General features: G+C 32.1%; 1 protein-coding gene, 2 long non-coding RNA genes and 1 other non-coding gene across 16 annotated transcripts; 2 read left to right on the top strand and 2 right to left on the bottom strand.

Annotated features, from left to right (window-relative positions):
- The first annotated feature begins 1,744 nt into the window (after positions 1-1,744).
- LOC137828678 (uncharacterized) lies at positions 1,745-8,072 on the top strand. Its single transcript, XR_016523465.1, has 4 exons — positions 1,745-1,846; positions 2,227-2,453; positions 3,625-4,214; positions 6,763-8,072. It is a non-coding gene; the product is annotated as an uncharacterized LOC137828678 (long non-coding RNA).
- On the bottom strand, positions 3,793-12,838 carry LOC137828677 (uncharacterized). Of its 13 annotated transcripts, none has more exons than XR_011083943.2 (7): positions 12,488-12,838; positions 12,001-12,102; positions 9,991-10,068; positions 9,539-9,648; positions 9,198-9,447; positions 5,297-5,504; positions 3,793-4,241 (listed from the first exon to the last, which is right to left on the bottom strand). It is a non-coding gene; the product is annotated as an uncharacterized LOC137828677 (long non-coding RNA). The 13 variants fall into 13 exon arrangements; XR_016523454.1 differs by having other exon boundaries at positions 3,793-4,230; XR_016523455.1 differs by having other exon boundaries at positions 9,360-9,447.
- Positions 12,839-15,994: 3,156 nt separating this feature from the next.
- On the bottom strand, positions 15,995-16,068 carry TRNAR-UCG (transfer RNA arginine (anticodon UCG)). Its single transcript has one exon. It is a non-coding gene; the product is annotated as a tRNA-Arg (tRNA).
- Positions 16,069-57,241: 41,173 nt separating this feature from the next.
- On the top strand, positions 57,242-60,595 carry LOC137828749 (trihelix transcription factor PTL). The gene is made up of 2 exons (XM_068635438.2): positions 57,242-58,385; positions 59,243-60,595. Exons 1-2 carry the CDS (start codon positions 57,937-57,939, stop codon positions 60,345-60,347), a joined length of 1,554 nt encoding a protein of 517 aa, XP_068491539.1. The 5' UTR covers positions 57,242-57,936; the 3' UTR covers positions 60,348-60,595.
- The last annotated feature ends 353 nt before the right edge of the window (positions 60,596-60,948 follow it).

Here is a 60,948-nt window from a genome sequence, read left to right as displayed (position 1 = left end):
TTATTATTATTATTATTATTATTATTATTATTATTATTATTATTATTATTATTATTATTATTATTATTATTATTATTATTATTATTATTATTATTATTATTATTATTATTATTATTATTATTATTATTATTATTATTATTATTATTATTATTATTATTATTATTATTATTATTATTATTATTATTATTATTATTATTATTATTATTATTATTATTATTATTATTATTATTATTATTATTATTATTATTATTATTATTATTATTATTATTATTATTATTATTATTATTATTATTATTATTATTATTATTATTATTATTATTATTATTATTATTATTATTATTATTATTATTATTATTATTATTATTATTATTATTATTATTATTATTATTATTATTATTATTATTATTATTATTATTATTATTATTATTATTATTATTATTATTATTATTATTATTATTATTATTATTATTATTATTATTATTATTATTATTATTATTATTATTATTATTATTATTATTATTATTATTATTATTATTATTATTATTATTATTATTATTATTATTATTATTATTATTATTATTATTATTATTATTATTATTATTATTATTATTATTATTATTATTATTATTATTATTATTATTATTATTATTATTATTATTATTATTATTATTATTATTATTATTATTATTATTATTATTATTATTATTATTATTATTATTATTATTATTATTATTATTATTATTATTATTATTATTATTATTATTATTATTATTATTATTATTATTATTATTATTATTATTATTATTATTATTATTATTATTATTATTATTATTATTATTATTATTATTATTATTATTATTATTATTATTATTATTATTATTATTATTATTATTATTATTATTATTATTATTATTATTATTATTATTATTATTATTATTATTATTATTATTATTATTATTATTATTATTATTATTATTATTATTATTATTATTATTATTATTATTATTATTATTATTATTATTATTATTATTATTATTATTATTATTATTATTATTATTATTATTATTATTATTATTATTATTATTATTATTATTATTATTATTATTATTATTATTATTATTATTATTATTATTATTATTATTATTATTATTATTATTATTATTATTATTATTATTATTATTATTATTATTATTATTATTATTATTATTATTATTATTATTATTATTATTATTATTATTATTATTATTATTATTATTATTATTATTATTATTATTATTATTATTATTATTATTATTATTATTATTATTATTATTATTATTATTATTATTATTATTATTATTATTATTATTATTATTATTATTATTATTATTATTATTATTATTATTATTATTATTATTATTATTATTATTATTATTATTATTATTATTATTATTATTATTATTATTATTATTATTATTATTATTATTATTATTATTATTATTATTATTATTATTATTATTATTATTATTATTATTATTATTATTATTATTATTATTATTATTATTATTATTATTATTATTATTATTATTATTATTATTATTATTATTATTATTATTATTATTATTATTATTATTATTATTATTATTATTATTATTATTATTATTATTATTATTATTATTATTATTATTATTATTATTATTATTATTATTATTATTATTATTATTATTATTATTATTATTATTATTTTTTGAAGTTACTATAATGTATGGTTTTCTGTTGTTCCCCCGCCGTTGTTTCTCTCTCTGAAAGACTCGCTCTGTTTCCATTCCGGCATTGAGTGTGTTTGGTGAGGAGCTCACACAGATCGGTGAGCTCAGCTGCAAAACAATATTATATTTTTTACTACCATTTCATATTCGTGTTCTTCTTACAATTATTCAATAACACAAGTTTTTACGTGTATCCTTCATTTCATAGATTCTCAAGATTCTATTTTATCATCGTCAATTGTGACAAAAACCCATTTATAACAAACGGATTTTACTCCTTGATAGAATCAGATCACAGCCACTCACAAAGTTGTTCTTTTGGTATTGTGTTGAATACCTCTGCTTCTGCTTTTAGTTTCCATTTTTTACTCCGCATTTCCATGTTCAAGGCATTCATTTAAACATTTAAACCGGGCCATTCACGCCTGGGAAGATTTTTTATTTATATTCTTTAACATGTTATGTTGTAATGCTGCAGTAGCTATGGTGAAGAATGTGTTGGAGGGAATTTTGGCAGGATGAGATTACACTGGATTGAAAACAAAGAATTTTGTGAATACATAACGATTTCAATCATTCAGGGCTAATCTAGGCGAAGGTAAAGTATATTTTCAAATACTCCTGAAGAGGCTGTAGAACTTGTACCTTTAGTCTACTCCATTCAGCTTCGAAATTTCTTCAGATGGATGAGAAACAGCATAGCAGGTGAGATCCTCTGTTGGGCTCTTCATTTACCTTTTATTTTTCTCTTTTTGCTGAGATCAGTCAGTAGTTGTTGATTCTAAGGAGCTGAAAAAATGCATGTTTGGGTGATCATTGGCCCTTTTCCTTAAATATCTTCATATTTTTAGTTGAAGGTATGTTGAGAATATAGATAGGAATAACACCAATCACCCTTGTTTGAACTATATGGTCTAAGCATAATAAACGATAGAAGATGAATCTTTTTTTAGGCTTTGAATGTTCTGCTAGTTTATCGTCTTTATTTATGGTGTTTAATGTGTTGTTTGGACGTTTTTAAGTGTTAATGGCAATGTCTGTTGATCTGATACATAATGTAGAATTTAAAATGATCATTCAAACGCCCGTGATTTACAATCCTACCACGCATTAGCAGATGCATCATCCAGTCTTGCCTCTACTTATTTATCCTATTCATTTTTATGCATCTTATTCTTTGCCTTCACCATTGATTTTTCTACTTGCAATGTTACGTTTAGAGTAACATCACCTACACAATTTTATGTGAATTCAAAGTACTATAACTTAAAACATCAACCTGATATAGCTTGAAACAGTGATGAGTTTGATAACTGTGAAATTTTATCCATGTTAATAGACATTGAATTAACATTTACGTTGACGTATGTTTGACGTCTTCACTGCTGAATCTAATCTAAGTGGTCGACAAATGAATGTTGCTTCAGATGTGGAACACGACCATGATTTGGTATAGCATTTAGCTGCGATGATAAGGATTTACTTCAGAACATCCTCATTTTTCTATTAAGCTAATTATTTCAAAATAGAGTTTTGAATCGTAGTCGGAAAAAAAATGACTTAGGAAAACACGTATATGCTTCAGATCAAGTTTTCAGAGTTTGAAATGGGAGTTTAAAACTGTTTCTTGCTTAATTGTCGAATATGGCTCATCAGATACCATATTTTCTATGCGTGTTTATCTTGTCTTGCCTTTTCACCCTAACAATTTATGTAACATATTATCAAATGTTGTTAAGAATAAGAATTGTCTTATTGGCCTTCTACTTTTGCATTTGTACCTGATCCAGAATATTAGTATAAATAGGAGTGTTGGGTGTATGTTTTGTATCATATCCATCACAAACTAACATACTTCATTTCCCGGTAATTTCAGGATTTCAATAAACTTTGGAAAACAACTTCTGGGCAAAGATGAGAAACAGTATGAAATGAACATCACCCCCGACAAGCTCACTCTACTAAGATCCAATACACCATCAGAGTGGTCAATGAACCAAATGAGAAGAGCAAATTATCAAGAAATTCCTGTAGCTGGAAGTTATTAGATGAATGAGAAATTGCTGCATTACCCAGGACCAAGTTAGAATCTCCCTCTAATTGGACAAACTAGCCGAACAGAAAAGAAAACATTAGATGGCAACTTAATGGATGGAAATAGTGTTCTGGATCACATTCCAGGCTCCTACATTCAGCCGTGGCCCTATGAGAACAATGGATCAAACAGTAACACCTTTGAACTACTGCTAAAGAACGCAAATAATATAGCTTCTGCTAACAGGAATTTGGATGCGAGCAATAACATAGCATCAAGTAATTCAATGCTGACAGAGTTTTATCCTCAGGCTAGCGGTGCAGATTTACAGAGATGCAATATCCATTCAGCTTCAGACAGCTAGCTCAACGAAGACATTCACTGTCCAGTCCCAAACAAACTGGAGGGCATCTTCTCTGAGATACCAAATGGTAACTTACTTTTTTTCTGCAATTCAACTACAGATAGAATCTTAGAGATATGCCTTTCTAATGTTATTCCGCTTATTCAAACACAATAAACTTTAGACAAATGAATATTAAACAACTCAATTTCATGTCACATTTAGCCACTCAAGCTTAAACTAATATATTGATAGTGAACTAAATCTTTAGGTTCCATAACGGTTAATTTGCATAAAGTAGTTTAATATCCATATTAGATTAACAGTAGAGAGAGTCTGATTACAATATGAATAAGAAGTTACAAAACGTATTTTACTATAGTAAGTTTGAGCTATTTATAACTTCACAAAGATGAGCTAACTATGCTGAACTAACTATAGTAAAGAAGCTAACTGTAGTAAAGATAACAAAACTGATTTGTTCCAGAGATTCCAGAAAAGAAAAAGAAATACAACTGAGTAATGTATATACTCCAATACACCCCTACAAGCTCAAGAGTGTGGTGGTGAGTATCAGAGATCTCACATCCACTAGAGATAAGGTTAATTCATAATATATAAGTGAGTTCAAACCTCACCTTACAAACCGGTTTTGTAAGGTTGAGTTAAGCTTAAAATACACTTTTTAAGAGTGAGCATACAAATCCGCAACTCTAAGCTTGAGCCAAAGAGTCGTGAATTGAGTAGGAGGCAAGGCTTTTAGTGAGAACATCAACAATTTGGAAAATTTTGCAAAAAATAAGAGATTTTATTTCTTGTCGAAGATCTCATATTGATTAAAAATATGACTATTTTATAACATATAAATAAATACAAATCTCACTTTATAATCTAGTTTTGTGAGATTGAGTTATACTTCCACTTTCTAATATGGTATCAAAACATATCCTAACAAGATTTGTTGGGTCTATCGTGTCACTCGTTATCGAACCCCTCTCTATTCTTACATTCGAGATATCCAATTCTTGGCACAAAGAGGTGTGCTAGAAATCCTACATTAATTAGAAATATGCCAAATTATAGTTATATAAGTGGGTGCAAATATACTCAAATCGAAGTCAAATGGAACATCATCGCCCTTTGGGCTGGGCTCATGATGTTTAGACAAACCTGTATGTGGTGGTAACAAAAGTGAGGGGGCTTCACTGGAGCTAACTGTATAGGCTACACAGACTAACTTTGGTGGTGGCGCATGACATTGCATAGCAACTCACTGGCAACGCAACTATTGGCATTGTGATTGTCACTGTAGGGCACACCTTTCTGGCCCACCATTGACTTCAATGTCCCAAGATCAGAAGCTCTCATACCAAATTAACTACATAGAGAAATAAAGAATTTCTTTATTTATATTCTCATCACCTCTTTGTAACAATCAAACTTATTGAAATAAGGAAATAAAAATATGTTGAAATGAACATAAAGATTTTAAAAATATTTTCTACCAATCAAAATGAAGATATTGAGGATATTAAGGATATTAAGAAGTGAACTTTAAACCTAATTCAACCTCATAAAATCGACTTATAAGGTGAGGTTTGCACCTATTTATAAACTATGAAGTGTCTTAATCTCTAGTCGATGTGGGATCTCCTACACACACCCCTCACGTTGAGGCTACCAACTCGTGCATGAGACTATATATTATGAGTGGTCTGATAGCGGCCCGATAGCAGGTAGCCTGATAAGCCCAACAATCACTCACTAGGATAGGCTCTAAATGGTTGTGATATCATATTAAGAAGTGGACTTTAAGCCTAACTCAACTTCATAAAACCGAGCTTATAAGGTAAGGTTTGCACCCACTTATAAACTATGAAATGTCTTAATCTCTAGTCGATGTGAGATCTCCAACAGCATTTAATAATCCGTTATTTAAAGCAAAAGCTTTTCAAAGATTGAGTGAAGCCACTAATAGAGGAGGAGAAGAGAACAAGGGCAGGTTAGAGTTGTTTGGTGATACTATATTAGAATAATAGAGTAGGGACCGAAATTGATTTCTTATGAATGAGAATTATAAAACCTAATTTACTATAGTAAGCTTCAGTTATTTATAAACTGTAAAAAGATGAGCTAAGTAAGCTGAAAACTAACTACAGTAGAGAAGCTAACCGTAGTAAGGATACCAAACTGTAACTAATAGAGTTCAGTTAAGCTAACAAACCTTCAGTTTGTTATAAAGATCCTAAAAAAGAAAAAGAAATACAACAGTGTAATGAAAGAGGGACGGGGGAGAGAAAAGTACCGGTACTATTTGACACTCACAGAAACCCAAAAGATATTTGGTGCACATAAAGTGATATAAAAAAAAGTGATTGCTCTTTAAAATAGCATGAATTTATAAACATTGATGATGAATATAGACAATAACTTTCTTTAATAATTAATTTATTATTTTTCTACATTGTGAATACCTATAACAGATATCCCTCACACATCAAGTAAGCAGCAAAGAGACATGATAAAAATTGTGATGTTAAACCACAACAAACTCCATTTCTTTTAGCTGTTTGAGCACTACCTTCTTGCATTCGTTATGAGTTCAGCAATTGATTGGTGAGTCACTAAAACTGCAGTTACAGGTGATTCTTACCATGATTATAATCTGAACTCCGTGCCAATAGCTGAAGCTGGTGCAACTGCTAGTTTTACCAATTTTGTCCCATCAGTACCAAAAATGATTGATCAAATCAAATTTGTGAACAACCAGTTTTGTACAATATCGGATTACACGATAACTGAATGCACAAGTCAGGAGAAAGACAAACGAAAAGAATTGGTTACTTCCAGAGAAAATGAAGTTCAGGAATATTGTGATGGACAGCAACAGCAAATTGTTGATCCATCATCTGCGACAATTTCTACAACATATGTGGACCAAAAGCGTTCTAACAACATCTGTGGCAAGGGAAATTCTGGTCTGAACCAGGAAGGAAATAATGGATTTATGCAGCAGTACATTCATTATGCAAAGGAAATTGATAATATCCTCTAAAAAACATGGTTTGAAAACCTGCAGAAGACAGGAGAAAGGATTTTTCGCAATACTGCAAAGGGTTCTCAGTTGGTGCCTAACATCCTCTCCAATTCCATTGAAGCAAAGGGTTCCAAGAGAAAATATTGCAAAAGCACTAAGAACAAACATGACTCGGCCACAGATTCTTTTGATACTTCCGGGTCCCAAAAGACTTTACAAGCTGATGAAAATTTCAAAGGTGTAATTCCCACCAAAGATGTCATTAGAAAGCAAAAAACAGAAAATAGATGCCATGCAAAAGTCAGTGGAAGGTCTCCAAGAAAAAAAAATGTCTAAGGAGAATCCACAGGATGCAAGGAAAAAAGACAAAAAGATTTCTATCACAGTCAAATGAAGAAATGCCAGATATCTACATTAAAAATAGTAGATTTGTAGAGAAGCAAAAGATTAGAGCCAGCAGTTGTGAATGCTTTGCTACCTCAGGTAATGTGTTGTATTAAAGGAATGGAATTTTCAGTAAACATATAATTATAATTATTATATGTTCTCTGATAGAGCAGATAACTTGTCAACTGGATGATCTCAAACTTGAGGAGAGCAGGATATTGAAGATGGAAGGACAAAAGGCACTTGTTCCTTATATTGGAGATTGCACTATAGGGTATTGTGTTCTCATTGGAGGAAACATCATTTCTTGGAAAAGCAAGAAACAAAATGTGCTTGTCTGATCTAGTGTCGAAGCTAAATATAGGGCAATGTCGTCTCTTACTTGTGAACTTGTATGAGTGAAACAATTTCTTCAAGAATTAAAATTTTGTAAGATCCAACAAACGAAGATTTATTGTGATAACCAAGTTGCTCTCCACATTGCTTCTAATCCAATGTTCCATGAGAGGATTGAACACATAGAACTTGATTGTCATTTTATTCAGGAAAAGTTGTTGTCAAGAAATATATACTAAGTTTGTCAGATCCAATGATCAACTTGCAGATGTGTTAACCACCAGATCCTCAAGGGGACCTCGGATTGATTATTTGTTCCAAGCTTGGTACATACAATTTGTATGCTCTAGCTTGATGGAGAGTGTTAGGATAGGTATTAAATATAGGTAATCCATAAGGGGACCTCGAATTGAATTTAATTGTTCCAACTTAGATTGAATTTATTTGTTCCAAGCTTGGTACATACAATTTGTATGCTCTAGCTTGATGGAGAGTGTTAGGATAGGTATCAAATATAGGTAATCCTTAAGGGACCTCAAATTGAATTTAATTGTTCCAAGCTTAGATTGAATTTATTTGTTCCAAGCTTGGTACATACAATTTGTATGCTCTAGCTTGATGGAGAGTGTTAGAATAGGTATTAAATATAGGTAATCCTTAAGGGGACCTCACATTGAATTTATTTGCTCCAAGCTTAGTACATACAATTTGTATGCTCTAGCTTGGTGGAGAGTTAGAATAGGTATTAAATATAGGTAGTATGGTTGTATTGGAAAACTCCTATATGAGTTGTTTATTTAACATTAAAATGTAATCAAATCTCATAAGCTCTATTTATCATATTTTCAGTCTTAAGCATTTCTTCATTTGCCATGCTAAACTTTGTTAACAAAGGAAATAATAGAACATTTCAACTAGTTACCTCAATAAATGGGGCATACTAAAATCTAAATTTACCAAACCTAACTCAATGAGAATTTCAACTCAATACCGTACATGCTCAGCAGGTATATATAAGTTCACATAAATGAAAGAAAGCAGTATTTGGCAATGGATTTGCTAAAAAATATAATGCACCAGTTATCTCTTCCAAATGATCACCAATTCAGTATCGGAAGCCAATTCACCAGGGACCAAAATAAATTACTAGACTAGGGTGTAACTCTAGGTTTAGCAAAATTTTCATAACTATCAAATGTCAACAATTAAGGAAAATGATAAATAATAATCATAAGCTATTCTCACAACATTTATAACAATGTCATATTAAACCATCATCTACACCTTCAAATTCCACAACTACGTGATTACCTTCTCCAATAAAAAGATAAATCCAGATGTTTGTGTCAATGTATGTATCATCATTTCCAAGTGATACAATATACAACTAGTCAACCGATATAGTTTCCGGAAATATTGAGCCACATTCTAGATGCTTCATTCAGTGATTAGTACTCATCTGCATCTACCAACCTTGTAATGGTTCTTAACAATTTCATGCTTCATTTCAGGATTTGTTTGTGTCAGAGGATTTGATCAAAAGGAACATGCACCTCGTCCTCTTCAAGCCAGATTGCATTTTACAGCAAGTAGGTTAGCAAAGAGAGGAAAATGAAAACAATAATAATGGGACATGCAGCTAAGATATTTACCATCAAAAGCTAATAATATTGAAGATCCAACTTCCTAAGGTAATTGTTGGCTCCTGAGTAACAAAAGATCATTGAATAGCATGTCTCAGCACCTTCAAGTAGTCTTTTTTCTAACATGAAAAGTATATACAGAATGTTACAAAGAAAATAGAAGAATTTTCAGTTTAGGATATGAAATCCCATAACAAGCGGGATTGACCTGTAAAGCATTTCTATTCAAGCATGAAACATACATTCATTAAAAACATGCTGACATTATATTAAAATCAATAGTAACTATTGCATTTTTATCAGTATAAATAGTTGATAATAAACACAAATAGCAGAAATCAATAACAAAAGTTTATTCATTCATGTCATGTAGGTTTAATTATTCTCCTACAATATATATAAATACACATACATATACATATGATAGGAAAAATAACAAGCAGGAGAAGCAATAAATGTACCTCTTTTAAATGACTAGTTAACCACTAGATGTTTGTTATGAGAGGGCTATGAGAACTACGTTCACGGCCCATGCTCATCTACAAAATACAAGAGACATCTTGAAGTAAGAATATGTAACTAGCGAAAAATTCAGTTCATTTTAATTACGCACAAATTCAATTCAAGAGCCAAAGGTTGTCTTACAACACAAAACTCAGTCCTTCAAACAATAATTTTATCAGACATTAAAAAAAATAGTTTTGATGGATAAAGCTTCCAATTAGCATTCAATATACCACAGTTTTTGTTGGAAATACAGCTTAAATCCTAGCTTGTCTTGCTAGCAGACTCTTCAGAGGTTGTCTTAATTGCAATTTCAAGGGTGGGGATCTAGTAGCGCATCAACTAAAGATATGGCTTAAATAAAATTTACAAAACTTGGATAATTTTCACCTAACAAGTTAGTTTTGTGGGTTTGAATTAGACTCTAAACACAAATTATAAAGTGATATCAAAGTTTATCCTAAATTCATTGATGGGTCACTTACACTTGTCACACTCCAAGCCTGATGCCCTTGGCACAAAGCAGAGTGTTGGAAGGGTCCAATTTTCATTATTAGAAAAGGGTCTCCAAATATTTTAAGAGAACCCTAAACTAGACATTTGGCCTAAATAAAGACAGATTTACATTTTTTATATTTTTTCCATAAACCAACCCTCAATTACTAAGTTGAATGGTGAACTATTATGGCATGATGATTTCTTATTCTTCTAGATTTTTTTCTTATTTTTCTTTGTCCTCAAACGAAAAAGTACAGTTTTCACCCTATTTCATTTTTTATTTTTATTTTCCTTCTGTGGAACCGAAAGTAGCCTAAGTTTTGCATAGAATAGTATGACATGCTTAGTGAAATACTTAACTAGCGCGGCTATACCCTCTTAACAGCCAGCTTAATATTGGGCACTGTATGAGCGCCAAAGTCTAGCAGCTCTAGTGGTGGTGGGAGCTTGGCCAGCATTTGTATGAAACCAAGCTCCATCACAGTTGAAGACCCACTGACTCCCATGGTCAAACACAAACACAAGTCAAGTGGCTCCCAGAGTGGTGATTGGTCCACTGAATTGTGCAAGAACAATCATGTTCACCTTGATACTTTAAGGGAAGGTTCCCCAAGCACTTGGGTGCTGATCAGATTAATTGAACCTTTAAACAATCTTTTCCCTATACTTTAAGATGTCATACACTAAAAATAAGCATTCATGGCTATGATTCTCCAAGAGAAAAAATTGTGCATACATGTGTCAGATACAAGAATACAACCAACACTTAAGACTAAGTCCAAGTAAACTTAGATTCAATACCTCCAAGTTCATAGAACCATCATTACAGAACAAAAAATTTCAAGCAAAATATGATCCCTTTTTCACAATATTATGCATGGGTCATATATATTATGGCAAATTTGTCAGATTCCATTGTGTCTTAAGATGTTTACTTGTCTTCTGTTCTCATCTTATTTAACAAGTTACAACGATTAATTACAACAATATATTCAAAAGCTTCATATGTAATGGGTATGCATGGACTGGTTTAAGTCTAGCTTCGAAATCTTAAATATGGGCTTTGATAAAGAAATACAACCAAACTAAACTGATAGTTGAGAAGGAACTTATAAACAATAATTTATGTCTGTGGTCTACCAGTATCTATTATACCTTTTTATTTTTAAATGCCTACAAATTCATCCAATAGGAATGTATATAAATATTAAGAAAGATAATCTGTCAAAACATAAGCAAAGCCCAGTTACAAAGTTTAGAGTGGCTGATACTGACCCATTCATCCAAAATAAAGCCATCTAAACGCCAAAATACTGGATTCTCTACAAGATTGTTTAGAGGATAAGAGGAGTTTAAGATTATTATCACTGACATATTTAGTTCCGTACTTTTATTTGTATTTTTTTCCCATTCAAAAATTGCAATAAGCCAACAATTAGAATTTGATATATTGTATCTTGAATTCAAACCTTGAGTATATAGGTGTATCAAATACTCGAAGGAAGAACTTTGTTGTCCAAGTCCTACCAAGTTCAAGCATGACTGTCTCCTATGGAGGATACCTAGGATATCTGCAAAGAAATAAAAAGATAGACCTTACCTTGTTATTCAGTTAAGTGCAAAAGTTATATTATTCCATTTAGTTTTCACCACCACCCACTAATTATCATTCACAGACAAAGAAACATCCGCATAAAACAGAGCACCATTAGCTGATAAAGAAAACAATAGATCAAGAGTACAATAAATGAAACACAAAAATCCTTGAACAAAAATGGCATAAATTAATCAAACTAGTAGCACTTAATTATATGTTCACGATAGGTAACAAGACACATCTCTGTTAGGAATATCAAAGCCAAATTCTATTCACCAAAAATGCAAAAGACAAACCCTTGTTCGATACAATTGAGTTGAAACCAGAAGATAATTCAGTTAGAGGAGGTAGATACTCACGAAATCGTTCTCCGCTTTACTTACATGCAGTTCCCAGTCATCAAAATGGCTTTCCTACAGCAGAAGTGCTTCATAAAGTGCCATTACACCTTAAAATCTCCGACGATCTGCGATCAGAACGCTGAGCGATTAGCGAGAAAAAAAAAAAAAGTGGAAGAGATAGAGAACGAGAGAGAGATGGAAAAAATTAGGGTTTGGAATTGGAAAGCGAAGGAAAAAGATTAGGGATGAGGAAGCTAGAGTGGACGAGGAGAGTTAGAACAGAAGGAGAATGAAACAAGTGTAACTGTTATTGCCATTGTTCTTTTGCCGCCACTTATTACTTCCCTCCTTAACTTTTCAAAACACTTTGCCCTACCATTTGCAAGGAAAATTAATTAATAGTGCAATTCGGTTTAGTTATTACGAATATGATTAAAAATAAGTTATTACGTATATAAGTATAAGTTGTGGTCATTATGAAACGATTTTATTTAATGAAATTTTTCTAAATTTACACAAATTCATATTTATTAAGAAGAAGTCAATAAAAAATATTTTGATTATTATTATAAAGTTGTGGGGTGTTTGTTAAGATTAGAAATTAATTAATTGAAGTTGTGGTCTTTTGAGTGATTTTAGGTTTGGAAAAAAACGTGTTTATGCTATACGACTTCAGTTGATTTGAAAATTAAATTTCTTTAGGAGTCGTGCAGGTGTTGAAAGAACTTGAGTTAAATTTTTATCCATTGTGCATTTTGATTTTTTTTTATTGAGACGTGGTGTATTTGGTTAATTTTTTAATGAGTCATGGTGTTGATGGCAGAACTCTGAGTAAAGGACCAACCACTAGGGAAATGGCTAGAAGATTCCAAGATGAGTGGAACTATGTTACTCCAATACGTGTTTGAATGAAACATAACCTAGTGATACAATCTATAGTACAATTTAAAATTCTTGTTTAGAAGTATACTGGAATTCTAGCTTGCATTTTGTCATTGATTATATTATGATTAGGGTTAGGTTTCTAAAGCATACATATAGTATAATTAGGCTTAATTACAATTCACACTAAACCCTAGGTCAGTTATTAGACCTAATTAGGTCACAAGATGCACTCATCAAACATGTTTGTCATGTGACTTAAGTAGGTGCCAACTTTGAATCCTTTATTTTTGAATTTTCCCGTCGTTTCTCATGTAACCTTTGGTTGGCCTCTTTACCTGTAAAAGGAGGTGTTTAGCTATCCAAAATTTAGATCAATACAATTAGAGTTATATTGTTGAATTTGACGCTTATAACTCTCATTTGTCTAGCCTCTTTAGGATATACACCTTTTAATATCTTCCCTCTTTTCCAAGTGATTTGATCTCACCAATCACTTTGCCTACACCTCACGGCTACTCCAAGAAATCCATAACTTCTTATAAGTTCTTCTTGCTCCATTCATCCATTAAGCTTTTGCAAACCTCACTTAGTTCTCAAAGAAATCCCCATCGAAAGAAGATGGTGTTATTACATGGTACACTAGTTGGCGGTTTTGTTGTGAGGGACGAGTCACTCTTTTAATGGTTGGAATTTAACAAATTTCATTGGTTTAATTATTTGAGTGACAAAAACACTTGCAAGCAATTTGGTGGTAGATGTCCCAATATGTCAAATTAAGTGATCTTTAAATTTTTATTAATTATTATTATTAGTATAATTGAATGATGGTAGGACCACAACTTCAATTAATTAATATATGATCTTAACAAACTTGTAGAGAACACCATAACTTTATAATAATAATCAAAATCATTATTTTCTTTAACAATTTATTTCTTGTATATATAAAATCGTGCAAATTTAAAATATCTCACTTAATAAATTCGTTTCCTATGCTCACAACTTACCTATATACAATAATAAACTTTTTTTTTTACCCATATATGTAATAATGAAACCGAATTGCACCATTACCATAAATTTTCATCATTTGCATTGCATGCAAAAAGTAAAAAACAAACGATTCGGCTTTTCCTTAGTTTTTTTTTAAAAAAATATTTAATTTCCTTAAACTTCCTTTTAGTAAATGCACCCCCTAAATTTTAATTTTTTCATTCATTCTCAAGTTTAACTCATTTACAAGTACATATCTTAAACTTTGATTTATTGTAATTAATTTTAAATTGTATTATTATTTTAAATAGACACCTAAAATTTTTAACATCATCCTAATTAGTCTTTAAAAAATTTTATTTTATTATAAACAAATTTTCTAACATATTAGAGTTAAACTATTTATATTAAATGTTAATAATTAATTATTTTATTTTGTTAAAATTATTTCTTGTATATTAAAATTCATAAAAAATAAAGAAGATAAAAAAATAAAAGGTCTACTCGATTTTTTAATCCTAACATTTATTATACTTTATTGTTTTTAAGTCATAATATGCTATACATAAACAAAGGTGTATTTTTATTATAATTGTTCTTAAAGCAACGGTAATGATATTTTCAATTCATTGAAAGTTCGACGTTATATTAATACTTCATAATTATTAAATTCAATAGATTTTTTTTTTAATTTTTTTATTCAATAATCATGTTAATTTGGGAGTCTTGTAACATTAAATTTTTTGTATTTGACTCACTTATATGAAAAAATATTGTATTCCAATCCTCATTTGAGACTAGCTATTGCAATGGATAATGATCAGGTCATGATGGTCATATTTCCATAATCAACATTTAACAAATACGTAACTTCACTTTTATAATTCATACTTTAGTTTCGAGTAAAAATGAAATTTCAACACTTTAACAAACCAAAATCCTAAAACGATGAATTTTAAAGGCTTACAAATTTTTGTTTCTGAAATTTATTAAATAAATTCAAAATATTTTCATATTACCAAAAATAAATTCCAGAATTTAATTTAAAATAGATGATGAATAATTACACAAAAACCAAAGTAGAGTGAGAAAAAAAAACCAGGTTACAAAACGAAAGGCCCAAAAATGGAAACCATAACATTGTGAGAGCTATCCTAATTGGACATGAATTGACCTACGTGAGTTAGGCTTTTACTTCTTGCACCCTCATATATGCTATGCTAGACGATATAATATGAAAGATAGTTTTAGATTTAGAAATATCTTTATAATATATATATTTTTTTAACGCATTATAAATTTATAGTCCAAAATATATTTTTGGATCCAGAAACATTTCATAGATTGTATAATCTAAAATGTAATTTTTTTAAATGCATACAATCCAAAATATAAATTTTTTAGATTATACAATTTAAAATGTATAATTAAATTAATATTAAATTGTATAATCTAGAATGAAAAAACATATAATCCTTAGGAGAAGGCAATTGCTCTCCAATAGATTCAAGCAAAAGAGTGCACAAATGCTCTACAACACAAAAGAAAAAACTTCAAAGAAGGAGGTATGGGGAGGGGTGTTCGCAACTACCATAGGGGTGCAGACAGAAATAATGGTAGTTCAGGAAAAAACACAAAAATATTAAGCGACCACAGTGGGAGTCGAACCCACGACCTTTTGATCCGAAGTCAAACGCGCTAATCCACTGCGCTATGCGGTCATCACATGCTATTTAACTGTATAAAATAATATTAAACAATAGGACTTTTAATTATTGATTTTTAATCAATAATTAGAATTATACTTTGCTTTCTACTATTTATTTGTTCTTATACTATAATAAAGGATTTATACTATAGAATTTGATTTTATTTCATAATAAAAGAGTTTCTCATACTACTAAGATTAGTGGGGAATGAGTTGAAAATTAAATCCTGAATAGCTCATCAGTATATACACATAAAATAAAATAGAAAAGTGATAAGAGGAAGAAACTTTCATAAAATGATAAAATTATTTTGTTTAACATGCTTCTCTTCCCCATCCCAATGTTAGCACACAGTATTTCATGAACTTTTTCCCCCTTCATCATGTTTCATTATAACAATATCTTCAGATTCTCTCTCACTCTCTCTCTTTCATATATTTGAACTTTTTGGTTTACATCAATATCATTATCGTATGCTTACCTAATTTTAGCCACTTGCTTTTGTAGTCGATGTAATTAAACTATATTCTCTTCAAATAAATTGGATCTTATAAATAGAAAGTACATAATAATAAATCTAATTTAATCTTATAAAATCAATCCATAAAGTAAAACTCACTTATATACTATAAAATATATTTATTTTTAAACCAAAATAGTGAATATAGAATTTTTAATATATATTTATGAGTATTAAAATAATGATTTATATATTATAAAATATTTGTATATCTTATAATATCTACGTTTTGGTTAATAATGCATGGTTGATGAATGATGAAAATGGAAAGAGAGGAGAAGCGATGGTTGTTGTTTGGTGATCTGAGAGAGTGAATCCGATGAGAGCCGTCGATTGGACATGATGGTCCCACAGTTCTACAAGTGTCCGTACAATTGTTATGATCAAAGCATGTTGACTAGCTGGCCTACTCTAATCACATTTCCTATTCGGGCAGGGACAAACACTTCTTTCTCATCATCAAACACAAACCAACACATTTTTTCACTTTCTCTTTCTCAATTTCTCCACCTTTTAATCATGCATGCCATCAACTTTAACATAACTTTCTCATCACAACCACACAATCCATAGTAATCACCCTACGTCTCTATAATTTTTTCGTTATAACTATCAAAATAATTACACTCAATTTATTATTAGTATTATTATTATTGATGGAGATAACTTTAACATCAAATAAATTCAGATTTCTAGTTCTTTGTGATGTAGTTCTCTGTATTTTATTTTAAATAATATTTTTTTACAAAAATATATTAAGATTTGTTGTGTAACGAGAACAATAAAGTTCGAAGCTAGGTGCCTAATCCTCCACTAGACCGACCGAGTGAATATTAAGATTTGATAAAAGATTGAATGTGTCTGAATCTCACCAATTCAAGTCTTCTTAGTGTTTGTTTATTTATTTATTCTATATATTTTTTAAATAACTAAATAAGAAATTCAATCTTTCTGAAATTTAACTCAACTCATAATTATGAGTTTCTTAATAATGTTCTATTTGTTTGGATCGAAAAACAAATTTAAAATGCCCCAATGCCTCACAAACCGTGTTAAAAAATTAATTGAAGTAGTTAAAAAGAAAAAAACTATTTTTTAATAATTAAATATAATTTATATAAAGTGATCGAAATACGCTAGATTGACTTAAAAAAATATTTTTTTTCTTTAAGTGGTTTTTTTGCATGAAAACAATTCAATAGACATTTTTTTTTTAACTTTTATGAATTAATTTGAATAATCTTCATAAAATATTTGCTTTGAACTAAATTAATAAATATTAGGAGCACAAGTCTTGTGGTCAATTACTTATGTGTTGTAGACCTATCACACATCTATAAACAAGCTTTTATTCTTCTAATTTTCTTCTCACCAACAATAACAACACTTTCTCTATCTCTCTTTCACCTGTCATTTCAAACTTCTCCTATTTGAAAAGCTGAACTAAAAATAAAAATTAGGAATTACAAGTGGATTCATCAAAGAAGTAGACAAAGTTACTTTTATGTTACCATAGTGATATAAAATCAACATGCTTGTCTATCTATTTGAAACCCTTTTTAGTGGAGTATTTAATTTCAATATTTTTGTTTAGTCAAAAAGTTTATTGAATCAGATGAAATCCAAAACTCTAAACCTCTGTTTTTATATATACTGTTTTCTTGTTTATGTAGATGGAGACATGTGTAATGTTCTCATTTTGATATAGGATAAGAAAGTTAAGACTTCATATCATAAAATTAAAGAGGTGTAGAATTGGTAAATGACCATGTTTTTTTTATCTATAAATTGGAGAAGAAATGTGGTTGTTCTATAACTTTTTTTTCTAAACTTTTGAATTGGAGAGATTCAGACCAAAAAATGTTACTTGTGGCTTGTAGGTGAAAATGTAATATAATGGATTACGAGTATCTTTTTATATTATAACAATATAATAAATAATTTTAGAATATATTAAAATAAGAAATAATTACAAATTTAATATTAAACACAATAAATAAATATATATAATATTTTATTAACACTAGTGCAAATTTAGAACGCTCATAGCTGCTTCACTACACAATTACTAAATAAAAATTAATTTAAAAAATAATAATTAAATATTATACTAATTAAATTATATATTATTTTAAAATTAAAAATATATTTATATTTAAAATTGTTTCTATTATTAATAAAATTTATAAATTAGGTTTTAAATTAATATATTTAATTAACTGTCAAAATTTTAATTACTAATTTTAAAATTTAAATTAATTAGTTAGTAATGTTTAAAATAGTAAATTAAATTTTTCATAAATTTGATTATTAGAGATTCATAATTAATGATATAAACTACATATACAATTAAGATTTATATTAAAACTAAAGTTTAAAAAGTTTGAAAGGATAAAAATAAAAAAGAAGTGAAGATTAGAAAGAAAGAAAAAGAACTAGAATTTAGGTTTGTGATGATGTGAGGTGAGAAAGATTAGGAGTGAGATGTTGGTGTGTGTGTTTTGTTATATATCTGGGCTACGTCAATGTGCATGGCAGCAGGGAAAAAGAGAACGTGGCCTACATACACATTCACTGCAATAACTGCTCCCACCAACGTCTGAACCAAGCAATCAGTTCTCACAGTGATTCCGTCACTACTCACTCTTTTTACTTTATTTCTCTTTTCTTTTTCGAATCTCAATCAATTACTCATTATTTATCTATACAAACACTTATACAGCATAAATACGAATACAAAGATACATATAATATCTAAAATAAAAATACAGATCTATATATTATATAATTATAAATTATATAAATTAACAATAAAAATTTATGTGTATAAGTATGTTTTAAATTATTTTTTAGAGCAGAAAAATATTTTTCATGTTTGATTTAAAAAGAATTTTTTCTTATTTTTATAATTATAATAAAAATTTATATAATAAATTTAAGTTTTTAAAAAATTAATGTATTTTTCTTTTTTAAAATTGTGTTAAAATTGTCAGAAATCTAACAAATACTTTTTGAATTGGACACTTCACAAATACGTGTCCTACAAGTATCATACGAGTATCATGACCCGATATTAGTATCCGACACCGACACGTCATTTAAGAGAAGTGAGCTTCATAGCTCATTATGTATAACAAAAATTAATCAATACTTCTTCTTATTCAATTTTTTTTTCATTTTATCTTTTATAACTTCGTGCATTTAATTAATCAGATTATACTTTATAAAATAACACACATAATAAAATAACATACATAACATACATATCAATAAAGACGTTTGTTATGTAATTGTTTATCGGATTAAGGAAGGGATTAAGGAAGAGATTTGAAAAAGTAAATTTGAAAAAGTAAATTTGAAAAAGTATAAAAAGAAGAAGGCTGTTTGAATTATAATAAATAGAATAAAAAATAAATATAAATTTTATGTTAGATATAATTATTTTTATTATTTATATAATTTTTAATTATTTTATATATTATTATCATTTGATTAATTATATTTATTATATTATAAATATTAATGAATTAATAATATAAAAATATAATATATATAATATAGTAGTAATCATAAGTATATATAATAAAACATAAGATATAATAAAAATTAAGCTTTCTCCTGAAAATCTTCGTTGCTGGTAAAGAAGGAGCACGCAGATCAATATTGTTTTTTACTTTTTATTAGTTTTTAATTTATTGATTTTCGTGAAATCTGTGTTGTTCCTCGTTTCCACGAATCCGTATTTAGAACCATACGCGTCTGTTTAAGGTCGAATATGAATTGACTTCCTGAAGATTCTTTGGTCAACACAGTCAAAATAATTTTCAAATTTAAGAAGCATTCCCAAATACAATGACTAGCTTCATAACTATGAACACTTGATTTAATGTATCTATGGAAAAGTCCATACGTTATCAACTCTTCTTTATAGGTTCATTTTTGGTCAAGTAATAATTTGATTATAAGGAAAATTTTGTACTCTAATCTATAAGGATCAGAACATCTTAAATATTTTATGTTTATTTATTTTATTGTTAATGAAAGAAATTCTCCAACAAAATATAATTAGTATAATTTTAGTATGGAATGTTATTTTAAAAGTTAAGATTAATGGAATCACTAAACCTAATTCAGATGCAGAATCAGAGATCCATTATAATACTATAGATATACACTTCACTCTAGATAAATTATACACATTCATTACAATAATTAATACTTTCATTACTCATTCTGAATTTTAACTTAAAGGTAACCCACCTTAAACTGTGACTGAAAATCGAAGCCAAAGACCGAATCCACCATAATTGTTAGAAAGATGATTCATTCCCAACCTATGTAATAACTAGTACTGTTCTTCTATTAATGAGGCATCTTGCACTGCACTGATTATTTGAAATAATATTTTTTACTTAATTAATTTGTAAATAAAAATAATACTATATATTGGTATCCAAAATACAGAAATATTCTTGTTGAAGATTAAGATATGTATCAACATAATTATATATTTTATTATTATTTTTATCGACAATAAAAAATCAATAAATATGAACCACTTTAAGGATGATTCAACTTGTATAAAAAAAAACTTAAGCCAAGTCACTTAACTGGACCTGAGATCCCACCTAAAAGAACAAACTCCTGAAATAAACGATAACTTGAAATATAATATTATCTTAGGTTTTTCTAAAAATACAACATTTCATTAAGTCAAGTTATAATGTTTTAAAGTATTTTTTTGGATTGATAAACGAATAAATAATCAATTATAATTGTTTTGAAGTGTTTTATGGATTGATGAACTAACAAATTAATTAGTTATCTTTAAATAATAATAAATTATTTTGTTCCTTTTTTTTTTCAAAATTTCATCAAAAAGAAGGTTCTCTCTTTTTTTCTATTCACAATTTTCATTCACTTTGAATCTAGAGAGCATTGTTGGGAGAAAGAATATTGATTTTTTTTTATATAAATTCACATATTAGATGTTAATTTGAATATGTGAATTCGTGCATCAGTGTTTGGTGTGTATAGTAGGTAATTGAGTGTTCTTTATTGTCTTTAAAAATATCCATGAAGGATGTTTCAAGAAGGTTGTTTTCTCTTGGGTCTAGTTACACAAGTGTTTTTTTATAATTAGACATTTCAAGATTTTAGTGAAAAATACAACTCAGGTTGTCTAGATTAACTAGATGTAGACATTCTGCAAATTTGATTGTGTTTGTAGACATTCTTGTTTTACAATTCTTTCAAATTTGAAAATAACCCTCTCAGGTGAGATTAAACATTGAATCAATATTTTTATGAATTTAATTAATCATCTTAAAGAAATAAAAAATAGAAGGTGTTATGAGAGAATGTGGGATTGCACCACCCATCCCCAATCCCAAACTCAATTATTTATTGGAGAAATTCTAAACTCAAACTCCAACTCAATTAACTCGATCCGTCAAATTCAAGACAAAAGTAAGAAGGTCCTAAAAAGTCCATGGCATTTTTAAAAAATCAATAAATAATAATATAAATAGGAATAAAGAATGGGTGCTTAAACCCATTACAAAAAGAGGTCTAAACTATTTACAGAAAATTACAAACCAAAGTACCATATACAACCTATGTCCTTCAAAAGACTAACAAGCCTCAATTCATTCAATTGTCCAAACATATTATATTAGACAATACATATGAGCCAATTAGACAAAAGGATAAACCATCTGTAGGGAAAATAATAAAGACCAGAATGTTGGATACTACAAAGAACCTAAGACAAGGTATATTGTTGCGATATGTATTCAAAGCAACATATATTACTCATAGCATTTGTCCTATACATTCTGGTGATGAGCGGTCAAAACTGGATACTTGCAAGATAATCTTTTGCATAGAATTGTGCATTTTTGCACCTACCTTTTGTTAGTGGCAACATACTCACACTATTCCTAAAACCTTGTCCTGTCTTAATCTTATTTCAGTGATGATAAGCATATATGGCAAGATTTAGACACCAATCTAAATAATATTTCATCATATCAAGCACATACAACAAAATTTTTATACAAATTTTTCATTGTATGTGGACCTACGGTGATGATTGTTAACAAGAATTGTTATTGTAGGTCCACATATGATGATGGTTGTAGTCAAAACTATTGTCATATCCCAATTATAAAGATTTGTTTTTTCTATTTGTCTTAAGTAAGCAACCAGTGTGTATAACATTTAATGCACTACCTCTCAGAATCAACAATATCATATGAAATCATAAATCAATAATATCTAGCTCAATGAAAAACAATATAATGAAATAAATTATATAAAAAAATATTGCAAATGTAAAGTGTCAAGAATTTTAAAACATAAAATTCACGAGTGCAAAGTAAAATTAAAAATGAAGTCTAGAAACTATTGTAATATCATCTAGCCTAATATGATGTAAAAATTGATAAAATAGATTGTTCATGTTGATTTAATACAATTTTTATTCAAATGGAAAACTAATTTCACTCAAAACAATATAAAATTAATTTATACATTCAATATTAAATAAAACAAACTAAATTTACGCAATCAACAAATCAATATACAAACAATATTTATTTCAGGAAGCCGAGGGCGAGGAGCGACCCGTATACTTTGTCAGCCGAACCCTCCACTCGGCCGAAACCCGATATCAGATGATTGAGAAGGTGGCTCTCGCACTCGTCCTCACGGCAAGGCGGATGCGCCCCTACTTCCAAAATCACTCCATAACTGTAAGAACCGACTACCCTATTTTTAAAATTTTATCTAAACCGGACCTTGCAGGGAGGATGATAGGATGGTCAGTCGAACTCTCCAAGTTCGACATACGCTATGAGCCGAGGGGCGCCATTAAGTCTCAATGCTTGGCCGACTTCTCAGCTGAGCTGACACCGCTACCCACCCTCTCGGGCGGGTGGACTCTCTATGTGGACGGCTCCTAAAATAAAACAGCCTGTGGAGCGGGAGTCGTCCTGGAAGGGCCGGGCGACCTCTTCTTGGAACAAGCCCTCCAGTTCGGATTTCGGGCGACCAACAATCAGGCCGAGTACGAGGCCCTGCTGGCCGGGTTGAACCTAGCCTACGACATGGGAGCGCGCGAGGTCACATGCAAAAGCGACTCCCAGGTGATGGTCGCCCAAGTCAATGGAGATTTCGAGGTTAAAGAGCCTTTGCTGCAGCGGTACTACCACGCGGCCAAAAATAGTATCGCCCGCTTCAGCAAAGCGCCCTTGCAACACATACCGAGGGAGGACAACAAGAGGGCCGACATCCTTTCCAAGCTCTTGGTCACCAAAAAGAAGAGCCATCAGAGGTCAGTCATACAAATATGGCTGAGACACCCGAGTGTGACGGAGGCCGAGGCCGAGTGTCTGGCTGTAGAAGAAGAAGAGGCTGAGGCCGACAACTGGATGACACCCGTCATCCAATACCTGACGGACGGCACGTGCACGGCCGACCAAGAGAAGGCGATGAAGCAACAATGCGCCCGGTACACCATGATCAACGAAGATTTGTATCGGAGAGGCTACTCGACCCCCCTGCTAAAATGCATCACCAGCAAAAGAGCCGAGTACATCCTGGCCGAGATCCACGAAGGAGTCTGCGGAAATCACGCCGGGGCGAGAACTATGGCCGCCAAGGTCTTGAGAGCCAACTACTACTGGCCGACCATACAGGGCGACTGTGCCGAATACGTAAAGAAATGTGCCAAGTGCCAAGAATTCGGCCCCCTCCTCCACACCAGACCAGAAAAACTGCACAGCATCATCTCCCCGTGGCCGTTCGCCATGTGGGGGATGGACATCATCGGTCCATTCTCCCCTGGGAAGGGGCAGACCAAGTTCCTCCTGGTGGGAGCCGACTACTTCGCAAAATGGATCGAGGCTGAGCCCCTCGCCTCCATCTCGGCGAAAAATGTGCAAAACTTCGTATGGAGGAGCATCGTCTGCCGATTCGACGTCCCACACACAATAATAACTAACAATGGCCGACAGTTCATCAACCGAGGCCTACAGTCCTTCTATGACGACCTGGGCATCAAGTCCATCACGGCCTCGGTGGAACACCCACAAACCAATGGGCAGGCCGAGGCCGCCAACAAGGTCATACTCAACGAGCTGAAGAAGCGACTGGGCAAAGCAAAGGGCCGATGGACCGAGGAACTGATTGAGGTACTTTGGGCGTACAAGTGCACCCCCCAAACTACCACACAGGAAACACCCTACAGCTTGACGTACGGGACCGAGGCCATGATCCCAGTTGAGGTGGCCGAGCCCACCATACGACGACAAATGTTCGATCTCACCCTAAACGAGGAAAGCCTAGCGGTCAACCTCGACCTAGTAAGTGAGCTCCGTGACAAAAGCAAGATCCGGGAGGTTGCCTGCAAAGCCCGGGCGTCCGGACGGTACAACACCAAAGTTCGGCCGAGAGGTTTCCAGAAGGGCGATCTCGTCTGGAGAATGCGCAGCGATGCAAGAAAAAATGAAGGGAAGTTCTCATCCAAATGGGAGGGGCCTTTTCGAGTCCGAGAAGTCGCACAAGGAGGAGCCTATCATCTAGAATGGCTTTCAGGAAAAATTGTACCGAGGACGTGGAATGCCACGCACCTCAAGTTCTATTACAGCTAAAATCAATAAAATCACGCACTCTTTCCTCACCCAACCAGGGAGGTTTGAACGAGGCGTTTTTATCAAAGTAATTGGAAATAATCTGCCACCACCTCTCGAAAATATTCCACCAAACAAGCAACGACCGGCTGCCCGCTTGCTCGATCAAACATCGCAAGTGTTGGCCAACCGATCGCCCACTTGCTCGATCAAACATTGCAAGTGCCGGCCAACCGATCGCCCACTTGCTCGATTAACATCGCAAGTGCCGGCCAACCGATCGCCCACATTTTACTTGCTCGAGTTTTAACACTCGCAATTAATGGCCGATCGCCCATATCTTGCTTGCTCGAGTTTTAACACTCGCAATTAATGGCCGATCGCCCATATCTTGCTTGCTCGAGTTTTAACACTCGCAATTAATGGGCGATCGCTCATATTATACTTGTTCAAATTTTAACGTTTGCGGTTATAGCCGACTGTTTAACTTGTAAAATTTTATGCAAAACTCATAAAGGAAAGTTGGACGATATATTAAACAAGCATAAAGACTGGGCGATACATCACAAAACTAGGTAAGAAGGCCACGCCCCAGCCTCGGAGGATAACAAAAGAAGGAAAAAGCCACAACCCGGCCAAAGGTATAAGCCTAGTCCTGCACCTCAATACACTCACCCTCCTCGGCCTTAGCCTCCCTACCCTGAACCTCGGCCTCCCCTCCTTCGGTCCCGGCCGGTTCAGCCCCTCTAGCAGTCAAGGCCGCCACTTCGGCACTCGGCACGATCCGACCCTGATAGACTTCACAGTCAAGGTCGAACTCCCCAGCAGCCGGCAGCCCTCCATATAGCACGTGCGCTTGACGCACGGCTCTTTCAAAGCACTGCTTCAATAACTCCTCGGCCTCGTCGTAATTCTCGTCGAGTTCAGCTTCGACTTTGGCCTTGGCAGTCTGAAGGGCAAGTACCTCAGCAATCGACTCGGCAAGCTTTCCGTCGGCCCACTTCTTCAACTGGGCGACCTCAGCAGCCGCCCTCTTCTTCTCGGCCTCAAGCTGCCGCCTCGCCTCGACGACTTCATTTTGAGCCAACTCCCTCTCGGCCGACTCCTTTGCAATCTTGGCTGATAATTCAACATTGGCGGCCAAAGATTGCTCCAAGGACTGGGCGGCCTCCGAGAGCTGATGCTCTAGTTGCGACACGGTCTCCACGTGTCGGTCTTGCGCTTGGAGACCGTGTTGGAAGAGCACCACCGAGCGGCACACGAGCTCAAGGCCGCTCCTCATGAGCTCTGCGGGGGCGACCTCCCGAAGCGACTCCCGAGATTCATCGGGGAGCGCCACACGAACCCTCCGTGTGAACTGATGACCGCGCCCTAAGAGATCGAAGGGGGATGACCCAGATCTCCCCCCGACATCAGATGAACCCGGGCGGGGGCGGGGAGAAGGCTGCACGACCTCGACCATTTCTCGGCGAGGCGGAGGGGGCGTCGGCATCGAGCTGGGCGACCGAACAGTAATGGCAATGTTGCTGCCCTCCCTCAGCCGTTTCTTGGACTTTTGGGAAGGACCGGCCTGCTCCCGAGACTTGGCAGCCACTTCATCGCCCGAAGGCATCACCTCCAAGCTGCGGCGACCCTTGCGTTTGGCCGCTTTCTGTCGGTGCTTATCAAGCACGCTAACAACATTAGGTCGCTCGTTCACCATGGTCTCTGCAAAAGAAAACACAAGTTAAAAAAGACCGAACGATAAAAACTGACTGACCGACTGACCGACTGAACGCAAAGATAAACCCATACCCCGAACGGCCGCCCAACGCCCAGGCTTAGCATAAGCCCCGATCAGCATCCGACAGGGAAGCCTCCTCGGGAGGGCGTCAAAGAGCGAAAGAATTTCCAGCTCATCGGCACCCTCTGTCGGCCTCGACCATTCTTTGAAACCGCAAGGCTTGCGAGTCCAGTAGAGAGGGAACCTCGATCCACCGGACTCGTTAAAGAAAATGGCTGTCACCTTTGGCCGGATGATGACTTTAACAAAACGCTCCTTAAATCTTTTGTAGGAGCCGACAAAAAGGTCGAACAAAACACATCCCGTCTGCCCAACCAACGAATGCCACGAAACCTTCTTAGCAGGATGAGAGGCATAATAACAAAGAAAGCAAGAGGGAGAAGGGTGAAGGCGCATTATGTCACACAACAGGCCTGAAGGGACGCCCAGGTGTTCGGATGAACATGGGTGGGCGCCACGTTGAGCGCTCGGAGAACGCCTATCGTAAACGTGTCAAAGGGCAAAGACACGTGGAGGTCAGAAAAGAAACAAGTATACATGTAAAAGAAAGGGGGACCGTCGCCCGGTCGCCCTATGCACACTCTCTCGGTTGGCCCACAAGGCACAATGTCGAAACAATCAGAGCGGCCGCCCGGCTTTAGGGCTGGGCTCTTAGCAAAGAACTCGGCCACACACTCCGCAGTACTATAGCTGGATGACTTCTCAATCACGTTGGAATCCACCCAGCTAAAATCCATTAGAGGAATGGCCGAGGGAGGAGAGTCCGACCGGTCACACGCTACCGACGGATCATCCTCCCTTACAACTTCTACTTGGGACGGCCCTTCGGCCAACCCAACCGACCGGGAGTCGGCGGTAGAAGAAAAAGAAGAAGAAGAAGAAGAAGACGAGGAGGAGGAGGAAGATTGTCCGATAGGAGAAATCGGGCGACCAAGAGGAGACGTAAGATGGGCGGAAGGAGAGGGCGTTCGACCGGATGAAGATGATGTAGGCCGAGACCGGATCGACATAACTAACCTTTTTTTCTGGGAAAGGAAATGTGGGCGACAGTTCTCTCGGCTATCATAGCTAAGGGTGAGAGATCACTCGGCTGTCAATTCACTCAGATAGAAAACACAAAGGTGTGACGCTGTGGTGGACCCCTACTTATAGGGCCCATGGGCCTCGGAATTCGAAACGACGAACCAATCTCAACCGTTAGATCCCTTAGATCCAACGGTCCACAACTTCCCCCGCCCAAAAAACCCCCTCATCAATGCACATCACATCGCGCCATCTGAGGTCATGTCACGCCGCCTAAGTCAAGTCACACCTCGAGAAACGAAACGGCTACACGATCAAAAAGGACCGACGGACATCCATCATCACAAACTCATCGTACACATCTAAGCATATCTGCCCTCGAGCTTGGGGGGCAAGTGTACCGGTACTGGGCGAGGCCAAAGACCTTTAGAGATTTGGCCGAGAGACGAGTGACCGAGAGACCGAGAGGTCAAGACCTTTGGAAACTTGGCCAAGCGACCGAGAGGCCAAGGCCCTTGGAGATTTGCCCGAGAGACCGAGACCTTAGAAGACTTAACTGAGACGATCGAAGACCACAGGTATTTGGCCGATGGCCGACCCTCACCATGAGAATTTGGCCGATGGCCGAACCCTATTACAATTAACGCTCAAACCAATATCAGCAAAGCTAATCCATCATCAAGAATTAGGTAATGCAACCCCAAGCGGTATCCACCTCGATAAACGGGCCCAACAAGGTAGGCCATTAGAATAATATAAATAGCACACATCCCAAGGAGTAAGGTATGTCATTTATTACTGTTCACCTACCTGAGAGCTGACCACCCGCTTTACTGACTTGAGCGTCGGACTGCCTTCGCAGGTACCCCCACCATCCGGTGTCCACCCGACGACCGAGCGCCGAGTATCGAAGGATAAGCAGGAGGACGAGAAGAATCCCAGTTCATCACCCAGTCACCTGCCCGACCGAAGGAAGGAGAAGAAGACTTCAATAGTTCTCTAGGTCCCATCTCCCTAGCAGGAACAATATTAATATGTATAAATTATATTAATATGTATAAATTATATTAATATGTATAAATATATTAATATGTATAAATTATATTAATATCTATAAGTATAATAAAAATGATAATATGACCAAAGAACTTGTCTGGTCTAGTGGTCAATGCTTCCCCTGGTTACTGGAAAGACTTGGGTTCGAATCCTGGTTGCTGCAAAACTCATTTTGTATACCTAGGTATGAGTGTGGGGGATTCAAGAGGAAAGCTTGAAGACCTTGCTGCTGGGTGGTATGTGTTGTCTATATGTTTGAAACTTGTTAATTCACTACTTAAGATGATCCAAATTCATTTGAATCATTTATTAAATGTTTTTGACCACTTGGTTGGTCTATATAAAGGTGGTTTTACGCTCCTAATCTTGAAGTTAGAATTTTTTTTATCAAAACAGTTTTTCCAAGATTTGAAAGAGCTTTGGATCATTCTTAAGTGTGTGGACTAGGATTGGGTTGTAATTCTGAACTTTAAGCTTTGTAATACTTAGGTGTATTTTATTCCCTTCTTCCTTGATTACTGTATTTATGTAGTTGTGTTGGCAATGAGTGTTGTGTGTTCTTGAGGTGTTCAATATCAATACTCTTGGTGTGGTTTGTCAAAGGTAGTGTGTTTCTTGAGGGGTTCAAGGTCACTACTTTGGTGTGTGGTGTTTGTAATCTGATTTTGATTGCATAGTGGATTACCCAGTGGTTCCTGGGGACAAGATGTAGCTCTTGGTGTAAGAGTGAACCAGTATAAATCTGTTTGAGTGATTCTCTCTTTCCCTGATCTCACATATATCTGTTTTAAGTTGTTTTTATTAACTGTTGATAAAAACAACCGGTTGAATCGCAAAAACAACCGATTGATTTTCTAGAAATCAATTAAAACAACTTTGTGCATTGCTTTCCTTAGTTTCTTTCTCTGTGATTCTTCATTGGCTTTCATTATACGTTCAAAGTTTGCGAAAATCTTTTATAAACAATTCACCCCCCCTCTTGTTTAAGGCCATATATTCTAACACATAGAACTATGGAAAAATATTATAGAGTCCAAGTATGGAGGATGAAAGGTACTAAGGAACACAAGGGTAAATAATTTGGATTCTTTTTTTGTGGAGAGATATTAAAAGAATATGGAATATGAAGGACTAAGGGAATGAGTTTGAGGATAACATAAAATAGAAAATTGGAGAAGAGAAGCATATATCATTTGGGATAGATAAATGGATAAATAATATAACACTCATAGATAAATTTCGAGTACTATATGCTTTATCTAATTGTAAAGAGGCATGGTTAGCTGAAGCAGGGAGATGGAAAAATGATATTCGGAGGTGGAAGCTGGAGTGGAGGAGAAATATGCTGGTTTGGGAAGAGGAGCGGGAAAAATAGTTAATTCAACAATTACAAGTCTATTTCTTAAGAGGGGAAGCACATGATGAATTACTCAAACCGATAAGTGGGGAAGATATGACAGTTTTAGATCTTTTTAGGAAGATTAAAACTCTATCATCAACATAATTATTAGCTTGGATACTGTCACAAAACAGAGTGACAACAAAAGATAACTTATATAAAAGGGGAATATAGTTTGAGAATGTTATGTGTGTGATGTATGGTGAGAAAGAGGAATATGCGTCACACCTATATTTTTCACTTGCAAGTGATCTGAAGAGTCTGTAACATGTGTTATATGTGGGTCAATGTACTTTCGGTCCAACATTATTGTCTAAAGTTACATTCTTTATTCTTCATATTAGTTAAGTTACCAACACTTAGAAATAAAGTATGAGGCTTTTTTGTGGATTGTTATTGTATGTGAGATTTGAAAAAGAAAATAATGTAGTTTTTAACAATGTCGTGGTTGATCATGTGGAGATCTTTTCTCTGGCTAAACTAAACACATGGTCATGAATTATGGGAAAATAAAAAGTAGCCTCATATACTTATGTTAGGGTGTGCTTAGACCCCATGACCTGTTTGAAGTTTATTAATACCTAATCAAGTAGCATGATTTGAAGTTTATTAATACCTAATCAAGTAGCATGATCTAACCTTAAGGGGATGACCTAACATATTGTTGACTTAGATGTGATGGCTATGTTGGGTGTGTTTTTTTTGTGTCTAATACATGTATAATATAGGGATGACAAACACTCTAGTGGTAGACTAGATCAGAGTCCAGTGCAACACTCTAAAAGTCACTTTTAAATGTAGGGGTTGTAATTCTATGTTGTTAGGAGCTAAAGGGTCGGAAAAAAAATTCATATTTGTACTTATATCTCATATATGGAATTTTGTTTCCTTCTTTTTTTTTTTTTGCTTGTATATAAAGTACTCACATAATATCTTTTCTCCAGGTGCTATAATAGAATGGTGTTATAGCTACCTAGGAGTTTTGGGTGTACCTTGCAAACTCGATGCATTATTGCTCTATCTTTTTATATATGGGTTAGGACCAAGGTTATGAGACTAAAGAGTCTACGTCAACTTGTGAGAGGTCTGTAAACTCGACTCATAAACCTAACTTGTAAACTTGTGAGAGTCTATTTCATATAAAATTTAATAAAAAGAATAAATATTCATGACACCAATTCATGCTATACAATACACCAAAAAAATATTAGTTCTCTAATAAGTGAAAAGATAATAATTAAATAACTAAAATAACACACATATTCTCAAGTTTATAAGTCTCATTCATCTAATCCTATAATAAAATTATCTCCAAAATCTTTGTTACCATCTTCAAATTATTCTTTAGATGAAAATTGTTTATTAGCATTGTCATAAAATCTGTTTCGTGTTTCCATCATTTATGTTCTTTCTCGCATCATTTTTACTTCTAAGTGGAAGTGATGGAGATGTACCAACACTATCAGAACTTGAACCACTTTCCGACCTCTCTAAATTTTCTTTGCTCACTACAAGAAAAAAGCCATTTTGTGTGGGCCAAAAACGGACACAAAAGCTAAAAAACGGACGCTTATGCGTCGGATTCGCGTCCGTTACACATCCCACGAAAAAAGCCTGGAAGCAAATGAAAACTAGCGTGGGCCAGAAAGTTGGACGCATCTTGCGTGGGCCAAGCCCATGCAAAACAGACGTAACATGCAGAAGATAGGTAGACGCAAAATGGACGCATATGCGGCGGCTTTTGCGTGGGTAGATCCGACACAGTATTTTTATTTCGCTTATACGTCGGTCTGACCGACGACAATGATAAAAATATATATTTAAAAAATATCAGATTTTGCGTGGGCTTGGCCCACGCAAAAGCGGACGCATGTTTTAAAAAAAACTTGTGTGGGCCTGTGGCCGACGCATGTGATGAAGAAAAAAAAACATTTTATTTTGCTTTCTAACCAGATTACTTGTAAAAATTAAATACCAACCAAATCACATTCAAACAAATTACTATCATTCACAATACATCTATAAACACCCAAATCCACAAACACATCCAAAGTATGAAATCAAAATCCACAAACACATCCAAAGTAGAAAAGCAATAGAAATAGTTAAACAAGAGATATGAATACTTGAAAAAATATTACAACTAAAATTGTACATTACAAATTTAACTAGAAGTAGCAAAATGAATCTCACAGTGATGTGATAAACCTGTAAAAAAATATAAAAAATATAAATAAATAAATCAAATAATTAAAATATTTAATATATAATAAATATATCAAATAGTTAAACTTACATTATAGGATGCACTTTAAGGAATAGGTTGATCATCCTGTTCTGGATCATACTCATGATCGAATTGTGTTGTGCTATTGGAAGTAGTTTTGTCACGTTCCATAGAGATAAGTTTATCTTTTATAACCTTCAGCTCATCCTCCAGGTGTGCATACTTCTGACTCCACATACTAAGTTCAGCACGAAGCATTTGATTTTCAGTCACATGTCCAGATTGTGAAGTGCCGGAAGCAGAGGCTTGGGTGAGAGAAGAGACTCCTTGGCGGATGTTAGTAGCCAAGTCTGCCGTACCATACACCCGACCTCTACACTTTCCTCCGGCAGCTTCCTTCCATGTTTGAAGCTTAGTTGCAGGATCAAGTTGGTGGACATCAGTGTTAGAGTCCTGATAACTATTTGCTTGAAGGGCCTTCAAGCGCTCATGATACTTTTCCTACACAGATCATTACAAAATGAAAATGTTAGAAAATTAAAATATAAATATAAAACAATTTAAAATAATAACTTACATAAGTTTCTCGAGCACGAGAATCAACCCATTCACCCTTCTTATTTGTGTGGGTGGCAATAAATAGTTCATCAGGTTCTGGAGGACGACCATATTGACGTTCCTAATAATGTTGTACAATTAAAAGCATTATAGGTTGCAAATGTAAAATGATTTTCATGTAAGGCAGTGACAAGTACTTACCAAGGTAACTGCAATATCTGAATGTGATTTTCTACCTGTGGAGTGCAGTGCTCCACCACGAGCTGAACTCCTATTAACTTTATTTTGAGTTGATTTATCTTTGAATTTTTGTGAATCCCAATAGTTTAGAAGTTCAGCCCATGCTTGCTAACCTATCCAAATAGGGCGGACAGCCTTTCTCCTAGCCTTAGTCAACATGTCACAAAGTCTTTTTTTGACTTTAGACTCGTAGACCTTTTTAATTTGGCATTCATCATGGGGTGCCCAAGTGACTCTAGTCTGTTAAAAAGAAGAAAATAGTTACTTTGAGTCCACAAGAAAAACAAGAAAACAAGTGACTGTAGTTTGTCAAAAATTAAAATTACCTAAAAGTCAGTCCACCATTTTAGTTTGTCCTCCTTAGGCATGGCATCATAATGATGATATGGACCTCTAAATTGAGATCGAATGCAATGTCCAATGGCCTCACTAGCAAAATGATTTGGTGTCCAACTACAAATACAAACAAATAAAATTACAAACATAGTAATATAAAGATAAAATTAAATGTACATTTAGGATGACTTACCCTCTACCAAGAAGTCGGATGATGACCCTACCAGTAGGGTCACGCTGGACCTCCTCAGGGGGGAGGTTATGCTCTGAAGCAGCAGTGGCACCATGGTCAACATGGTCAGAGAGGTCTTGCACAGAGCCAGTAGTAGTCGAGACAGATGAAGAAGATGTGGTGTGGACAATGGGATAAGGAGTAGTCTGCACAAATGTACCAGGGGTGGGCTGCACAAATGTACCAGAGGTAGGGTGGAGTGGAAAACTCTGAGTCTGGTAGAGTGGTTCAGGGACACTCTGATGGTAAGTCGGAGCAGAGGATGATGGTCCTGGTGGTACTGGAATACTAAGAGGACGAGGTGATATAGTGGGGTGTGGATAAGCATGCCGAAATTCTCCATGCCCAGAGGACGAGGGGATGGAGGAAGACGGGCTAAAAGATGGTGTCGAGGAATGGGATGAAATATATGGACTACCAGGATCAGACAATGGTAAAATACCAGAATAAGGGAGGTTTCCCAAGTCTATAGCTAGCTCACCGTGCATCGATGTAGAAACTCCACGTCTCGGCTGCCCACGTCTAACAATCCTACCATCCCTCCCTCTAGTCCTAACCATTTTTCCTGAAAAATTATCCGTTCATAATATTAGTATAAATATGTAATGATCACATGTTTTGTTTATAATTGATTACAAGTAATATACATTAGTCTTCATTGTTATCAAAATCTGAATCGTCAGTGTGTATGTGATGTTCTGAATAATCTTCATTTAAGAGGTCAACATCTTCATCATCGTCATCATTACGTGCTTCAATATCATCATCGTCATCAAGTAGTTCGACATTAGATGTGTCAGCTAAACATTGTAAATGTTAAATTCTTGTAACTGGTAACACATTAGACGTCTCCTCATCTTGATACGACAATTCATCATTGATGTTGTCAACTTGCACATATCCTCGAGGTTTTGTTTTAATTGGAACACACCACCCACGAAGGTTTTTACATATGTTTGGATAAGTGAGATAATAAACTTGTTTGACCTTTTGCGGAATAATGAATGGATCATAGGGTCCATATCTGCCACTTAACTTGATTTCAACTAAATTATATTGTGAATGAAATCTAGTCCCAACATTAATTGTAGGATCAAACCATTCATAATAGAAAAGCGGGACCTTCTTATTGAGAGCAACATACTCCAATTCATATATATGATGAATTGTACGCGGAGGGGAAGCTCACGTGGAGGAAGCTCGCGCGGAGGAAGCTCGACGCGGAGGGGAAGGTCGACGCGGAAGAAGGTCGACGCGGAGGAAGCTCGACGCGGAGGAAGCTCGACGCGGAGGAAGCTCGATACGGAGGGAGAACTTGACGCAGAGGAAGCTCGACGCGGTGGAAGCTCGCGCGGAGGAAGCTGGACGCTGAGGGGAAGCTTGGAGAGGAACCTGAACATGAAGGAAGCTCGCGCGCGGAAATTGGGAAATTAGGTTTTCAGAGATTTGGGGGTTTTGAAAAACCGGGAACCCCAAAAAATTTCTATATACCCCAAATAAATTAAAACATTTTTTATATAAAAATATTTAAATTTAATATAAAAAAATTAATTTCATTATATAACAAAAACTTTTATTAATTTATAAAAAACAATTTAATTTAATTTATACAATACAAAAATTAATTAAATTTACACAAAAATATTTAATTTAATTTATACAATAAATATTTACTTTAATTTATATAAAATAATTTAATTTAATTTCTACAACATAAAATTAATTTAAATTGTAAAAAAATATTATTTAATTTATATTAAATTTATAAAAAATATTTAATTTAATTTATACAATAAAAAATGACTTTAACATCTACTGCCACAAATATCAATGAATCCTATTATTGAAATTGCTCATGAGACCCTCATCATCCCTTCTAACTTATAATCTAAAATCTAATAATCAACTATATTCCATGATTTTAAGTTACTTCTATAACTATCACGAAATGACTCATATTTCTCAAATTGCTTATGATACTCTCTTTCAGCCTTTATAATGCATTTCTTAGTTCAACTCTTACCTTGACAATGGACTACGGTTATTAACTTCTTCCTGCTAGGGAGATGAGACCTAGACAACTATTGTAGTCTTCGTCTTCTTCCCTCTGTCGGGCAGATTGTTGGGTGCTTGACTAGGGTCTTTCTCATCTTCGTGCTTCTTTCCTCGGCTCTCGGTCTATGGCGAACACCGATGGGGGGTACCTGCGAAGGCACTCTGACGCTAAGTAAGTGAAGCGGGTGATTATTATTCTGGTAGGTGAACAGTAATAAATGACGTACCTTTCTTCTTGGAATGTGTGCTATGTATATTATTTTAATGGGCTGACCTTATTGGGTCTGATTAGTGGAGTGGATCTCGCTTATGGTTGTATTACCTTATCCTTAATGACATATTAGCTTTACTGACCTTAGTTTCAGCGTTAACGGTAGTATGGGTCGGCCGGCCGTGATGATTCCACTCGTCTCGGCCAACCTTCCATGGCACATAACTTATAATCCAAAATGTAATCATGAACTCTATTCCATGATTTTAAGTTCATTCTATATCACACCCAGTCGAAACTTACTTATTTATGTTACGTTTATTAAAAACTAAGTCTACTAAATTTACTATGTCAAAGACCTATTATTTAGTATATTGGGAAACTATATTAACACACTTATAAGGAATATTGCATATGTATAATCTCGTTACTTAGTACATTATTATGTGCTTCAGTTGGAAAACATTAATTTCTTTTCGAAATCATACTAAGTAACTATAACAATGACATTTATAGAGCATGTAGTCAACTTTGGAACACTTTGGATATTGTATCAATCTAACAATTAAGAATAAGTTACTTACTCACGCACTTAATCTTAATATGTTTGTATCATATACATTTTCGCTAATTCATTAAGATGATCTTATGATTCATTTATGAGAAACATTTTTAGATCAAATTTATTCTCTATTTTTAAATACATCCATTACCATTTGCATTAATTAATTACTTCATCTTGAATTTATGTATATTTTATATAATATTTACAAAATTTAAATACGCATTTTATTTTTATTTTTTTTACTATTTTTTAATTAATTATTATTTTTCTATATGTTTTCAAATCTTTATAAACTTTTTTAAGATAACTTCTTTTAAATAATTTTAAAATTAAACACTTCATCAATTTAATAAATGTAATTTAACTAATTTATATCATAATTTCAAAAATAAAATAGTTATAACAATATATAAATAAAATAAATTTAAAATAAATAACTTTTGAAATAATAAAATATTTTATATAACATTTAAATAATTTAAATATATATTTTCTTTTACTCAATTAATTTAATTTAATAAATTTAATTTAACTAATTTATATAAAAAAGATAAATTAAATAATTTATTATAATATTAAAGAAATAATTTTAAAATAAATATAATAAAGAATTAAATATTAAAATATTTATTATAAATTAAATAATTTTAAAATTTTAAAATCCTAAAAATGCGTGGGCCATTGCGGATGCATATGCGTGGGCTTTGTAGCCGACGCAAAGCCGACGCATATGCGTGGACAGCGGCCGATGCAAATTGATTTTCTCTTAAAAAAATAATTAAATCCATTTGTGCGTCACTTTTGCTTCCAAGCTCATTCTTGTGTCGGCTTTTAGCCATTTTGGCCGACGAGACTAGCGTCTGCAAGTGGCCCACGCAAAAAATTTGGAAACTAATTTTTCATTTTGCGTCCAATGTGATTTTTACGTGGGCTTTTACCCATTTTGGCCAACGAGAGTAGAGTCCGCTACTGACTCACGCAAGATTTTGGAAGCTATTTTTTAGTTTTCTTGTAGTGGCCGAACACAATCATTAATAAAACAATTATTTTAAATTTATTTCAACCACACTAAAAAAAAAAAAACCCTAAAATTACTTTATTTTATTCTCGAAATCCCCTTCCTGGAACCTCCAAATTTCTTTACTTTATTTCCTAAAACCTCGAATCTCGAATCCCCCACCTGCCACAATCATTTCTTATTCTCTATTCACCCTAATCTCAAACAAAATTGCGAAACTCATCCTCTAACATAAATTGTGAAACCTAACCATAATTCATATCGTCATCAAGAACCAGAGTATCTACCCAAAAATGAAGGTAGAACGTGACGGTAAGACAAGGTGGTGCTAGGCGAGGCAAGCTAACCCAAAACAACGACAAGATGATGGTTAGATGACAATGAGGCGACGACGAGGTGAGAACAAAAATGCAACAATCAAATGAAATGCGAACCAATCCAATCCAGATATGAAACAAATAAACCCAAATCCACGCATTAAGCAAAACAACCCGTGTCTGTGTTGTTTTGGGCTTTTCTTGAAAACTTGTTCACTCGACCTCCGACTCGTGAGTTTGACCGATTCTACAAAATTTGTCAGAGTCTAGTTTGAGTTTCTTGAAAAATGAATTTACTAACGCACTAAAAAAAATCATTAAAAAAAATAATTTTTAAAATAAAAAATTAATTATTATATTAACTGAATTAGAACTAAAAAAATTATGAATATCTAAAATATTTTTTAAATTAGTATCTAATTAGTTATCAATGTTTTTCTAACAACTAAATTAGTTTATAAATTTTATTAATAACAAAAATTATTTTAAATACTAATAATTTTTTTAATATTTAAAATATTATAGAATTTAATTAATATAATAACTAATTAATTTTAATCTTTAAAATTAATTTAATTTAATTATTTTCTTATAATTCCATTAATAGATTCTTAAAGTGAGATAAGTTAACGAATTATTAGATAGTGAGCGTATAGTAATATAAAAATATGTATATAAAAGAAGAAAAGGTTTTGAAAGTGCATGATTATTATAGGCAAAGAGGGTCTGGGTGATGAATAGAAGAGTGAGTGACAGCAATAAGTGAAGAAGATTAGAAATGCTTCGAAGTTTGAGCCATGGGATGATGGAAGAATGGTGAAGAGAGAAGTCAAATATTAGGTACGTAGTCTATTCCATGTAAATGCCTTCAGCAGCCACGATTCCCGATTCTGGCCCCCCAACCCCATCTCTGTACCATTTCTCTTCACTCATTATTCTTCCCCCTTCCAACAGATAAGACAAATCACACACCAAAATTAATTACAAAAAATAAATAAACAATATTTACACATTCTTTAATTATAAAATACAAATTATTTAAAGGGTATGGAGACCTAGAGAACGATGGTTCTTCTACTTCTTCCGGTCGGTCACTGTTATTCTGAGTTTCCTGTTTCGCCTTTCTCCTCTCGATCGTCTGGTCTCACAGACTGAGATGGTACCTGCATAAGACACTTCAACGCTCAAGAGTACTGTAGATAATGACGTACCTGGTTATTGAAATTTGTGTTATTTATATTACCTTAATGAACCTTTGTTGGTGGGCCGGATTAGGAGATTGGTTTGTGTTTAAGGTTGTGTTAAAGAGCTCTTAACTATGAATTAACCCTACTGACTTTGTCAATCCATGACTCGTCGTCATGGATCGGTCGGCCAAAAATCTTCATGTGACCTTCTTGTAACAGTTGAGTAGTTAAATAACTCGAGTGCTGACCGACTCACTAAGTAATTTGGTCATCTCAATACATTTACTATTCTTATTATTAACAGTAAAATCACACACTCAACAAATATAACCACAACACAAACACTTTTCCTCAAATAAATATCATAAGACTTTTTGATGTTCAAAACATTACACTGTACCTAATTAAGATGGATTCAATAGTGTAAACAGTAAGATTCACAACAATAAACAATGACTATTTAAGAAAGATCGTTAATTATCACTGATATTAATTGGTGACATTTTTTTAAAAGAAAGGAACTATAAAATAACACTTAAGTAAGAACTATACAATAAAAATAAGAGGAGATAGTAATGAAAGTATTTAATTTTGAATTGTCTGATTGAATAGTCTAAGAAAATTAATCAGTTTATTAATACATATGTATTTTAATCTATATTTTATATCGATATTGAGAGTCATTTTGATTGTATTTGATTACCAAGTTTCATTTTCATTTTGTGTAAGGTGAAGAAGACAAAAAAATTCCTAGAGTTAAGGCTTTTGAGTGCCTCCCACCTTCAATTTGGGCACACACCAACCAAAAATAACCAGATTGAATGAACACAAAACACATCTGCACAGGTAAAAATACTTTTTCTATCTTGTATCTTCAAAACATTATACTGCAACTAATTAAGATAAATTCCATTGTTCCATTAATGTCAGATCAGCATTAGTGAATTCCACACTTTAAGTGGTAAATATGGTAAAGTTGATCATATTTAGCTAGACAGAATCTCTCCTCTCTTTTTTCTTCCCCAAACAGTTCATACACATTTTAGACACACAAAATAATGATATACCGAATCATTGGAAAAAAAAAGTTGGATCAATATTAATATATAAATATGTATGTTTACATATTATAAAAAATGCACTACAGTAATGACGTCAATATGTAAATATTATGATAATAATTCGATTTTAAGTAGATAATACTATTATAATATAACTGGAAATTTTCTATTTGTAAGACCAACTTCATTTTATGTTTCCTTGGAATGGCTTTAAAAACAACGAAGTTAAAAAAGTTATATTTAATCTATAATTTAATTTTTTTAACTATTTAGTAATATATTTTACAAATCTCATTATTTTTTTAAAAAAAAATTGAGATCTCTTATTATATTTTTTATGATTACAAAACACACTTTAGAATGCACATAAGTTTTGTATTTACATGTGAGATCTCAAGTGAATAGACTCATATCTCTTAGTGTAAGTATTTAGCCATCTGTTTGATTTTTAAATTAGGGTTTTTAAAAGTAAGTTAGAACTTTTTTTTAATCTTATTAAACTTTTTGGATATTTTTTAGGAGTAAAGAAGTAGAGGTGACAAGTTACATTATTTATTTATTCTCAATTTGACTTTTAAAATTGTCTTGTTCGAAAATTTTCCACAAGTGATATTGGGAAATATTTATGACTAGCACCCTTTCTCCTCTGATTCCCCAAGTAGCATTGAAATCGGGTCATGATGAAACTGAATTTTCACATTTGTTTTTTATTCACACAAAAAAAAATCTCAGAATTTGATTTTTGGAGAGCTGAATTCTGATTTTTTTTTTCATAATGAATCAGGAGTGGAGAAAGATCGTTCCGTGGATGATATTCAGATTCTAAAAAATATAATTTTGATTTCTAATTTTTTATTTTGACTTATGAATTATGGAACATGAAAATGTTTTAGGAAGGACTGAATTTTTAGAGCAGTTTTCAATTTTTATTTCTTATTTATAATGTTGGAGGGAAAGAGATGTGAATTTTTCGGTGGGTGACTTGTAGGAACTTAATTTTTTTTTTATTTCTAGCATTGGAGCATAGTAGAGTGTATAAATATGGTTAAGAAGTAATCATAATTTGAATACGTATTTTTTATTTTATTTTAATGTCTAAAACTTTATCTGGAATGAACTCTATGGTGGACGAATTGTCTAAAATTAAAAAAATTTGTACGTAAAAAAATATTTTCAAAATTTAACTAAAAATAAGAAGAATAAATATTAAATGAGAGAAAAGTAATTAGTTAATTATATAAGGTAGATATAATTTTGTTTGGTAGAGCATTAAAATATTTTCAAGTTCTAAAATAGAAGTACAAACATATAAACCTTGAAAGTTACAAATTAAAAGTAATTAAAATTTGAAATGATTTTAAGAAATGAAGTTGAAAATATTAAATAAATATAGGTAGTGTAATTTTTTGGGTAGAAATTGTATTAAAAATGTAATAACAAATATAAAATGAATAAAAATCAATAAATTAAAATTTTTATATTTAAAAATGGAAGAAATAAAAGGAAAAGCATATGCATTTATATATTTATATATAACCCATTCTTTATTTACATCATATTTAATTTTAATTACAATTTATTTTTTATTTTAAAATTTAAAATTATAATTTATACACTTTTTTTAAACCCAATGATACACTTATTCACTTAATTTTTTATCATTACATACATATCAACCTGAATAGCTTAACTATTATTTATAATTTTTTAGATGTGAGTTTCCTTCACCAGGCTGGGTTAAAATTAACACGGATGGGGTTGCTAGGGGATATACATGCTACTTGTAGAGGTATTTTCCGTGGGAGTATGAGGGAGTTTATTGGAGCTTTCTCTGCGTTTCTTGAAGTTCAGACTTCTTTGGTTGCTGAGTTTTATGGGGTTATACATTCTATGTAGGAAGCTCAAAAGATGAGGCTTACTAATGTCTGGCTGAAATGTGATTCTGCTTTGGTTTGTGCTGCATTTACTGTTAGGACTAATGTTCCTTGGATGTTGTTTCGTAATCGATTGAATACTTGTCTTAATTACTGTGGGAAAATTAGATTTAGGATTCCTCATATTTTTCGTGAAAGGAATGCGTGTATTGATAAGTTGACTAATTTATAATTTATTCATAGAGAATCTTTTCATTGGTATAATAAGCTACCATTTAGTCTGTCATTATAATTCTTTATGAATAGATATAGTCGACCTATGTATCGTTTTTGTTAACATAAGAGTTTTGGTTTAATCTCCCCATATTTTTGTATTTTCGTTTTTTTTATAATATTTTTTTCATGTGATGACAAATGATTAAGGTGTCAGCATAACTGAGATGTCAAGTTGCATAGTGATGCCTAACATGAAAACTTATTTTAAAAGTTATATTATTTATAATTTTTTAAATCAATTAATTAATATTTTTTTATAAAATAACCCAACAATTTTATTGAATTTGATATATTACTTATTTTGATATTTTTTCAACAAAAAAAAATACCAACATTTAATTTTGGTACCAATATTATAATTTATTATAATTTTTCCAGCAAATTTCAATTTTATTATAATAATATATTTACAAATTTATTAGAATTTATTCTCCACAATTCAAATTTATTGTAAAAAAAAAAAAAAATTCATTTATTTTTCCCATAATATTTAGCTACATTGAAATACCTATAAAATATCTGATCCATCTTTGCATGCTTGATAAAAAAAAATACCTATAAAATATTTTATTTCATTCTCTTTGTATTAATATTATTCTTTATAAATTTTAATATTTTTAATTTTTATATTTCCTTCTATTTCAATTTTATAAATATTTAAGTTCATTACAAAACAAAATTTAATAATTTAACCTTACATAATTTAATAATTTTCTTCTCTCATTTAAAATTTATTCTCCCCATCTTTAATTAAAATTTTCAAAAACATTTTTACTTACAAAACATTTTTTAAAAATTATTTTATTTTATATTTTCTTAAATTTATTTTATTTTATTTTATTTTATTCTTTTATCTTTTCCATTCGGACAAAGCAAATTTTTTTTTTCCAAAACACCATCCTGAAATTCGATTACCCATAATTAATTTTGAATTAACATTCATACGTCAATGTCAAAAACTGAAAGTTGGTATTATATTTCAGAAATTGTTTTTTCCGCTCCTGGTCATTATTAGAAAAAATATCCTCAGAATTTGACTCCCCAAAAATCAAATTTCGAGAACATTTTTTTTTCGCGAATAAGAAACAAAGGTGAGAATTCGGTTTTCTGGTATAGAATTCTCATTATGACCCAATTTCAGTGCTACTTGGGGAATTAAAGGAGAAAGGGTGGTATGGAGGCAATAATTTCCCAGTAACGTACCACTTATGGAAAATTCTTTGTCTTGCTCTATTTTAAAAATGAAATGTGAGTATTGTATGTATAAGAATACTGAGTTTTATATATTGGAAATATTTTATGAAAAAACTTGACTTGTGGTGTGATGAAACTGGTAGTTTGATAAATGTGAATCTTGTTGAAAAATGTGTAACTTTGTTGTGTATTGAGTTTGATTTGAGCAAAAAAAGAAGAAGTATGAAATGGCATGGTTAGTGGGATTTGAGATAATTAAATTAAAGGAAGTTATATAATTTTTTTCATAATATCTAGTAGTTGAATTAGGTGTTTCAATGTATCTTGATGAAATAATAAGATTTGTTAAATTTGAGGTGGTGTTAATTTTTTAATTTTGTATAAATGCATACTCTTTTATATAATCTGTTTAGTTAATCTCAAAATCATCAAACAATTTTGAAGATGTGATGAAATGAAATTTTATTCACGAGAATTTCGTGGATTTTATTTTGTTCAACAAATTTGATTTTGCTCAACAAAATCATTTCAACGGTAAATCCAAAGTATTTGAAAAGAAAATTGTTTAACAAATTAGGATCTTGAAGAAAACTTGAGTCAAATTTTACTCAACAAATTTTAATTTTTCCTAATGTTTAAAATTGAATAAGTAGTGAGAATTGAATTTATAATTGAATATGTGAATGATAAGTACATAAATGGTTTTTACTAATTTTAAATTTCTTAAATAAATATTTTAGCACTAAGATATAGTTAATTGAATACATATGGATTCATCTCACAATATATCTTCATATGATTATGTTAGAATGTATGGCCAAAAGAAGAGAGGGGTGAATTGTTTTTACAAGATTTTCGCAAAGATTGGAAGTAGAGTGGAAAGATTTGTAAAATCAATCAATTGATTTTTTTGTTCAAATGGATGAATTATCAGATTATTAGTTATTTATGAAAAATCAACCAAATGTTTATTGAAACAACTGACTGTTTAATGTAGAGAAAACAAAGAACAAAATTTTAAAGCAATATATCAGAGTATGGAAAGAGAAATTCACATAGAGAGATTTATACTGGTTCACTCTTAACCAAGCGCTACATCCAGCCCTCAGCTAAACACTGAGAATTCACTATGCAATCAAAACTAGATTACAAAGCTCACTAAGAATGTTAATCTTGAATCCCTCAAGAACACACAACACTTATTAGCCAAAACCACACAAAAAATGTTGATCTTGAACCCATCAAGAACACACAACACTCTAGAACAAAACCACAGTTTCCATAACCACTTTCTAAAACTGTCTTACACACAATAACAGTATTCAAAAAGAAGGAAATAGAATACATCTGGGCTTTATGAAACAGTAGAAAAATTGAATAGAAAACCTATATCCTACTTTACACACAAGCAATGATCCAAAAAATCTTGATCTTCTCTTGAAAACGCTTTTGATAAACTCTCTTCTAAGTTTTCAAATGATCATAAATCATTCTTTATATAGACTTAATAAAGAGGTTAAAACAGTTAGATCATTACTTGAGAACCATTAAAATAATTTAAAGCAATATAGAATTCATAAAAGAATTATGTTTGAAAAACAATTAATTGATTTTAAAATAATATGATTGAATTCTTTTTCTGTTAAAGATTTCACATAAAACAACCAGTTCTTTTATCGAAATAACCAACTGTTTTTGCCTCACAAAAAAGACAAAAGAACACAAAGCTTTTTAAAATACTTTGAAAAACATTAAGTGCAATTCAATCGATTATCACGACAGATTAACTGGATGAAAAACTTCTTGTAGTTACCAAACTTTTACCAACGGATTTTTCAATTGATTGAAAGCTCGAAATAACTGACTAAAATTAACACAACTTTTAGAAAACATTTCTTTTAAAAGAGATTAAGAATCAAGTGAACTTGGGTCAATACTAGATGTGAATTGACAATTCAAAATCTATTAAATAACACACATAAACACAACAACAAATTCTTCAAGTCTTCAAATCAGATTTGGAAGCATCAAAGCCTCTTGTTCAACTTATTCTATAGTCGAGGGGAGCTTGTTCTCAGTCAACCAAAATGGGAATGAAGAAGATAAATTTAAGGAATATGGGGGAGAATGAACATTTGGGGGAGGGTGGGGAAAATTATGGAAAGGTCGGAATCTCATATCGTCGAAAAAGCCATTGAGCGATCAATCCCTATGACCAACCTTGTCTAAACAAGAGCCAATTTGGGAAATCTCAGCAACGGGAAATTCATGCCTAAAAAATCTTGGTGACTCCAGTACGAAATTGGTTTACAGAATGCCTCATGATTTTGAGTGCCTAAAACTGCTATGTCTGTTGTGCCTGACTGAGTCGATACACAAAGCTTTGGGTTTAATGATGAGAGTTGTCAACAATTTTCACCTTTGGCTCAGTAAAAACTTGGGCCATATCCAACAATTTCTAACCCAAGCCCATCAGCCCCTACCTGACATGGATAAGGTTGCCTCTCTAAAGTCTAAGGACGAAGTCCTTATCAGGCTTAATAGAAGAGATGAATTGTGGCTATCGAGAGGCAACCCCCAATTTCAATAAAACTTAGCCCAAAATGACACCCACGATGACTTTTCTCTAAGGTAGACGATATTGGTTTCAACAACGATCTTAGTTGTTCCATCGTAGAAGGGTAACTTGAGGGTAGGATGAAGTTGATTTAGGTAGTCCAACTCCAACCCGAGGTTCTTAGTGCACGAACACGGCTGTGGAGGGGGAGTCTAGTAAGCAACAACAACGAATGAAGCCAATTGTAATGGACATATAGCAAGCGATTCACGTGGGAAGAGCTAGGTTAGTTCATTCTTTCTTTTAATAATTTTGTATAGGTATATATCAAACCGCAACATACTATTTTGGCATAAACTAGATGAATCACAACTTGTAAAATTATGGGAGTTGGGAATAGAAATAGGTGTAACATGTTATGGAATGAGGAAGACACAATTAAGGAATTTGAACACATGGAATATAGGGACAATGAGCTTATGACAAAGAGTAAAAAGGGAAACAAACAAGGTGATCAATGATAATAATAAGCATAAATATTAAAGGTTCATGAGAGAGAGTTAAAAGTAGATACCTAAAGGGATTAATAATAAAGAAGACAACAAAAATTGCATGTTTACAAGAGACTAAAAATTCATTAATAAATGATGTTAAATGTTACTCGTTGTGGGAGATAATAATATAGGAGAGATACATAATAACGAGGAATTGTGCAGTTGGTATCTTAACTATGTGGCAAAAACAAGTCTTTGACTGTCAAATGATAGTATTGGGTAAAAGGGTTCATTGTAATCATAGGAGAATATGCGGTAGCAATTATTAATGTGTAATTCAACCTCTAACTTGATTGACAAAGTTGGGATGTGGGAAGAGATAACTAAGATTAAATAAGTGCTTATAGTACAACTGTGGTGCTTGATAGAAGACTTTAGTACAGTGAGGGTACCAATTTAGAGAAGACAGTTGGGTCAAAGAGGTAGTTTGAGTGTTCAGATTAGAGGTTTAATGCATTTATTGACAAAAGTATATTGTTTGATTTGCTTGTAGTGGATAGGAATTTCACCTAGTACAAACCATATAAAACTTCTAAGAGTAGGTTAGACAGAGCAGGAATGAGTACATAAATGGCGACATAGCAAACAATATATACAACCTAGGGAAATATATAATCATTGTACAATTGTCCTTCAGATGTCTGTTAAGGACCATGGACTTAAGTCGTTCAGATCTCTGGATGCTTGGAAATCAGTGGTAGCCTTTAAGGAACTTGCTGAAAATAAATGAAAATCCTATTGTGTGCAAGGAAATGATCTAGTTAGATTTAATGACAAACTGAAATTACTGAAGAACGATATTAAAACATGAAATAAAGAATTTTTGGATGCATGAACACAACAAAACAACAAATAATTAGTGATATTGAAGAATTAAATAAGAAGGATGAGGATAATGACAAGAGAATTTGAGACTTTTGGGACTAATTAGTAGGCTGAGAGAAATTAATTGCAGGATAGATTCTATGTTGAGGCAAAAGGTCAGAGCTAGCTGGTTAAAACTAGGGGACACAAATTCTAGATTTTATCACTTCATAATTAGATGGAGGAGATGTAGGAATGAACTTAAAGTAGCCACAATTGATGGGGTATGGGTTGAGGAACCATAGTTGGTTCAGAGTGAAGTTAAGAAAATGTTTCAAGAAAGATTCTCTGTGGTAAAGGATTTTGGGGTCAGGCTTGGAAATGTAGATTTTAAGAATCCATCATCGGAAGATAAAACAATGCTTACTGCCAAGATCACGAAGGAGGAGATTAGGGATGTTGTATGGAAATGTGAAGGAGCAAAGAGCCTAAGGTCTGATGAATTTAATTTTAGTTTTATAAAAAATACCTTAGGGTTTAAAGCTAGATATTGTACAAGCAATGGAGTATTTTGAAACTTATGGGACATTACCTAGGGGCTACAACACTTTGTTCATTGCTTTAGTACCTAAAGTGAGTGACCTAATTAAACTAGAACAATATTGATCGTTCTCTCTAGTAGGGTCATTATACAAAATTATCTCTAATGTATCCAATAGACTTAAAAAAGTACTACCAACCATCATTGTTGAATCCTAATATGTGTTTATTTAGGGAAAATGCCTTAGGAAGACTATGACACACTAAGGTGAGAATTTTTGTACTATATGATGACCACATTAGGATTTAATGAAAAATGGATTGCATGGGTAAAGGGATGTCTGGAATCGTCCTTAATGTGTATTTTAGTATATGGGAGTCCAACTACGAAATTCAGATAAAGAGGAGGATAAGACAAGGGGATCACATGGCCTCATTCCTTTTCCTCATAGTTGTGGAGGGGTTGACAGGACTAATAAGTCAAGCGTTAAGCAAAAATATGCTGCATGGAGTGAAGGTAGGAAAACATGATGTTGAGGTAAATATTCTACAATTTGCGGATGACAACCTCTTTGTTTGTGAGGCTAGCTATGATAATATATTTACTATCTAATCTATTCTTAAATGCTTTGAGATAGTTTCGAGGTTAAGGGTGAATTTCCATAAATCAAAGATAGGGGTCATAGGGGTGGAAAAATGAGTGTTGGAAAGCTATGCTAAATTGTAGTCATATGTGTTTAAATATTTAGGCCTACAAGTAGGTGGTAACTCTAGGAATTACCAGTTTTGGGTGCCAATCTTAGAAAAAAGTAAGAACAGAGTTTCCAAATGGAAGTGTAGATATTTAACACTAGCTGGGAGAATATGTCTTATAAAATTTGTTATCAGTGCATTACCATTATATTATCTTTATTTCTTTAAAGCTCATGTATTTGTATCTCAAGCTATCAAAAAGAGATAGAGGAAATTTTTGTGATGTTGGGAGTGACAAGTAAAATTACATGGATTGGTTGGGATAAACTATGTAAGATAAAGGAGGAGGGGGAGTGGAAATTAAAGACATAAGAAGCTTTAATAAAACACTACTTGCCAAATGGAGTTTTAGAATAGTGGCAGATACAAAAGGAAAGTGGAGAGACATCATATCATCTAAGTATGAATTTTTGGACCTAGGAACAAATTACAATCATTTTGCAACAAAGGTTCAATCAAGGTGGTGAAAATATTTAGGCAAAGTATGTGGAGAAGGAGAGGGTGAAATTTGGCTCAATAAAGTTATTAAATGTGATATATGATCAATTAATTTGGCTAGATTTTTGGAGGATCTAGGTGGGTGAATCAACTCTCAAAAGTAGGTTTCCCAACTTGTATTCTATCTCAACTGGTGAGGGAAGAACAATTAGGGAAGTAGGACTTTGGTTAGAATACAGATAGAACTGGAATTTATAGTGGAGAAGGACTGTGTTTGAATGGGAGAGTGCAAGAGCTACAATTATTGAGCGATTTAGGTGCAGTACAAATACATAGAGAGAGGTTAGATAAATGGAGATGGTTAGGTGAAAAGAATGGTAATTTCTTAGTAAGATCAACCTATGATATCTTATAGAACAATCAAGTCGTGAAAACAATACTCCTTTCAAGATTTTCTGGAATGTCTATGAACTCTCCAATGCCCAACTCCTTGCATGGATGGTCCTATTAGATAAAATATGTACTAGAGTAGATTTAGTTAGGGGTGGGTCTTAGCTGTTATCTGCCCTTGTTGCCTGCAATTTAAAGAAAGTATCGAACACCTATTCCTAGCATGTAAGGTATCATTTGTTGTTTGGAACTCTTATTGTAAATGAATGGGAATTCGGTTGGCCAAACATAATAACCTATGGTGTCACTTTCAACAATTTCACCTACACCATCTGAATCATATACAAAATTTGGCATGGAAAGGAGTATGGGTAGAAATTATTTGGAGTATATGGGACCATAGAAACAAAATGGTGTTCAAAGAAGGAAGGGTAGATGAGGAAAAATTGTTTCATATGGCTTAGTTGAAATCTTGGTTATGATTGAAAAATAATTTACGTTCTCCTATTCTAACTGGATGTTATATTCAACACGATGTATTAAATTTATTATCTAATTCTAGCTTACATGGTTCTTGTTAAGCTTGTTAATATTATGCACTACCAACTATGTTATATGTAAGATTATCGTTGTTTTGCTTGTGTACTGTTGTGACTTGTTGTGTCAGTGTTTTAAATCCAACAACAGTGGTAATTGGCTACCAACATCCAGGAAAGAGGAAATGTGTGCAATTGTTTAGGGAACAAATGCTTACAACAATACAAAGCTTAACAAAATCAATAACAAGAGGACATTTATGTACCCAAATGTACTCTAGCCTTTGATCATTTTGGTGGGTCAACCATGAGGGGGATTGATACCAACCATCTTGAGAAACAAATGACTAAGGACACAATAGACACTTCACAATTAAGTCAGTCATATTAGAAGACCCCACCAAACTTCAAAAAGACCTAAGTAGAAGAAGAACTAGACATAGGCCAGAGCACCAAATGTTCTTTCTTCTGGTCTTTTTAAAAGACAAGTTTTTGTAAATAAATTGGACTCATTTTGGGGGTCCAGATAAAAGAATAAGATAGAGTAGGGTGTGCTTAGTAATTTGAGTAAGGTGTGCTTAGTAATTTGGGCTTGTGTCAAGCCCACCTTTCATGACATGTGAATCTAGGTTTAGGGTTTCTTTGACCTACCTTCTAGAAGGTTTCTCACAAATGACTTCTCTACCCCTCTCACTCTTGCTCCCTAAGTCACCCTTTCCTATATAAAGGGTGCCTTGCCTCATGTAATTTACACATTGAATTTTGAAAGTAAAGAAACTCTATTAGAGTGTTTAGTGAGCTGAGTCTCCTATTATTCTTGGGTCTTATCGTGAGTGCACTACACTTCAAGTGACGACTCTCTACCACTCATCTTGGAGTCTCCTCCCTTTCTAAGTGGCGTGACCACACCTTCATCATTCTAAGCTTCTCTTTCCTTACATCTTTTTATTTTCCATTCCTTTATGTTATTGTGTTCATCTTTTTCTATTTGGTTTCCATCTTCTTTCTTTCCCTTATATGCTCTTTAATTTTGCACCTCTTCATCATCAACACCACATAATTGTGTTTTCACTTTGTCCTCTAGAAGTGAACCTTCACACTTACTTAACAACTTGTTTAAGTTCGTGTCCAGTGAGAATCTTCTTTGGGTTTATCACTATATTTTGCTTAAAATAAAAAACCATAAACAAAGTGCAACCCATAAAAATGTGCAATTCTAAAATCAACTCACATAAGGTATTATACTGCAAGACTTGATCTATTGCTCACAAAAAGTATTCTCTACAAACTAATCTTCAAAAAGCTAACAAGTAAATTTGGGAGAAGGAATAAGAAGGCAATAATAGAGTTGAATTTGATATTTGTGTGTATCTTCCCGCAATTGTAGGAATATTTATGTAATTATTTGAATTTTGGTATCGTAAGGAGTTTTATGGGTCTAATGTAACACACCCTTATACTGGTGGGGATATTATAAATGACGATAAATCACAACGATATATCTAAGTGGTTGAGGTAAAAGCCTTTTTTTTGCTTTTTTTAAAGGGTTGGACATCCTTTCTATATCCATTTAATTTAATTCGTTTTTTTCTTTTTGGAGAAAAAAAACTAGTTGAATACATATAAGTAACTAACTTAACTAATTACCTTAACTTACTTGAGTGCTTGTGAAATATTATATAAATGAATATGTTTAATCTTGAATCAAATATTAATTTTTGATATATGCTTAAGATTATCTTTTGAAAATCCTATGATATAAATTAAACTGAAATTATTTAAATATATGAGTATAAATATCAATATGATGTTTTAATTTATTATATTATGGTATTTAAAAAAAATAAACACTTCTACTTAGAAATATTTTTAAAGTTGTTTATTTATATGTTATTTAAATATTTTTGTATTTTGTATATTTTGAATAGAAATATTATATCATTACAAGAAAACATAAATATAACTTTCAAAATTTAGTATTGGTCAATTTGTGAAATTATTAGAGTCAATTAAATCGACTCTAATGATCGACTATAATGTGGCATAAAATATTTTTTAATAATATATAATGTATGAAATTATTATAAATTTTAGGGTTAAATATTTTTTTTTCGTCCCTATACTATAACACGAAATTGGTTTTCGTTCCTTGTCCAAATTTTAAACCATCCAGATGTTTGTAGTATGAAATTGATTGGAATGAATCCTTTGGTATGAGTAAGGTTCAATTTGAGGTTTCACTTTATCAACCACAAAAAGACCAATTCTAATAATTTCGATATTGCAAGTACCTAGATGGTCTAAAGTTTTGACTAGAGACGAAAATCAATTTCGTATTATAGTACAAAGACGAAAAACCTATTTAACCTTTAATTTTAATGTTATGTGATGAAAGATTTATATGATGGTTAAACGGATTCTGAGATATAAAAAATATTTTAAAAATATATATAGTTGACTCTAATAACATTAAACATATTTTACTCAGTGAGTTAACATCGATTTAGTAGGTGTTATAGTATTATTATATTATTTAATTTTATCTATAAATGTTTTTCAGCATTCCTATATCTACAATTAATACTATATTATTATTCTTAATTTGTGTAAAAAAATGTGTATTGGTATTCGTTAAGTAGACACTATTGCATTTTGAAAAAAATAATGAAAATATTTATGGTCATTAAGGCTAATATAATATATTTTTAATATTTATTTAAGTTAACATCAATTTAGACGATGTTAATTTATATGTTATGAATATGTATATCTTCATGACAATGAATATGAACTGTAGATTTCCAAAAGTCTAGATTTAAAGATGACAAATCTCCTCATTCACAACTTTCATCTCTCACTTCCTATATAAATCTCATCACACCTATCTCCTTCATCTAGACACATTTCTTTCATTCACATTCATCTCCTTCATCATCACTCTTATTTTTCATCTACATTCATCTTCTTCACCCACACTCATATCCTTCATCCTTTACAAATTTTTTTCTATTTTATTTGGTTGAAAATGGAGGCATTGTAAAAGATTTTTTTTTTAAATTATTGTCACTAGTATCAACCAAACCGACACTAATAAAATTAATTTTAAAAATATACTTTCTTTAGCATAGGCTAACTTGACACTATCTATTAATAAATAGTTAAATTTTATAACTTTTGAGACGGTCAAATCGACACTACATACCCATAAGAAATTAATGTTTAATATATAATGTTCGTCTTAGTATAAGTTTAGCTAATGCTACCAGTGTCTTTTATCAAGATCTGACACAAAGGTCATTGAAAGTCTATTTTTTTTTATCGATCCAAAATGAATGCTAATAACGAGACTTCACTTGTTTGCCATTCCTGTCGAGTTTTGACAAACACTAATTTCATATTTTCTTGTAGTGTATATATGAAAATGATACACTTTTGTTAATTTTCAATTCAATTATAATTTTTGGTAGATTAATTTGAAATGTCATTATAATTAAATTATAGGTTAAATTATTGAATAAGTTTTTTAATTATTTGTAAATTTTCAAATAGGTCTTTAGACTTTCTTTAATTAAATTATTTATCGCTATTTTTAATTGAGTCTCGTGGTTTTTAAAAGTAATCCAAAGACCTAAGGGTGATCGAATTATATAAAAAAAACTAGTGAGAGACCTATATTTCCAGCTAGTTCAAAATTTACCCAATAATTTGACTTAAATTATAATAATCTCACATGTATAATTATTTCTATGTTTAAAATTTGTAATGATAGATTTATTTTTACTTATATTTTTAATCTTTAAAAAATAAAAATAAAAATCCTTACTTTTTATTCCTCTAAAATTTATTATAAACTGTTTTTGTCGTTGTGTCTTTAAATTTAAATTCTGGCCTCTCAAAATATTTGTTTTAACTTTCATTTCTCTAAAACACCTATATCTATTTTTTTTCTAAATTTACACACTACAAAAAACTTATTAAATAAAAATTAATTTTAAAAATAAAAAATAATTAATTACTAAAAAAGTTATCTAAAATAATTTTTATCATTAATAAAATTTATAAACTAGTTTCTAAATTGGTTTAATAAGATTTTAACTATTAACTATTTTAAATTTTTTAATTTAAATAATTTAATAATTAATTATTTTTTATTTAATAATTTTCTTGTACTAATACATTTAATGGTATAAAAATAAACTTTATTTCAGATTCTAAAATATTTGTAGATGTATCACATGTTCTTATTATATTGTACGCAAATAAAAAAAAATCTTATTTGGAATAATTATAAAATATTTATCTTTATATATTTCTTAGAAAAATATATATAAACAGTGAAAAAGTCTACCAAGCTAATCAAAATAAAAAAAAAATCATATTTTTTAAGATTACCATTATTAACTAAAATATGCCTACATAATTAAATTATGCTGAATTCATATATAAATAGGACTAATAATGAATATAAAATCCTGAAAATGGATAGAGATTGTTATGCTATTTCTGATGGAGGATTAAAAAGTTAGGTCAAATTAAAAAAATCATAAATTTTGGAATATATATATGAGCATTGTATTTTCTCATGATTGCATGATGCAGCAAAGTAAAATGAATTGAAGATAAGGGAATCAGAAAAAGAAGATTCTCACGTAGACGCGTGAAAACGACTTTACAATATAAACAAGACTAAAAAAATATTTTGATTAAATAGTTTAATATTTTATCTTTTGTATTTTTGGTGCTTTTTTAGTTTTTATAATTTTTAATTTTAATGAAGACTTTTGTTAAATAATTTCTACAAGACTTTTAGAATTAATGCTATATCATAATAAAAAAAATTAATTGTGAAGCACCAAGACCAGTTAAATTTTAGTTAATACATTAAAAAATGATAAAAAGTTTGTGTACTAAGAATTTGTGAATTTTTTTGTTTGAACTGCTTAAAATCCCAAATAGAAATAAAATTGTTGTATATTTTTTTCTATTATACTAAACAAAAAAATATTACATGAAAAATATATTTTCCCTTCTTTTTACGTTTAATTTCACTTTTATCCTTTAAAAATTGTGTGATCTTATTTTCTTTTTGTCATATTTTGTATTAACTTTTTTAATTTTACTATTATATCATTTCCAATATAAATATACTTCTATATTAAATTTCTAATATATGCTAATGTGCTTCGAGATTCATTTTTGTAATACACATTTCTCTATATTCTCACACTCATGTTTTAGTATATTTATATTTCGTTGAAATGTTACCTGTAAAAGAAATATTTCAAATAACACAATATTAATAATAGCTTTCACGATTAAGAGATATTATTGTTATCACATTGTTGTATAAGACGGTGATAGTCTCTTATTACCTAACATGTTTTTATGTTTTTAGTAAAAGAAATAAAAGTTGTTAATCATTTTATATTAATAACAAAGTCTTACGTATTTTTTAACACATGAAGACAAATAAATAAGTTAATTGGACAAAATAATAGTCACACCAACCATCTAAAAAAAATTAGATGATAAAAACTGAATTGAAAAATATAATTTTTTTTAATACTCATTAAACCAAATTTTTTTTAATAAGAATTCAATCCAGACTTATAAATAACTTGAAAGTTAATTAAGCCATTTTAGTAAATGTATGCACATTTTTTTTATTTCATTTACATTAAAATTATAAGTAATACACTCTTTTACCAATAATAGGCTAAATAGTTTAGTGACTTTTCATATTTGTATATTACTTCTTTTTTAGTATTTTCTCTCTTCTTTTTCCCCAGGATAAAATCTACCTATGTCGTTTTATACCTGGTTAAGGAAGGGAGTATGAAAATAGTGGAAATGGTGACATCTTTATTTATATACAGTAGTTTCAATTTGAATGAAAATGTCTCAGGATTTAACTATTCTAAAATTATTATTTTAGATTATGCATCAAGTATGATGATTATTATTTTTTATATAATTAGAATATAAATAATTTGATTCATATATTATTATTAACTTATTTAACCCATAATTATTATCCATGCATATTCATTAAAAGTATTTATTTGATGATGATTACAAAGTTGCATACATTTGGGAGAATAATATTTTTTGCCATTCCTTTCTGTTCCCTAAAAGTAAAAAGAGTGGCATCCAAGTGCAGTGTATATTGGAAGTTCTCCAGCAATTGAGTATTTAGCTCAATTATAAGTTGACTTCTCAGAAACATGTTTATTGATGGTAATAACTAAAGTTGATTAGCACACTGCTTATTTATAAATATATAATTTAGACAGATATTATCTTTAATTGTATAATTCAAAAAATATGAAGCAAACTCTATAAGCACTAGCTTTTAATTATTTATATTACATTTTTACAATCATAGACCTATTTTTTTTATTTTAATAATAAGCAAACATTCAAGATATTCTCAGTGGATGTGACTCAAACTGGTATAGCAGAAAAATAAGTTAAAAGAACCTAACAAAGAGACAGAGATGTTAGGTATTAATTATTGAAAGTGTTTACCAATAAGATTGGTTGTGAGTTACACAGCATGAGGTGAGGTCCCTGGTAAATATTTAGAAACTTTTTAGTTTAAAGAAATGGGAGGAGGTTGATCACGTTGAGCAAAGTGGAATAAGCTAAGTTATGGCAGCCTCCAGAAAGATGCTGGTGCTGCTAAAAAGCAAGTAAAAGTAATGAAAAGGTTAAGGCTGAAGCACTGTGCATTCGTCACCATTCATCGTCTCATCCTCTGCCATTTGTCTCTCTCTCAGTGCCTGAATATACATACAAATAATATTTTTGGTTAACAGTAAGAGAAGAGAATTTAACAGCAATTGTTTGTCTCTCTACAACATGATGAATAAGGAAAACCATTTGATGATGGTACTTTTATATCTCCTAGGTATGGAAGAAGAAAGGATGGCTCTAAGAGGAACCTATATTTTACACTTTCCCTTCCAAGTACTTCAATCCTTACTATTTAAATCACCTTCTTTTAATTACCTTCTCTCTTTCTCTTTCTCTTTCTCTTTCTCTTTCCCTCATGGTCTGAGTCAGAGTGAGTCTAACTTTTAAGAGTTGCGGTAGACTCGGATCCTGTCCCCTCTTCTCAAATAATAATAATAAGTTACTAAAACAATCAACGTCCATTTCGTCCTTCACAATTAATACTCATGTTATTGCTGTTCACTCTCTTTTTCATCTTTTTCTTCTCATTCTTTTTTACGTCACATTACTTTTTTTTTTAATCTCATTTTCCCTTCTCCTTCATTCTAAACATTTTTTTCTGTTAGATAATTTCATGTTTTTTTAAGGTGTATTTATTATTTTTGTATTAGGTGGTGGTAGTAAGGGAGTAACGTGTCTGCCGTCAAATTTGTGAAAGATGAAGTAGAGGGTGAAAAGGTAAATGAAAAATAAATAAAAAGTGATACTTCCTTATGATAGAACCAAGTGAGACCCGTCTCTCATCCTCCTGTGTCTTCTGTACACCTTGTTTTCCTTTTCCTTTTCTCTCTCACTGTCTTCAGTGAACATGGGTGACCCATATGGGTTGCCGGAGGATCTCCGGCGTTTTATACCACCCAGAACCCATTTGAACCCTTCAAACACGCATCTACTTGAGCCACTGTGTCTTCACCATGGTCTTAGTGGTGTTGCTGCTGCTACCACAACTCCACCCAACACCTACGACCCTAACATGGTTGGGGACGTTTTCTTCCCTCGTGCCTTCACTCACTTTGCTCATCATCATGACTATTCCTCTTCTTCCGGTGTCCACCCTACTAATACTGCCACCGCTGCTGTCTCGGATCATGCATTCTGCAGCATGGAGAGTGCAGAGAAAGGGTGGTTTGGGTTTGATTCCGGGAACAACAGGTGGCCTAGACAGGAGACCCTTTCGCTTCTAGAGATCAGATCTCGTCTTGATTGCAAGTTCAGAGAGAATAATCAGAAAGCACCCTTGTGGAATGAGATTTCTAGGTATATGTATATACTAAACTTCTGAAAAAAGGAAGAAAAAACCACTGTTTTTGCTTTCTGTTTTGTTTTCAGACTCAGAACGAGTTGGAAAATGTATAGTAATGTTGAGGAGTGAGGAGTGAAGAAAAATATAGTTGTTCTTTCTGTCTTATGTTTTTTTCTTGGTGGTTTACAATTTTTGGGGGGTGGGAGGCTAATTTCCTCTTTGCATTTGAAAATGACAGGCCATTACTTAGAGATAACTGAGAGATCCATGTGGCTTATCTATTTCTAGTTTTGTCCAAGAAATCCACTGACTCAATGTGTATACTTGCACTGGTTTTTCTGTGAGTAAATAATTATGGGTGCAAGGATTTTCAGCACCCTGAAAGCCTGTCTTTGTTTTTAGTACTATTAGACCTAGCCAGCAACTTGCTCAGCTACTTAGGGCTATATATTGGAGTTTATTTTGTTGATTGAACTCGGGTAATTGTATTGCTGTTTCTGACATCTTTAATGAAGACAGAATGTTTCTATTATTTTAATCCTTCACCACACCTGGTTAATATACCAATATAAAGAACAAGATAGAATGAGAAACATAAGAACGCTTAATGGAGAAATCTTAAATGGATTTATAATTATAAGAATGGTAATTCCATGCATGCATGTCTGAAAAAGAAAAACTTATGTGCTGTTACGGTTTTTCAACCACACAAGTTGTCTTATTTCTCTCACCCAGATTTTATCCAAGATAGAAAAGGATGGGAAAAATAAGAGGGAACGTGATATGTGTTATTATTGTGCTGACTAATCTCCACTTACATTTTTAATGTGCATGATAATTAATAGCTGTGCTGTATGATCCACGTGTTTAGGATAATGGCGGAGGAATTTGGGTACCAAAGAAGTGGAAAGAAATGCAAAGAGAAGTTTGAGAATTTGTACAAATATTACAAGAAGACGAAGGAAGGTAAAGGCAGTAGACAAGATGGGAAGCACTACAGGTTCTTCAGGCAGCTGGAAGCGATATGTGGAGACCAAGCAAACACAAATCATGCCTCAACTTCAGAGAAAGGCCAACGTGGTGGTGGAAACAATGCTAATATTCAAACACCTACCTTCACAGTTAACCAAGACCACAATGTGGATTCTAATAATAACCCCAAGTGCTCAGAGAGCCTGAGCATCACAAACTCATCTGAATTGGAGACATCCTCATCTGAAAACAACGAGGAGGATCTTTCAGCCATTGCATTCATGATGAGGCAGCCAAGGGAGAAGCAGAAAGCGTTGGATGAAAGACACAGTGATCACAGGAGGTTAAGAAAAAGCTGGAGAGCCAAAGTGGAGGAGATTGTGGATTCCCACATGAGGAAGATTATAGAGACTCAAGATGCTTGGATGGAGAGAATGTTGGGCGTTGTTGAACAAAGAGAGCAAGAGATGACATCTAAGGAGGAAGAAAGGAAGAGGAAAGAGTCAACGTGGTTTGACCAGCAGGTGCATGAACTGTGGGCTAAAGAGAAAGCATGGGTTGAAGCAAGAGATGCTGCATTGATAGAGGTTGTGAGGAAACACGTTGGGATAGGACTTGAAGCATTACCCCTAGATGAAGCTATGGTTGAAGAAGCAGCAAATAAGAACAAGGGCCAAGGAAAGATTGACAGCAGTGAATTTCCCTCGGAGGGTGTGGATCAAAGAAGTAGCAGTAGGTGGACAGAAATGGAGATTGCAAATTTGATACAGCTAAGGACTGGTTTTGAGCAACGATTCAGAGAAAATGGGTACTTGGAGAATGGCCTTTGGGATGAAATATCAGCAAAACTGGGTTGTTTGGGGTTTGATAGGAGTGGAAGTGAATGCAAGCAAATATGGGATGAGATCAGCATCTCTCTGAGAAGGACAGTGGATGAGTGTGATGGTGGGAAAAGAAGGCCTTGGTATTTGGGACTTAAGGTGACGGATGATGATGATCTTTGACATATTCTTGTTATAACGCACACATCACAAAGCTTAAAAGGAAAACAAGCTAGGTCCTCAAAGGGTTATTAATTAGGAGTAATTACCAAGTTTTAATCATTCGCAAATCACAAGGTATTCTAAGCCATGTGTTTAACTTTATATTTAGTATAACGTATGAGGATTCATGCTTCACTGTAAGCATTGACTTTCTTGATTATGAATTTTATCCATGCATGCCTCAAATGCCAGAGTTCTGTTATTAATTATCTATTGTGCATTTATGTATGTTTGTAGCACCCTATAAGTATCTTCTGCACTCATGTGATTGGTTTTAAATTGCAGTTTCAAGTTGTTGTTAGACGACTCATTGTATATTTTGCAGAAGCATTTTAGACTTACAAGAAAATTAGAGGAGAAAAGCTAATTGAAAATAGAAGGAAAAAGGAATCTTGAAATAAAAAAAATGGTCACTGGAAAATCATTTGCATTGGATTATCATGCACAAATATTGTCCATTTCTAGTTTTTTTTTTAAAAAGAAATTGGTCAATTTTTGCCTCTTGTTATTGAAATGTAATGAGTTTTTAAAGTATTATGAAGTTGTACTGGTAAAAAATAAT

Source organism: Phaseolus vulgaris, chromosome 7 (genome assembly GCF_051622355.1).
Source record: "Phaseolus vulgaris cultivar YP4 chromosome 7, ASM5162235v1, whole genome shotgun sequence".
NCBI lineage: Eukaryota > Viridiplantae > Streptophyta > Magnoliopsida > Fabales > Fabaceae > Phaseolus > Phaseolus vulgaris.
Note: the sequence above shows the minus strand (reverse complement) of the source record. Positions and strands in the feature narration are given on the sequence as shown.

Bases quoted from the DNA above. Each gene is read 5' to 3' on its own strand.
- LOC137828749 (XM_068635438.2), top strand. From the start codon at position 57,937: ATGGGTGACCCATATGGGTTGCCGGAGGATCTCCGGCGTTTTATACCA. The intron at 58,386-59,242 runs GTATATGTATAT...CCACGTGTTTAG, and splicing joins TTGTGGAATGAGATTTCTAG to GATAATGGCGGAGGAATTTG.